At 41.9% G+C, this 61,187-nt stretch overlaps 3 protein-coding genes across 4 annotated transcripts in view; all 3 read right to left on the reverse strand.

The window, feature by feature from the left end:
* Positions 1 to 9,501, reverse strand: part of LOC105932261 (ralA-binding protein 1) — a 17,199-nt gene extending 7,698 nt beyond the window's left edge. Inside the window, exons 1-3 of the mRNA XM_012871338.3 lie at positions 9,433 to 9,501; positions 5,760 to 6,062; positions 327 to 758 (exon numbers count right to left, since the gene is read on the reverse strand). Coding sequence (XP_012726792.2) covers positions 327 to 758; positions 5,760 to 6,009 — 682 coding nt within the window. The 5' untranslated portion in view covers positions 6,010 to 6,062; positions 9,433 to 9,501. The remainder of the gene's footprint in view (positions 1 to 326; positions 759 to 5,759; positions 6,063 to 9,432) is intronic.
* Positions 9,502 to 18,323: 8,822 nt separating this feature from the next.
* Positions 18,324 to 37,056, reverse strand: twsg1a (twisted gastrulation BMP signaling modulator 1a). Of its 2 annotated transcripts, XM_021320903.2 has the most exons (6): positions 36,911 to 37,056; positions 36,618 to 36,814; positions 33,759 to 33,919; positions 23,543 to 23,642; positions 20,557 to 20,817; positions 18,324 to 18,837 (listed from the first exon to the last, which is right to left on the reverse strand). In XM_021320903.2, exons 3-6 carry the CDS (start codon positions 33,882 to 33,884, stop codon positions 18,656 to 18,658), a joined length of 669 nt encoding a protein of 222 aa, XP_021176578.1. In that variant the 5' UTR covers positions 33,885 to 33,919; positions 36,618 to 36,814; positions 36,911 to 37,056; the 3' UTR covers positions 18,324 to 18,655. The 2 variants fall into 2 exon arrangements, with proteins under 2 accessions (XP_021176578.1, XP_035994398.1); XM_036138505.1 differs by having other exon boundaries at positions 36,618 to 37,056.
* A 1,740-nt stretch (positions 37,057 to 38,796) lies between these two features.
* LOC118563367 (ankyrin repeat domain-containing protein 12-like) lies at positions 38,797 to 52,596 on the reverse strand (the record flags this gene model as incomplete). The annotated part of the gene is made up of 6 exons (XM_036137785.1): positions 38,797 to 39,977; positions 41,720 to 41,815; positions 41,903 to 42,046; positions 42,159 to 42,257; positions 46,671 to 50,857; positions 52,431 to 52,596. Coding segments are annotated over 6 exons (4,878 nt in total), but the record flags the coding sequence as incomplete, so codon positions are not given.
* Between the last annotated feature and the right edge of the window lie 8,591 nt (positions 52,597 to 61,187).

Genomic DNA, 61,187 nt, shown 5'->3' on the forward strand with positions numbered 1-61,187 from the left:
AAAAAAAAAAAAAAAATCGCATTAAATTGCAATATTAAGAAAAAAAAGTGCAATTAGATTATTTTCCAAAATCGTTCAGCCCTAGACGAAGGTTTACATTTTTTATGCTTTTCCCCTCACGAGATAAATAAAAATAAGCACGTTTGAGATGTTTGTTTCTTTCCACTGTCACCACATGCTTGCTCAGAAGGGAAGGCCCTCCAGCCGGTGATGGAAAGCGACAGACTAGGCTTCCTTAAGCAGACAACGTTCTAATTACTGGCCTTTAAACTGAACTGTCTACATAACAGAAGGGATTTTATTACGTTTCCAGATATAAATCATACCTGAGACCCTATAGATGCCCTCACACTTCATGCCATAGCTCTCGATGTAGTCCACACATTCCCTGAAGATGGCCGGCAGCTGGATGCCGTCATACAGAGCGGTCCTCTTCACGGCTTCAGCCAGCGGAGCGCCGAAGATGGGTCTCACGGTCGGAGTCTCCACCGGGACCGGCTCCGCCTCCGAGGCCGGCTTCTTCTTCTTCTTCTTCTCCTTCCACTGCTTGACCACGTCGGCGGCGGTCAAGTCCTTGGACTTCTTCTCCTTGGCCTTGTCCTCTTTGGGGCCTTTCTCCTTCACCTTGAAGTCCTTCTCCTTCTTCTTGGAGAAGCTGGGCTTCTTGAACACGTGGATCCCCTTGGAGCGCTTCATCTTGGACGGGCTCTCCGCTTCGTCCGCCGAGCTGTCCTCCTGGAAGGCGGCGTATCCCTCAGCTGTGAGGAAAGGTTACAAACGGGGTTAAATCTGAGATGAGAGAAAAAAAAAAAAAAAGAAAACACCCTTATCTTCCTCCAACAGCAAAACTACGATAGCGGCGCGACAGAAACAGGAAGAGGGACGAGAGAGAGAGAAGACGGCAGAGAATGGGGACAGGGAAAAGAGGTCAGCCGCTGATTTAGCACAGCTCCCACAGCACCTCTCCTCTCTAAACCCGACGGTTCAGCTCCATTCCCAGCCAGCGGACTCGGCTCTGCTGCGGGAATCAAAGCGTCGTCTGCGATGCACCTTCCCTGGGAACCGGCCGCCGCCCTCCTTTTCTCTCTCTCACCGGGCACCAAGGTGGGAGCTAAATCTAAATCCAGATGTGGAAAAGTGATGACACAGGGCGGACAACGGCGGAAAACGGCCCACGCCGTGGGCGAGGCCAGGATGGACGGGTGGAAACCTCTCTTATCTGTTTTCCTAAATGCGCCGCGTTGTCGTATCAATGATGCGCAGCGCCGTGCAAAAAGGGTTTGAGTCCAGCCCTAGTTTCTGTCAACGTCGCCTTGAAGCGGCCAGACTTTCTTCTTCTGATCAATAGTTCAGGGTTCCTACAGCGTAAGGCAAGTGAAATTCAAGACTTTTTATGACCTTTTTAATGCCACTTGAAATAAAAAGTTAAGACCAACTTCACGATAAACAAGATAAACCTGGTTGCAACAACTTCACCCAAATGTTTATCTTAACATAAACCAGGGATGGGCAACTTCCATGATAAAGAGGGCCAAACTTTTTTCAGCACGACCATTGGAGGGCCACATGACCACGCACTTCAAACAATTGGATATGAAAGACGCTACAAATTATTCTTAATAAAAACAAATTTTAGATGAATTTATATCTGTATTTTTACTGCACCAACATATAACTATTTTCTGCGTATAAATGCATTTTAATACGTCCTTAAGCAAAAGACAAACCGTTTGCTTTAAAAAAAAAAAGTAATTTAAACTCCTCCACATCAATGCATTCAGGAGCATGGGACATTTCAACTTTACAAGGAAAGAGGCATAAAACGGAACAGAACTTAACTCAAACAATAATGTGTCTATCCAGAAACTGTGTGGGCTTTCTTACAATACTGAATGCTCTATAATTGTATTTCTGTTACTTTTTGATTATGCACATCTGTTAGCTTTTTATTCTGAAAAATCTAATGTCCCATGCTCCTGAATGCACCATAGCTTTCTGACGCTCACGAATGCATCACACTGGTCTGTGAACGCGGTGCTGTGTAGATGCTTTGCGGTTTCAAAACTCACGTCGGCTCTCACGGTTTATTGTTGTGTGTGTATTGCAAGAGACCACAACAAATAAATCAGCCGTACCTCTAGGGAACGCAAAAACCTTTGCCGTACTTCTTCCCATTTTGACTGAAAAATGTGACTTTCTCTGTCAAGTTTTTCCCTTTATGGCACTGCTAGTGGCCATGGCTCTTGACTTTCTTCCTCGCTGTTGCAAAGCGGCCCGTGCCCACTATTGTTTGGGTATGGCGCGCACTCTATCGGTCAAATATACAATTACAAGTTTTTATTTATTTATTTATTTATTTATTATTATTATTATTATTATTATTATTATTGATCCATTCGCGGGCCGCACTGAGTGATGACGAGGGCCGTATGCGGCACCCGGGCCGCCAGTTGCCCATCCCTGACATAAACCATTACTTTCTGGCTCAGTAGACATGTTTAACATTTTGAAAAACATTCCATATAGGAAGAAAGCTAAAAAACACACAAATTACAGATATATTTTTAACAACTACTGAACTGAATTCACAAACTTTGTTTTGTTCCCTACTAAAATAAACTATAAATCAGTTTTAAAAACCACAACATAACCAGTGCCAACTCTTTTTCGCAGCTATGGTCCGGCCGCAACAGTTTTTATTGGTTCCGCTATCAGGACAGAACCAATAATTGTTAAATTGAGCCGTTCGGTAAATTAAAAAATATATAATTGTATCAATTATTTTACCGTTTGGTAAGGATTACAAAAATAAAATCCTATTTATGACATGGTAACAATTTTAAGACCTAAGAACGACTAATTTAAGACATTTTAATGCCAATTAAGGCCTTAGTTTTATAATACAGAATTCAATGCCTTTTAAGACTTTTTAAGGATCCGCGGGAACCCTGATAGTTGGTCAGGCTTTCTGACGGTATTCAACGTTTTCTCTGCAGTCTGGCAGATTTAATAAACGTGAACTAAAAAAAAAAGAGAAATAAATAAGAATAAATCACAAAAGCACATTTTTGCCAGCTGCTATCCTCTTATCCCACAACGGGTCGCGAGGGAAACAGATCCAGGAGGGAAACCCAGACCTTCCTCTCTGCAGCGACATCCTCAGGTCAGACAGGATGAATTATGGGATGTCGTACCCAGAACCCCCAACCAAACCACCTCAATTAACTCATTTGTATGTGGAGAACCAGCGGCTCTACTTTGAGCCCCATCCCTGATAACAGAGCTCCTCACCCAGCCACCCTCTGGAGGGAGCTCTTTTCGCCTCCATGCATCCAGGATCTTGTTCTTTTAGTCATGATCCAGACCTCATGACTGTAGCTGAGCTCAGGAATGCAGACGGCCCGATAAATCTGCCGTCGTTACTGCAGAAGCCCCCGTACGTCCGTCCATCTCTCCATCTCAGCTTCCATTAAATAATTACACACTTTTCAAGCATGTGAAATGCAGAACAAATGAGAAGCTAGCAGTCACGCTAGTTTTCAATCACTGGTCTTCCCTGAAAAGGTTGTATTCATCTGGTCTTTGCCTCACAGAGTCATACAGTGACTGCTGGTAGGACTTGTTGCCTTGCAGCAAGAAGGTTCTGGGTTGAAATCCTGGCCTGGACTCTCCTGCTTTCTCCGGTTGCTTATGTCGGCCCTCTCTGTCACACCAAAAACATGCATGTGAGGCTAATAAGTCCCTCTAAAGTTAACCTTAAGATCTTATGCTGCGTTAAAAAGCCGCCCAGAGTTTCACCGCCTCCTGCAGGAGCTGCGCCCTGAGCAGTTTGACGACCCGCTGACTAGGTCTGGGCGATAAATCGATTTAATCGATTAATTCGAATTTACAATTCTTTAGGATTTAATTTTTGGAAAATCTGGATTTTATTTTGCCAATACACTCATTGGGTTTCCATGAAGAGAACAGCATGTGATGCTGAATATATGTTTAGGCAAATGTATTGTCAAAATATTGTTAAGTGGAAACTTTTTTTTTACCATAATACGAGGTACTTTATTTACTTTTTTTTTAAACTTAGTTTGAAGTTCACAAGTGCAGTGAAGCCTGTTCTTAGCTCAATGTGTAATACAACTAGCAGCAAATGTTTTGTTATATTTTCATTGTTTATAATGGCACGGCTGCCGTCTTGTTTTACAAGCATGTTTCACAGCTTGTTTTTAGTTGCACTTTGAATTCAGGTCAACTCCCTGACGAAATGCTTGACATAAAAGCAAGGTTTTAAAGTAATTTCTTTAATTTCTTTTTATGAAACAAAAAGGAGGAAAAAACTCGATTAATCAGATTTGGTATGATAAAATCGGAGATTTAATTTTTAATCCATATCGCCCAGCCCTACTGCTGACCGGCATCAGTGACCGCATCTCCAGCCAGGACAATCTGTCCATCTGTCTCAGGTTAGCGGACATCATTCAGGAGGCTTGATGTTCGCATGTAGCAGTGATAAGAAGTAAAAAAAATAATAATAAATTGTTCCCTTTGGGAAAATCCGCCCTTATGACACACAGCGGACTCTGTGATTGGTTGATGCTCCGCGTCTACCTGCAAAAGTTCAGATTTTCCAGATTATTGCGCCGGTTGCTCTACAGCCGCTTAACATGCGTCAAGCCAGACGTGCAGCGCTAACCCCATGGAAAGCTTCAGAGATTTAGACGTCTGGAAGCCGCTGGAGGCGCGTCCACCACAGACCCTGCAGTAGGGCTGAACAATTAATCGCATTTTCAATGTAATCGTGATTTAAAATAACGCAATTTCCAAATCGCAGAGTCTGCAATTTTTGGCTATGTAACAATTAGGGAATTAGACACGTCCATTAGATGTTGGTAAAATGTTTAAAGTGGGTTTGCCTCCACATGGAAGGGAAGACAGTTGCAGCAGTGAGATAATCTAATTTTATTACTTGTTTTAGAGTTTATATAATCATACATAGCATTAAGTACTGGTCAATCAGTTTAATACATAGACTTGCTTGTTAGTTGCACTTTATGTTCAACAAGGATTGATGTCCAAATCAACTAAAAGTTGTTCTCTCTTGAATAATATTCTGATTAATAGAAGCATTAAAAGTTCTTGTTTTAAATAGTCCTTGTTTACAAACATCTTTATTTAGAGGCCATTTTTGTTGCTTGTGGTTATTGCAGAGAAAAGTCAAAATTGCAATTTTGGTTGAAATATATCGTAGGCAGAACGCAATAATTACTGCCCCGAGTTTAGATGCTGCGGGTCTTTTAGCAACTAATCCACACGGCGAGGAAACAAATTGATTTGTTGTTTGTATATGTTTAAAAAGACATGATAAATCAAACTGGAAAAAAAATCATATTAAATCACAATATTAAGAAAAAAAAATAAAAATCGCAATTAGATTATTTTACAAAATCGTTCAGCCCTACCCTGCAGGTAAACCAGACGCCCGTGACTCTCGCAGCGCAGCATTGATGTGTGCATGCACGGTTGTGTATCTTTTGTGTCTCTGTGTCCACAAACAACTGCAGAGAGACACAAGCCTGCAGGGATTGAGCGAGCGGTCGGGTGGATGAAAGTTCTCACGCGCCCAGACATTAAATCTGCACCTAAATAATTAATCACTGCCCTACCTGCAGCAGTAATTGCTGAGATTTAATTTAGCCTCAGAACGTTTGGCGGTTTTGCCCAAGGGAGAAGTATAATATGTGCCAGAGAGTAAAACCGCGTCTTACTCCTTTTCTCCTTCTTCTTGAACTTGTTTTTCTTCTTGCCGTGCTCCTTGTCGTCATCTGAGACGTACGGGTCGGGCGGCTCATGGTGATGTCCGTCGTGAGGCGGCGACGGCTCGCCCGTGCGGTACAGACCCGGGAACTTGGTGGGGCTGATCTCCTCGGAGCTGGGGGTGCGGGCCACCCCGCCCGGGTGATCGGCCCTGCGCTGCTCTGCAGGGCTGCTGCTGGGGGGCAGGAAGCACTCCGTCATGTCCTCTCTGGCCGTATCGCTCCGCGGACCGACGCGTCACGCCTCCATCCCGCCTGCAGCGGTGGAAAAATAGGTCAACATGGGTAAACAGCCGGGCTCCAAGGAGACCCAAAGACTTTCATCAAAGTAGATAGTAACTGAGTTCACGTTACCTGGGCTGACAGATTAACTTTAAACTCTCACAAACAAAAATAAAAAAAAAAATAAAAAAATCAGAGAAGACATTACATTCGTTTTAACATTAAACTAAGGTTTTTTTACTTCAGGAAACATCTACAGGACTGTCTCAGAAAATTAGAATATTGTGATAAAGTTCTTTATTTTCTGTAATGCAATTAAAAAACATGAAATGTCATACATTCTGGATTCATTACAAATCAACTGAAATATCGCAAGCCTTTTATTGTTTTAATATCGCTGATTATGGCTTACAGCTTAAGAAACCCAAATATCCTATCTTCTGTACACCTACAATGCAGGGGTGTACAAACGTTTCGGTACGTGGGCCAAAAAATTTTAACCCAAAGGAACTCGAGGGCCAAAAAATTAACACATTTTTTAAACAAAAAAAATAAAAGTTTTTTACTTGCTCTACAAAATAGGATAATTTTACATAACTTAAATTAGTCAGATTTTTTTAATATTTTTTATAGGAAATTAATGTGTAAATCATTGTAGATTTAATTTTTTTTTAAAAAGGGGTTTGCTCAATTGTTGTATTCATCTCGTTTGCAAATTATTTTGAATAATAATAATAAACTCTTTTTGGTCTAGTAATATCAAAACAGTATTTGGGTCGGTTGTTTTTTGAAAACACTTTTTTTGATTTTAATGCACCAAAGTCTACATTTGAGTAATTAAATGTCACTGGATAGACGCTACTATGAAATTAAAGATAATGTCAGTATGTTTATTAGAAGATAAATACTTTGTGTTGTACTTAACATCTTCAACTGTAGGATTTTTACTTTTCTGTAATAATTTTGCCATAATTAAAAACTAAAATCTTCCGTCTGCATCAGCCACCTGTGCTGGTGGACCTAATCTTTCTTGAAATGCAATTTGGGGGGGGGGGGGGGGGGGGGGGGGGGGGGCAGAATCGATACAGGGGCCGTACTTTGGATCTGCTTGATCTAATGTCTTAATATAACAGAAATTATTGGATAATTTAAATAAAAACACAGATCAGAACATTTTGGACCGACCCCCTCATTAGTTGGTATATGCAGTAATTCTTGTTAATGTCCTTAACTTTGTGAAAGTTTTTGTTTATTTAAAACAACTTCCCTCTCAACCTATGAGTTGATAAAATACATTAAAATCCCTTAAAACGCTCCAAGAATGAGGGCGACGTTGTGGCTGAAAACGATAAACAACTTTCAAAAAGGCCAAATCTCAATCAGTTGTCTTTCGTGGTTGTATCGACATTTCTGGGCCAGAAATTAGGAGCTTACAGTAGTTGCGTCATCAAAAGCAGAGGTTTGCCCCTCTGTTCTCAGCATGTTGTGACGGACGACCTGTTAGTGGGTTAAAGCCAGGAAACGTTTGTGACATGCAGGACACCGTCCCTCAACGTAAAGATGATGCATCTTCGTCTTTCATCCAAGCATGACTACATACACGGCGCGGGGAAACGGTATTTGGCACATTTAGCCGTTTCTGATCACGAACGGCCAGGTGAAGGATCTGCCACTGCATGTCAAGTCCAGACTTTGACTAGGCCACCTAAAAACTATCATTTTATTTTATTTCTTTGAGTGGTTCAGAGGTGGACGTCCTGTTGAATTTTGGGTCATTTGTGTTGCTGCATAGCCCAAATGTGCTTGAGCTGAAAGACAAAAACTGATGGCATGAAGGTTTTGTGCGCCACCATGACTAAATATACCATTTTGCTCTGTAAAACTGATATTTTGTACGTATTTTCCATACATTTGACAAATGAAACTGAACAAACTGTGTGTGACAAGATGCTAGCAAGGCGATCCAAGCTCCAATCGCCCTTTTTTTTTTGGCCATTTCACTACTTTGAACTTTTGTCTCCAGCTTCTAATGAAGCCGTTTGCCTGCAGACGTTTCGTGCTGATCGGGTTTCGGCTTGTACCCACCACCGGGGACGCTTCGTTCTCGCTACGATCCCAGATTATCTAAAGCCCGTGGTCCGGATCTAGGCAGAACAGAAGTCCTATTTGGAAAAACAGATACGTTTTTATCCGCCTGATGGAGGAGGAGCAATAAGTAACGGCAAGCAAAATACTGTAAAGTCAAAGAAGAGACTGTGCAGTAGTTGTGTCTAAAAAGAGAATGATAGAGGGGGGGGGGGAGAGAAAGGTTTTCCTTCAGCTCCAAACATGTTCTTTCTTTCTACAGAGAGAGTAAATACCCTGTGTGAGACAGCGGAGAGCAGGTTTGCAAATGGATGGAACATTTCTGGGCGCAGTGGCTTAAATAAGTGGGTATGGAATGACTTATTAGACCGAAATGTTAGTAGAAAGCGATGAAACCACATCACATGGATGCAAAAGAGGAGGCAAAAAAAAAAATAGCAAAGTGAGCTGGAGCCAATGACAAGACAAGAACCGACTGATCTGAACCAGAGCAAGCAGTAACATCATGCAGGTGGTTTGCAAACACTAAGCTCAGCTCAATGAAAACTACAATGTGTTGCATGCTGCCTGGCTGCAGCTGTTGTCTGCACCCAGCAGATGGGGCTTCTGCCATTCAAAAAAACAATCCCAGCCACGTCTATAAGCGGCCCAATCCTCCGTGTAACCGAGGCTGATCCGAGGCCTGCAGACAGACTTTCTGCAAAATTGTAGCGACGAGCACGAAAAGGAACCTGAGCTGCTGTCAAAGTGCACCAGGAAGCAGAAGAAATGACCCTAAAAGGAGATGTGGCTTTAATCTGCAACGTGAATATATGCCGCTATGCAATAAAAACATAAATTAACATTTATATAAATCACTGTGTGTCTGCGAGCCCGGGCTAAATGGAGAAAACGACAGGAGAAAGGAGAAAACTCTTTACGTCTTAATCTCCCCCTTGCCTGCTTTGGGTAGCTCGACCTCGCCTTTTTGACTGATTTCTGCCTAATTTAAGCAAACTGCCTCCTCACAGCCAGTCCTGGTTTATCACACTGCTCTCATATTACTCCGCTTTGTTGGCAGCGCCCGTTTCCTGAAGCGTATTTTCCTCCAAACATGCATAAAGTGAAGCTCGGCTCTGAATGGAGCCGGGGGGCCCGTCTGCTAACGTTACTTCAGCTAGCTGCAAACATGTCCGCTGCGACAAAAGCCGCTGATTTAGCCGATAAAAAAACGTATTAATATCCGGATATATTTACAGAAAGATGCTAAACTTTATTTTGAGTCAGTCACTCTGTTATTTGAAAGAGTAATACCTGTAAGAATAAAAAAAAACTTTACCAAGTCTTGGTCGGTCAATCCCACAGTGGAACTTCCGGTTGTGTGTGTGTGTACCAAATAGAGTCTTCGGCGCATGCGTGACTGCAAAAGGGTCTGATGGGAAATGTAGTTAAAACTGACGTTTTTTGTACTTGCGTAAAGAAGATGTTTAAAATCAAATATTTATTATCTAGAAACTTTGTTTGAAACATGTCGTCTGTGCTATCGAAACCTTATTTTTATTTCTTTATTGTTGAGGCTGTCGGTGCACTGTAAAGCATTAAATGCGGAAAAAACGAGTATTTTGGTCAAAACCTAACACAAATAATAATAACAATAGTTTTTGTCTAATAGTTTTTAACATAGAAACGTTTTGAGAAACAGCAAAGATTGAGCCAAACTAAGAACACAACAACAACAACCACAACATAATAATAATAATAATAATAATAATTATAATAATAATAATAATAATACATTGTTTAAACAGCAAATAAATAAATAATGTAGAAATGATAAGGAACACAGTTGAAAAGGGCGTCTACGTACATACAAAACACAACAGACTATTTCAAATGTATTAAAACCATATACAAAATTGAAAAATAAATAATTAAAAACAAGTGGAGATATTTGTCATAGAAATATTCAAATGCTCTTTTGCCTTTCTGACTAGTCTGGTTTTTGAGACAGTCCAGTTTTTAAGCATTTTCTTCACCCAGTCACAGCCTTTTAGGGTGTGGTTTATTGTTTTTCCATTATGCTGTTTGACTTTAAATGAGAGATACCAGTTGAGATTATGGAGAAATAACTGTGCCTTTTATAAAATGATTCACAGTAATATATACATGTCAGAAAAACGACCAATTTAGGAAAAGCAGCAGGTAAAATTTGTTCTTAATAAATGGTGGTTTTGAAAATTAAATGTATATTTCAAATTTGAGGGAATTGCTAAACATTACATTGTATTATGTTTTATTGTAAGACAAAGGCATAAAAACAGCATCTGGATTATCTGCAAAGTACACTCTCCCATAATGGAGGATTTCAGTTTCATTTTCAGGACGATAAAGTAAGTTTAAATTCATTCATGAATTGGTACTACTTAAAAAGTTGAATAAGAGTTTTAAATAATAATTTTACAGGTGGAAAAAATCTCGTCATCAGGGAAATAGTCAAAGGGGATACTGAATCTTTTTAAAATAGGAATCCTGATGGATTCAACGAGAGCAGAAAAGGACAGTAACTGGAAAGGAGCCTTGTGGAACTCCACAAGTAAGTTGCTCTCCAGCTGATAAATATTAAGTTGGATTAGAAACTTTCTCTCATTTAAATGGAACTAAAAACAAGAAAAACATTTCCTTTAGTACGTTCGTAGATAATTTGAGCCATGATAAGAGTGGTCTGCAGTAGCACATCAGTTTCATGAATCAGCAGCTAAAGCAATGATATTTGTAACTCTAGCAGTTTCAGTGGAAATAAAGCCTTAAATCATTTTAAAATATTGGCCACCAACGACTTTTTTTAATTATAGCTGACATTAATCATGAGAGAGAAACAGTGTCATGTTTGACGTTTGTGCTCTCATTATGTTTAATTCAGCTTAAGTTTCTTCTGTGTAAAAAGATGGGAGCTAATATTTAACTGGATATTTTTTTTAACTACAGTCGAGGCCTTGTTCTAGGATTTTTATTATTTCTCTTGTTGTATTTAGAGGCAAGTTTCCATGTTTTGGAATTTATTTGAATACAACGTGTTGACAAGGATTTGGCTCAGGGAAAAGTTTGCTCCTTTTTTAATGTCATAAATAAATATTTTGGGAACTAATAGCACTTTGAACTTTTGGTAGTTTTGTGCCATATTTCTTTGTTTCACAGTGCAGAGGTGAGGACTGCAATTAATTATTTTAAGAGCATACTTTACTACATTGTATGTGCTAAGATTGTGAGCTAAGGCATTATCTCTTCATGTCAGGTTGTGGCTGGTAAACAGTGTGATGAGTAAGTCAGATGGTTTCTCTCCTTTTTATCTCTGAGGACTCAGTGCTGATTCATCAAACCACAGGATGTTTGTTCCCCCCATTTCGTCTCAGTCCGTCTTTAATGAGCTGCAGGTCCAGAGGAGGGAGTAACATTTCAATGTTTTTTTTTTTCTGCTTAAAATGGCTGAGCTTCAACTCGCTGTCAGTGCATCTTAAATGTGTCAGGTTTTTGTGAGGGGGAGAAAAAAAATACACCATGAAAAATGAATTTTCTTCTAGCTACATCATTTAACTCATTAATCCCATAGATTCAACTTAAAAACAACCAAAGCTGCTGAAAGGAGAAATGTAAAGTTTAAAAGGTTGCCGTTTCATTAAGTGTGCAGAACCTTAAGCTAAAACTTCAGTAAAACCCGTTTGATTCAGATCCAGCTTTCAGTCTGTATTTATTTAGACTGTTTGGTTTCCATTTTTCTGTTGATTTGGACCATTTGGTGTGACCGTCCTGATAGAAATTGCTAACCACCCATCCAGCCATCGATCCATTATCCCACTTGTCCTTGCAGGGTCCCAGGGGGGTGGAGCCTGTCAGCAGTCATTGGATGAGAGGTGAATCCCAAAACAAAGTTAAAAAACAAAACTGGACTTTTTTTCCCGAACTTTGAAGACGTTTCGCTTGCCATCCACAAAGTTTTCTCATTTCAAATGTCTGGAGTAGTGTGGAGTTCCAAGCTTTATATTATTGCCCAACAAAGGTTGGCTTAGATAACATGCAAATTAAACTGAAACTGAAACTGATCCACCCCTTTGCAATGGGGAGTCGTTAGGGTCGCTATTGGCCTGATTTACAGGGGAGATGTTGTGATCACCTGCATGGAGATGAGGATTATGGTGATAATTGGAGGGGAATCAAACCTATAGCTGTGTTGTAAGTTTTTGAGAGTCCTTCTCTCTTTAAGGTTGTTTTTTCTCTCTCTGCGTAAAAGGCTTTCTTATTACACCCCCAGGGCCGGCCGGAGGCATAAGCGAACTAAGCCAGGGGGCCCACCAATCGTATTTTTTTTTTTATTATTATTTTTTTTACAATTAAATAACTTAAACAATTGATATTAATGAATGAATGAATGAATGAATGATGATGAAATAATTTATTTAATATGTTTTGTGACAGAGTGAAGTATTTTAAGTGTTGTTTATTTATTTATTTTGTGGTAATACATAACCTCACTCCACCCAACCATCCATTTTCTGACCCGCTTAATCCCTGTTTTTGTTTGTAATAATATAATATTCGCTATAACATGATATCGTGACATTTGTCACTAATCTTCTAGCATAGGTGATTCTGAGTGGTGGGAGAGGGGCCCTCAAATCAAATTCTGCTTTGGGCCCCCAAGAGGCTTTAGCCGGCACTGCACCCCCCTTTCGAACTATCTGTCTTCTTTGTCCAAATTGGGAACACTGTGGTCCTCAAAAGAATGTCCTTAAGGTGTAGGTGGACACCAGTCTTGTCCACCTTTGTCCCCATTGTTAAGAGGTGGACCAGTTTTGTTTATTTGCATGTTATCTAAGCCATAACAAGGCCTTTTTGGGCAATAATTTAAAGCTTGGAACTCCACTACTCCAGACATTTGAATTGAGAAAGATTTCTGGATGGGAAGCGAAACGTCTTCAAACTTCGGAAAAAAGTCCAGTTTGTTATTTAGCTTTTTTTGGAATGATCATGACCAGGATGACTGAGAATCTTCCCCCGCCTGAGAGGTGCACTGCAAAAACAGATCTAAAAATAAGTAAAATGTTCTTAAAGTTAGTGTATTTATCCTTGATTTGGGCAGATAAATAAGATTATCTGCCAATGGAATGGGCATTTTTACCCCTAAAATAAGATAATTAGACATCCTGCACTTGAAATAAGACGATGGAGATGAATTGTTCCTATTTTAAGTGCAAAAATCTTATTCCATTGGCAAATCGTCTTATTTACCAGCTCAAATCAAGGACAAATACACTCATTTTAAGAAAATTTTACTTATTTCTAGTTAAGTTTTTGCAGTGTGAAGATTACCTCGGACGGATCGCCACACCCTCAAAGGGCCGCAGAGTGTCCGAGGAAGCTGGAGTACCCGGAGAGAACACGCTCGTGCACGGAGTGGGGGGGTGAGGGTGGCGTCTGATGTGCAAATTCATGCAAAAGGCCCATTTCGCTGCAAGGCAACTGCAACAACCATCGCTTCAATTCTGCAGACCTGCTTTCCCTTCCAGACATGCTTGTAATCATCGTGGAGTCATGAGACCATAACTCATTCCCTCTGTGAGTTTTGGGAGATTTAAACCAGGTCTGGATTTCTTTCTTTCTTTCGTTTTAGCAGCCTTAATCTTTAGTCCAGACACGTAGAGATTACAGGAGACTGTTGTCGAATGTAGAAGACAACCAGTGCTCGCCAGAAATTCCTGCAGTTCCTTCACCGTTGCCATCTGGACCCCTGACAGCCCTCCCTGACCACTTCTTGGAGAAATGTTCAGTTTTTGTTATGTTGTTATTCCACATTTTTCTCCAATTATTGATGACTGTCTTCGCCGTGCCATGTCGTACACGAAACAGTGTTTATTTTTTATTTTTTTCCCCCCCTTTTCTGAGGGAGTGCTTTTCTTACGGAGATTCTTTTGGCTGCTTTTGCTAAAGGATGTGGAAAAGCCAGGAAAACCTTTCCAGGACAGCTGAACTTTATTTCAGGTTAATAACTTACAAAAGTTGCTGGCATAAGTGATCTCATGGTGAATGAATGTTGGTATTAAATCAAAATGTGCTTCAATAAAGCATCAGCTTATACATGCACATTATACAACCAGGTCTTTTTTACTTATCCATTGGATTACACAGAACCTATATTACACTATAGATGCAAAAAAAGGTCTTTAATGGATTTATCATTTTAATGCTTCGTGTGATGAGGATCGTGTCCACTTTTATCACATTCCTGAATTCGTCCTCCTTCATCTCAAAGATGTTCTTTGAATCTTTCCTCATGCTCCTTTTTGGCAACCCTTCTTGGAAAAAACGTTTAAAAATATATGCATGTTTGTAATTGTTGTTGTCTGTCCATTTTGTCGTCTGAACCAGATGCAGCTCTTCAAGTCAATCATGAAAGAGCAGAAACTATTCTCTTCTCTCCTTTTCGCAAAGCAAATCCGCCCTGACACTGCGATGCAACCAGACCCGCCGGGTTGTCTGCCTGAGCTGCCAGCAAAGGACTAAAAAACAAACATAAAAGGTTGGATGTTTGAATTCCTCCAGATTTTACTGCCAGCCTGAGCAACGTAGTAAAACATATCCTCTGTGGAGTCTCTGTGGGTGTCTTAACCCAGTTCAGTTCGGAGAATGTTTAGACTGTGGTATCATTTTGATCTTTACTTCACTTTTGATTTCTTTTTTTTTTCCAGGGGATGAAACTATCAAACAGTGTTCTGAGGAGCCGTGCAAACTAAATTTGGCGAAGCCGTCTGCTATTCTTAGTCACGTGTACTTTCCCAAAGCTTTGCGGTCGTGATCTGGAGCTGGTGGTCATCGGGACATACGAAACAAATTAGTCCTCTGATGATCTTTTGTTGGCTCGGTCTGCACCAAAAACCACAGCTGCCGTGGCGAAATGAGGTCAGGACTCGATATAATAATAATTTTTAAAAAGAGGCAGACAAGGTTTCATTGTGCGCCTGCATAGATGGGTCCGTGCACGTTGCTGTTGCATGCCAATTGGGAACATAATCAGTGATAGGGCGTCCTGCTGCTTTTTTGAAAAAGTGCTGGCACTACAAAGAGCATTTGTGTGCGGTGGCTAGAGATTGGCATCAGGGAGTGTTTTCCTCTTGGCTTGCATGAGATGGTCATTGAGAGCCGAACACCTGTGGACCAGAATGGAAGAATAACAACGTTGTTTCACCAGGAAATGATGCGTTTCCTGACTTGTGAAACACTGAGCTGAGATTAGAGTAGCAGAGAAGGCAGCTGGGGAAAAACATTTACCTTTTAACCTATGCCATACACATTTTCCTAATCAGGTTTCATAAAACATGATGAACACAAACAAATGTTTTGAGATAATCTTTTTAAAGGGACATAGGCAAAAATCCACTTATTTGACCCTTAAATACTTGTTGTGTACTGGGAGACTCTAGGAGTGCAGAAATGTTAAATGAAGTCTCTCCAGGAGATGCATAAATATCTTTACACTCTGTTTGGTCAGATTTTTCAAGTTGTTCAATTTTCTCTGTTCTCTACTACATTTTTTTTAACAATTACGTCACAGTATTTGCTGCAGAACAGTGCTAGAGGTTCTAGAGCAGGGGTATCCTAAATTTTCATCACAAGAGCCAAAATTATCAAGTAAAAAAAGTTCTTGAGGGCCAAAAATGTAACTTTTAAAAAGCTTCAATTACAGATTATTTTTTATGTGCTTCACAGAAAAAGAATATCCAATATTCTAATGTAACAAAGTAGTCAGATTTTGTAGGAAAGAGATGTGTAAAATTTAGATCCAAATATGGTTTTGGACATTTACCGTATTAAACAATGATCATCCAGTTTCTTTTGGGCTCGACTGAATTTTTTTTTTCTCAGCAATAAGTTTAGGATGTTTGCTGTATTTAACCAATCTCAATAAATGAATTAAAGGAAGATTTGGATGCACCAAAGCCTGCTTATTTGGTAAAAGTTACTGGCGGTGGCCATATTTACTATGAAATTGAAAGCGAATTTAAAAAGTGCACTTATTAAAAGATAAATTCTTTCAGATGTACCTGAACTTTAATTATAGGAAATTTGTAACATCGTCTGCAATAATTTTGCCCTGATGATCAAAAAGAAAAAGTCTCCTGCAGAAACTCTGGAGGCATTATCAGAGTCAATTCTGCCAAACGGGATAAATCCAGTCAAGTCTTACTGTACATATTAAATTCACCAATGACTAACGATGTTTAACCAGTTCAACATATAATAAAACAATATAATAAAACAGCTGATAGGGACATCAAAGCTCCAACGGATGGATCCCAAAGGATTTAACGAGAACAGAGCAGAATCATACTTAACTTAACGGACCTCTGTGAAATGCAAGTCTGGTGCCTATCTCAAGTGGTTTATATTAAACAGCCTCATTTTTAAACTCCTCAACAAATTGATTCCAAACTATTTCACAAAAAGAAAGCAGGATGGTACCTAGAACGGTGTGCGCCACAGCTGATCGCTTTTATTAGTGAGAAAAACGCATCTACCTGTCAGTTTTCTATACAACACATCAGTTTGGATTTAAATTCCCTCATGCCTCATTATTATTTAAACAGCCCAACATAGTTGCACAGCAAAATAGACAGAGAGATTGCATCTCTAACACAAGGATGTCAAAGGATAATAAGAGCTAAGGCTGGGCGATATGGCTTAAAAATAAAATCTTGGATTTACTATACCAAATCCTCCTTTTTGTTTCACAAAAAGAAATTATTTTAAAAACTTGCTTTTATGTCAAGCATTTCGTCTCGGCGTTGACCTGAATTCAAAGTACAACTAAATAAAAGCTGTGAAACATGCGTGTAAAACAAGATACCGTTGTAAATAATGAAAATATAACAAAATGTTTGCTGCTCACTTCATTTGTTTAACTTAAAAAAAAGTTAATGAGTAAATTAAAGTGCCTCGTAATATGGTAAAAAAAATCCTCTATACAATGTTTTGACAATATATTTTCCTAAATATGTATTTAGCATTGCATAATGCTCTCTTCATGGAAGCCCAGTGAGTGCATTAAGAAAATAAAATTTCAGATTTTCCAAAAGTAACTTTAGATTAATCGATTAAATCTCTTTATCGCCCAGCCCTACTAAGAAATAAAAAGCCCAGTGCTTGTAGCCGACAAACATTTGTTTTATGTGGACTGAGAAACTCCTACTGGAAAAATTGTGCTTGAACCGTGAAAGTATGTTCAGGTTCTTACTGCAACTATTACAGCGTCAGCTTCCAGAACGGCAGATTCCAGAGTAAAACTCTTAAGAACAGCAGTTTCAGCACTGAGATGTCCTTTAGAGGAAGTGAGATTATTTTTTAAATTAAAAACATCTTCCATAAAGGTTGAGGTTTGTACGGAGCCCCATAGGGGACAGGATTTTTTCTTTTATTATTTTGCGGTCTCTCACAATGACCTAGTAGACGGTTCATGCGATATATTGAATACTGAAAGTCTTTCTGCTACAATATATGGTTTTTATAAGGGTTGTCCATGTATGTTATCTAATTAGTGAAATATCTGAAGTATTATATGATTTCTTTAAGATAAAAATGCACCACAAACTTATGTGCAAAATGCAAAAAGCAAAACGAGTTAAACATGGGCTTTCCATCTCTTTCCATCCCTTCACAGACAAACATAAACTTTCTGTAAGAAATAAATAAAGAAAAGCTATTTGGGACTATTTTTAAGTTATTTTCACTGGATAATGAAGCCATCTGACAGTTTTGTGTCTTTTTTGTGTTGGTAGTCTGTCTAATAAAACTTAATATCAACCTTACAAAAAACAAACATGAACACGCAGTTAATAGAGCGACTAGTTTTCTCCACCAAAGAGTTAAAAACGTATAAACATATTTTTCACTGAGGCTCTTTTAAAGGTGTTTGCCAAATGTAAATTGAACCTTAAATTGTAGCAGAAAGACTTTTAGTATTCAGTATGCCCTCAAACCGTCTACCAGGTTATTGCGACGGAACGCAAAATCAAAAAAACATTTCCCCGTGTCCCCTAGGAGGCTCCGTAGGTTGGGATTCACCATTACACAAAAAAAATTTAAATAAATAAATAAATAATGGGCAAATAAAGTCTTACTTTGTCCTGAAAGACAAGTCTGTGCAACACAAACAATCTAAAACAAAACCAACTTTTGAAACGCTCAGGTCACCAAATCTTTTCTTTATTTGGTACAAGACTGATTTTGCTGACAGTAATTGCAAAAATACATTATTCATATACACCTCTAGTAAAAAAAAACAAAAAAAAAAACACTATGGATGACATATCTAAAAATATACAATAACAGCAGAATAAAAAAAACAATTTGCAGGGGTAGGGGAGGGATGAGGAGACGGGGGGGGGTTTATTTTACATGGTTACCGAGGAATGCTAACATACAACAGTCATGGGTTTCCCTTCCCTCAGTCCTCTGGTACGGAGCAGACATTTGGTACCAACATGTGCCCAGAGATCGGATCGGCTCGGGTCGGGTCAGAACAGACAGTTCAAGCACTTGACGGCCTTGCTGCCGTAGTCCAGGCACTCGGGACCGATGCACTGGCAGCAGGCGTTGTGGAACCAGCGGTACTTTGAGCCTCCCATTGACTCGCAGTACTGCTTGCACTGACGAATGGACACGCAGTCGTCAAAGTAAACCACCGTGCACATTTTCTCTGCAAAGAAAGGAAGCAGGTCGGGTAAACGGATCCAGCAAAAACACGTAATTACCTTCAGGTCTCGGTGTTTCTACTTTTACTTAATGGGCTCGCTGTAATTAAGTGAGGCCATGTGTTTTAGGTGGGTGTGATGGGTTAGCTGCTCAGCTTTGTGGGAATGCTGTAACTTTATAATCAGCAGCCCTGGTTTAGGGGTAAAACATCAAAAAAGAGCTGCAAATTAAAACCGAAAAAAGGCATCCAAACACTTTTTAGCTCAGACAGTAACTATTGAGGCGGTGATTTGTGTGCAGGACCGTTCCAGGAAAATACTTTAAGCATTGATCTGTCAGTAAATACGGCATTTTCTCAAAGGTTTTTATTTTAAAGTGCCTTGTTTTCATACTCCGTTAAACAATTTCACATATTGTAATCTGGTAAGCACACACTTCAACTTATTTTCAGAAGATTTAATGCAAAGGAACCACCCTGAAGTTATGCATAATTGTAATACCATATATACAAATAATTAATTGCTCAGGACTTTTTTTTTTAATCTAAAAGATTCAGTGGTGTGCGTTTACTTTGTTGAAACATTAAAGTTGCGAGTCTTCTGGTGTTACGTCTCTGCTATAGCGCTGGGCGATATGGACCAAATTTAATATCTTGATGTCTTTAGGCTGAACGCTATTTGTCTCAATATGTTTTTCTTTTCATAAAGTAATTATAAAAAGCTTTGATCTAAACCATTTCACTGCAGTTTCTCTCTCCATGGTTGCCCTGTATGCAGCTCGATCCCTCTTCTCTCCCCCCTCCTGACCAGCACCTCCACAGCATGATGCTCGATTTTAACTTGTCTGTAATAATTTTGACCCTATTTTAAAGGAAAAAAGTCTCCATCTGCATCAAACCAATCTTGAATTGCAGTTGGGGAGCCGCACAAAATCAGTCCAAGGGCCACATTGGAGCAAAGGTACGTAAGGCTACTTTCACACTGCAGCCTGAAGTGACCCAATTCCGATTTTTTTGCCCATATGCGACCTGGATCTGATCTTTTTATGACAGTCTGAAGGACACAGATCTGATCTTTTCCAATGCAACCCAGGCCACTTGGATATGTGGTCCTGAATCCGATACCTATCTGATCTTTTCAAATGCGACCTGTGTCTGTACCGCCAGGTAGCATTTATCCGACCTGTTCGTCACTGATACTCGACAAACGTCACTATTCTGCGTCCTGCTATGCAGAAGCGGGAAGAAAGACGACACCCATAGCGGACTACAATGAGGAGAGCAGTCAATGGAGATAAAGCTCCGGTTAGAAAATAAATTAATGACCGCAAAATGCGCGCCAGCATTATAATCCATGTTTACTTCTGCAAACACTGAGGACGCTTTGCTACGTGTGACGTCATCGCGTCCTCGAGTGCGCATGCGGGACACTTAGGTTGAACGCATTCAGTTCACACAGGAGATCACATACAAGTCGCATATATTTGGAAATGTGAACGGACACGCAAAAAAAATCAGATTTCACAAAAAAAAATCAGAATTGAGCATTAAGACCTGCAGTGTGAACGTAACCTAAGTTATCTATCAGGATGACCTAAAATACGGCAACACTCCTAATGCATTAAGGGACTTTTAACCAGTTTCTTAACCTTCCTTTTCTGGAAAAAAAAAAAGAAAAAAGACTGACGCTCTGTAAAAACGAGGCGAGAACAAAGTTGTTTTTACCGTGAGGGTCGATGCCGGTGTGGATGCTGTTCCCCGGCACCGACACGTTCTGCGGTTGGCTGTTGAGCGACTCCAGGAAGGAAACCAGGTTCTCGTGGTGCGTGAACTCCTCCGCCACGGGGAAGGACACCACCATCATGTTGATGGGCGCCTCGCCCTCCGTCAGGGCGCGGAACAGCGAGGGGATCGGCCGGTGAAGCTCCTCCACCGTGCTCTTGGAGGTGGCCGGAGAGTCGCTGTAGTTCTTGGGGTTACACATCCCTGACGGAGAGAGACGCAGCAGCATGTTAAGGGAATGTTTCTGCCTCCACAAGCTGTTTTAAACTCATGAGGGGGCGGTTTTTAAAAAAAAAAACCACACCGCTGTCAGAAAAGTGTCTCATCTCAATTAAGGTCCGTTTAACACTTCGTTTCATTTCAACAGACAGTAGCAATCGTGACAAAGTTTCCACATCCCCAGATATGATCTCCCAACCCGGTGCAATGAGTCCAAGTGAATTACGGCTAATGGGTAAATCATTTAATGGGGGACGGAGTTTGACAGAGGATTTGGATTACAAACCGATGCTAAAAGCAGAGCCAGAGCAGCTGTTTTAGATAAAACACACTCACGGGCGCTCGCCCCCCTCCCTCCCTCCCTGCTCCACCTCCCTTCTTCTTTGGAGTCCCAAGCTCCTCCAACGAGCCCCCTAAATCTTCCCCCCTCGCTCCTCTAAACACTCGCACTTCAAAGCAGTCAGCGTTTGGCACAGATCACTCGTTTTAAGTGGAAAGTGGACAGTGAAAAAGGGGAGAAAACATGAACGGAGACAATATATTTGCTCCGAGCCTACAAGATCTCCTCGGCTGCGACGTAAAAGGCCCGTCCACGAGGAAAAGCGGCGCCCTAACATCTGTGCCGCAGGAGCAGCTGCAGCAGAGCTCGGCGCTCAGTTCCCTGTTCTTGTGTTCCACATGAAAGCATTTTAATAAAGCCTGCATGTCAGCAAGCAGAGCAATATCTGTCAGTCAGAGCTGCTCTGGGAGCTGCTCACTGGTTTGCATCTGTGATCTCCAGAGCCAGAGGAGAACCGACTTCTTCTTCTTCTTCTAAGTTTCTCTGATCGGATCTTCTGAACGGGTTGTTGCCGCTCAGAACCCCCATGCCGTGGTAAAAGTGACTCCGTACGGAGCCAAAAGTCTCGACCCATCCCTCGTTTCTTTGTATTTCGCTTCAAAGAGCAGCAAAGATTTCTTATTCAAGACCATTTTACAAGACTGCAAGAAGATCCAACAGCTCGGAAAACAAAAAAAGCGTACAGAAATTAAGAATTACCGTAAATAAAAGGAATGCAACAATCCACAGAGATTATCATCCACGTTGATGGATTATCCCTCTATCACAGCTGGAAAATAACACAAACCAACGTGGCTTACAGGTCCGTCTCTGCTGTGCTGCTTTCTACATCATATAATCACCACAAAAACTGCTCAGAAACAACCATCTTGGGTTCTTGCAAATGATAAAAGAAACTATTAAAACATTTATAATACTATTTCTACTGGGTTCTTGGCCACATTTTATGTGGCGATGATAAACTTTTCCAGGATAAAATTTTTATGTTTTTGGGCTAATTAAATGATTAGTAGTTAAACATCTTTCACTGGTGTTGTCACACTGGTCGTTCTTTACATAAGGAAGGAAGGAAGGAAGGAAGGAAGGAAGGAAGGAAGGAAGGAAGGAAGGAAGGAAGGAAGGAAGGAAGGAAGGAAGGAAGGAAGGAAGGAAGGACAATGGATGGTTGATTGATTGATTAATTGAAAATTACATCAATGGATGGATGGATGGATGGATGGATGGATGGATGGAAAAATACATCAATAGATGGATGGATGGATAGAAAAATACATCAATAGATGGATGGATGGATGGATGGATGGATGGATGGATGGATGGATAGAAAATACATCAATAGATGGATGGACGGATAGAAAAATACATCAATAGATGGATGGATGGATGGATGGATGGATGGATGGAAAAATACATCGATAGACAGGTAGATGGATGGATGGATGGATGGATGGATGGATGGATGGATGGATGGATGGATGGATGGATGGATGGATGGATGGAAAAATACATCGATAGACGGGTAGATGGATGGATGGCTGGATGGATGGATGGATTCATCGATAGACGGGTGGATGGATGGATGATGGATGGATGGATGGATGGATGGATGGATGGATAGAAAAATACATCAATAGATAGATGGATAGATGGATGGATGGATAGAAAAATACATCAATAGACGGGTGGATGGATGGCTGGATGAATTGATGGATGGATGGATGGATAAATGAATTGATGGATGGATGGATGGATGGATGGATGGATGGATGGATTGATAGATGGATGGATGGATGGATGGATGGATGGAAAAATACATCAATAGACGGGTGGATGGATGTATGGCTGGATGAATTGATGGATGGATGGATGGATGGATAAGATGGATGGATGGATGAATTGATGGATGGATGGATGGATGGATGGACAATGAATGAACCGATGGATGAATATAAAAATTTCTTCACACTGATTTGTTTTTTCCAGAGTTTTATGGACATGGAAAAGGTTCCAGCTACTTTTCCAGACGTTCCAGCGTTACACAAGCAAACATGGTTCCTGACTTTATTTCCTGGGCTAAATGAGTTTCATAACAAACACATCCCAAATTAATTTCTATGAACTTCTAATCTGCTGTAACACACCACTAACGGTGCGTCTAAATGACCCATCTTTATGGACTAGGTTAATGACAGCGGTGTGACGAATCTGCATCCGTGTCTTCCTGAGCTCGCGTTCAGAAACTCTGCTCCCCAGCTGCATCTCATCGGCAGCAGGCATCCGGGCGCTCCGCAAAGTTTTCCGACACCAAAATAGAGCCGGCTGACCTTTTCAAAACCCACGCCTGCAACAAATAAAGACTCCTGCACCTACCGACGCAGTCGCAGCACTCCTCCCAGAGGTTCCCCAGACACAGCATGCAGTCTTTGCAGCAGGAGCAGTTTCCATCGGAAGGACGGCACTGGCACAGCTCCTGCAGGGAACACATGGAAACATGCATGAGCAAAGCACAGCAACACGGCTTAGGAGCAACACGGCGACGTTACGGCGCCACTATGTTCCGATGCAGCGATACGCAATAACGATAAAGGAGAGATTTGGGCCAAAAACATTGATTATTAGGGATAAAACATTTAAAAGTAGCAGTGGACATTTTACACAACAAGTACGAACCACTGAGCTATATAATACACTGGAGTGCTGATTTTGCAGAAAAACTGACATCACTGGCCGCCATCTTGCTACTCCCTACTCTCACAGAATCCCACAGGATTTGGTTGCAACAACAAGCAGTTTTCTGGCTGTGTGAAAACGTTTCACAGGTAATTCTACAGTCAGTGGATGTACTAACACTATCAACTACTAGGAAATTAGGTGCTGAAATATTTTACATGTTATTCATATTAAATATATATATATATATGTATATATAAGTATGTGTATATGTATATATATGTATACACATATGTGAATATATGTTTTTGTATATAGTTATTTATATATTTATAAATGTTAAACATATATATTTAAATGAATAAAATACAAAATATTTCAGCACATGACTTTCTCAGTACTTGATATTTTTGGAACATAGCATAAAAGTATATGGCATTTGACATTTTAAAAGTCTTAAGTCCCCCCTGAACATGAGAAAATCCTCGTTATTCGATGCTGTAGCGCACATATTCCCTAGTTACTGAGGGGAAATAGGGAGTACCAATATGGCGGCTGGTGGCTTCAAAGCGACTCGTTCAAACAGACGGCGATTAGCACTTCAGTGTATAATATAGCTCAGTGGTACGAACGTATACGCGTCCATCTCTAGTGAAACATATCCACTCTACAGGAGATGGCATGTAGAGACACTGTTCTAACAGGAAGCATGTCATTAAAGCGCCGGCTTGCTTCCAGTACAGTAACCATTACAGGACTGCAGCGACTGTAAGCTGGATGAGGCATCTGCGCTATCTGTCAAAGAATGCGAGACGTAGACGACGGCACCTCAGGAAAAACACGAGGAGAAACAGCTTTAACGTCCAAGAAGAGAGCAAGTCCTGACATGTTCACCTTCAAATCCTCCCTCCTTTATGGTGGCTCAGGAGAAGATAAAGGTTTTAGTCTCTTTTTGGGGAATAATTGCATTTTATTAAGACATTAATCTCACTGCAGTGGAGGGTAAAGAATTATACATAACAGACTGTCATTTCCTAACATGAATTCCTGACTGATGTTAAACAAATATAGTTATACGTGTAGCTGCCTTCCTAACTTCTTGCCTTTTCTCCTAAGCCAGTTCGTTATCAGTCGTTCCTTCACGCGCCAGGACATCTCCGTAATTAACTTTGTATACAACAGACAGCTGACGTCAAAGGAAACACAAAACGGAGCAGAAACTAATTATAAAAAAGGGTCTGAGAAAGGCTTTGGTCACGCAGAGCGGAGAACTAAAACATAAAGGAAGTAAAAAATAAACAAAACCAAAATTTGACTGAAATAGAAATAGAGATAGAAAAATTATGCATTTTTATTCACCCCCCACTCTTTTAATACTGCTAAATAAAATCCAGTGCAACCCTCTGCCCTCAAAAGACATCTTAGTAAATGTAGTCCCCATATGTGTAGTTTAATCTGGGCATAAAACCAGCTGTTCTGTGAAGGCCCCAGAGGTTCGTTAGAAAACATTAGCGAACAAGCGGCATCATAAAGACTCAGGAACACAGAAGACGGGTCAGGGAGGAAGTTCTCCAGGTGTTTAAATCAGGCTTATGTTACAAAACAACATCCCAAGCTGTGACCATCTCACAGACACTGTTCAGTCCATCATCTGAGTATGGCACAACTGCACCCTATGGCCATCAACCTGAACTAACAGAGCATTTTTCAGAGAAGCAGCAGGGAAGCCTGCAGTAACTCTGGAGGAGCTGCAGAGACCCGCAGCTCAGATAAAAGCATCTGCTGACCAGCAAAACTATTATTTGTGCCCTCCACTAATCTGCCAATCGGTCAGATGAGCCAATAGGCAGAATGAACATCACCCTGAACACAACATTTGCCCTGTGAAGCAAGGTGGTGGCAGCATCATGCTGTGTGGATGCTTCTCTTCAGCTGGGACAGTGGTCGAGTTCAATAAGCAAATTGGAGATAAATACAGGACGGTCTTGGAAGAAAACCTTTTAGACGACCCAAAACGCTTAAGTAAGCGGCAAAAGTTTCACCTTCCAGCAAATCATTGACCCCAAAACATACGGCCAGAGACACAGCAGGCTTACGTCAAAGCATAGTCATGTGTTACGATGGTCCAGTCAAAGTCTACAACTAATTCCAAGTGGCAAAACCTGAAAATCTATGTTCTGAGATGCTCTCCTTCGCACTAAATCAGATTAAAGTATTTTGCAACAAAGAATGGGGAGAAATGTTGGTGGAGACATACCCCAAAAGTCTTGCAGCTGTGGCTAAAAATGAAAGGTAGATCTGCAAAGTATTGACTCAGGGGGGGTTAAATACAAATTCACCATGTATTATTTTTCTTCCCCTTCACAATTATACCTCACGTTGTGTTGGTCTATCATGTAAAAAATCACTTTGATACAGGTTTGTGGTTTTGGAAAAGCATGATAAGGTTAAATGTGTATGAACACATCTCCAAACGCTGTACATTTAAACACAAAAATCACAGTAAAACCCGTTTTTAGATCCGCAGCTGCAGTTCTTCTGGAGGCACCAGCTCTTTGGTTTTGCTCCGCTCTACCTCATGAGTCAGATCGCATTAACCTAACTCCTTTTTAAACCCAGGAACTCAGCAACAGAGGCGCAGAGTGCAACATTTGCATGACTCACATAGAGCCACAAAAGCCACTCTGATGGGAACGAAGATCAAATAAAGTCCGTCTACCATTTAAACTTTCAGTCCAAGTCCCACAGGGACACGGCTGATTTAAGCAGCATAAACCTGTGTATCGTTAGGAGTACACAAAATAAACTTTGCAACAATAAAGCATCTAAGATGATTAATTTAATGTCTTGTAGACTAATGAGAAAACAGGGAGAACGTGTACGTCCAGTAACATCTGAATCCTCTGTAGATCTGAAGCCCTTCTGAAAGGAAGGGCTTCTGGAAACATCTAGAAAAATAAAAAAAACAACGTGAAACCGCTGCTGGCGTCGGTGCACAAACACCTGATTTTACTTCTGTGCTCTTTGGAAGAGTTAAACTTTGAAGTCCCGGGGCCGTGCAGGAGACAAAACTAAAACCTTGTTGGTGGGATTAAATAGTGCCGGAGGAGCTCCTTTTTTCTCCCTTCTGTTCCCTCCCGACTCCGAGCAGGGAGCACATTCCTACACGTCAAGGTCACGACAATAATGGGGGAGGAAAAGGGAGAAGCGAAGGGCAAGAAAACACCTGGAGAACAGAACAGGGCGAAAAGCTCTCCCTCTTAACAGCTCGCTTTCCCCCTCCTCAACTGGCTTTCTCCCTTGTTTCGTCCCTCATTTCGCTGGCTCTACTTTCTTTTCCACGTTCTTTCTCGGCATGGCTTCTCTCTCATCTTCTCAGGGAAACGTCTCCTCCGTCTAAACACCCGTGGCAATGATAAAAGACTCTGAAATGACTCAGCGGGGAGGGATTGCGAAACCACACGCAGCTCACATAATCACCAGCCTCTCTATCCCCGCAAACGTCTGATCAAGATCTGATCCCATCACTAATTATAACTCTTAGAGGTGGCGTTGTAAGAAATAAAACCACACCGCACGCAACGGCAGGTTTCATAAATCAGAAATGTTCGCTTTTTTTTTCTAAAACACAAAAAGATATGGAGGTACTGCTAAAACAGGTTAGCTTAACTTAAGCTAATAGGCTAAAGCTAGCAAGAAACAACTCTGCTAGCAAAGCTGAATCTACTTTGTTTGATATTAAACAAAGGTCGACTTTTGTACAAAGAGAAAGAGTTCCCATTTTTTTTTAAATATAGTCATATGAAAAACTAAGCACACCTCTGCTGATCCAGAGGAGTTAAAGGGAAAACACCAGCTAGGAGTAGCTAAAATAGCTCATCAGCAAGTGTAACGGGAGGTTTTATGAGTTTACTCATCATGTCGAACAGAGCTATGCTAAAACCATACCAGGATGGAAATGCAACACTGACCTTAATACATGAGAGTCATGTCCCACAGTTCATGATTCAACAACATTCTTGATTACAGTCTTTGCCATGGAGAGTGGCGACAACTGTTGATTTTTCAAATACGACGAGGTGGGTTTGGATTACCCCCAATAACAACAAAGGCCTTTTTCCTTAGGGTGTCTTCATGGTCTTTAAATCTGTTTCACGAACTGAAAGATTTAAGTGCAATAAAAAAAAAGCTAAATCAGCAGTGTGTACCTTTTAGCTACTAGGGGCGCTAGTCCTGTAACTCCCAGGTTTAGTGCCGTTAAAGGCCACTGGCAACACTGCACAGTCGCAAGATTAAACAGTCTCCCTCCGTGTTTTGGAATCTGATAGCAGACCATTTTGGACCAGCAGATTGAGAAGTCATGGAGTTACTTGTAAAGACAAGTCAGTCTGAGCTCACACTGCTGTTACTTAGAATAGGTCATGTGACCAAGAGTGCCGCTCTAGGTCACATGACCCGTTCAGCGACGGATCTGACCCTCCCAAGTTACATAGGCAAGTTTTTGAGTAGGGCAGCCTGGACGGAGCATCGTTACGCACCGAGTGCTGTATATTGAACTGAAAAATCCTTTATAGCCATACTAAGCCATTTTCAAGTGGTGCTCCCCCTACAGGCCCTTTTAAAAACTAGCACTGTCGTAAATACTCAGTCCCGTCCGCATAACCCCCCAGTTACAGCACGCCATCCCTGTTAAAGCAGCTAGAGAGACGGAGAGACCCGGTTCACTGTGAACCCAACGTAAGTAATTGTTGGTTCTTGATTATTTAGGAGAGGGAGGAGGACAAGGAGGAGGTGAGAGAGAGAGAGATAGATGTGTGTATGCAGACTAATAGTGGCCAGAGTCACCGGCTCGCTGTCTGTAGCGCAGCGGGAGCTGGTCTATTTATAGCTCTTGAAATAGTTTTTTTTAAGTTTGTTGCCCAAAGAGGAGACTTACGGTCAAAAACAAGCCAAATCAACCGCAACCTGTGACTCACGAAATGTACAAGAGATTTAAAAAGAACCACCCAGGCATTGCTTATAGTAGGTAGATTGGTATCAATGCCAATGGCCTTAGATTGGGCTGCCATAAAGCTGTTCGTCTTACCGCAAGAACGAGAACAGAGCTGCAAGACCGCCTCAGGGTCGGAGGCATTGAAAGTTACAAGTGTGTTTGTCTAGTGACACTAGAGGGAGATGACAGACCCCTCAATCATCTCATAAAGACTTAGATTACCATCACAGAGACTTAGAAGAGGATATATTAAGGTAAAAACGTCACTTAGTGGGGCTGTAGCATTTCTCAAATTGAGCAAATATTTGGGTCAAAACTTAAACAGTGCTTCTTTAATGAGGCAAATACTTTTTCACTGCACCTTGTTTCTGTAACCTTCACTTTACTGGACATGCATGGCAGCCATGTTGGATTTTGGACCTGGGGTCAGTAAGGTGCCTTGTACTTCCCAACTCTAGGGGGATTGTTAGGTGACTTTTCCAACTTGAAACTTGGAAATTTCAACCCACAGGTCCAACTACATAGATTATGTTGTGAACCATGTTATTACCATACGTGCCATATTGACCTTTTTGGTTAACTGTGCAATCAGAGGATGTAACCTTGGGTTATAAATGTGCCATTCACTGAAAAACTGAAAGGGCAAACTAGTCGACACAAGCGGTGGTTGTTACCTTCCAACAGCAATTTCCTTGCGGAGACAGATGAGGTTATCTTAAAAAAAAAAAGGTCTTATTTGGCGTGTCATGCTCTCAAGTGGAAACCCCAGTGATCAGTCAAAGCTACGCAGCTGCAGAGGAAGACTTTCTTTGGAAAGTGAACGTTTCTCCTTCTGAACAACTGTATTAGAAAGTGTAAAGCTTTGAAATCTGCCGCCCCCACCCCACAACGCTGCCTGGCCTGCTCCGCGTGGGACCCTCTGCACGCTTCTCAAGTTCCTAAAAGTACACCCCCCACACCACACACACACACACACACACACACACGCCTCCTCCTGGGCTCGCCTCCCTCCTCCCGTTCTCCTCCACCCTCAGGGGTTTTAGAGAATCCAGACAAATGAGTGGATGTGGCAGCAGAGCGTGAAAAACGAGCTCAAGACAGCAGATCCAACTAATCACAAGCAACACGGACCGTCTACAGAGCATGTGGAGGCGGAGAAGTTTCTCCTGCACAACACACACAGGTCATCATTCTTGCCCCTGACAGCTAGCAAGTTAGTGTCGGCGGGGTCGCAAGAGCCGCACTGCCCGTTACATTCATTAGAAACAAGCCAACGTGAAGAACATAAACAAGCAGGACTGCCGATGTTTTGAAGAAACGGACTGGAGACGCACTGATCAGATTATTACTAAAACCCTCTTTTAGTTTGCTTTGAGGTCTCATCTGCTCATCCCAATTTTGGCCCATTTCAACTTACTTTCTGAGGAATACTGCATTAGTGCAAGCTTTGTTTAAGTCTGAGAAAATATCGGTGATCGGTATTAGATGGCTTTCTGTCAGACAGACCCTGAACGGTGAGCTCACTGCAAAAATAGAACTCAAAATAAGAAATTATTTCTTGAAATTAGAGTATTTTTCCTTGATTAGAGCAGGTAAATAAGATGATTTGCCAATGCAATAAGATTTTTGCACTTAAAATAGGAACAATTTATCTCTATCATCTTATTTCAAGTGCAGTATATCTAATTATCTTATTTAAGGGGTAAAAATACTCATCCCATTGGCAAAAAATCTTATTTACCTGCTCAAATCAAGGACAATACACTCATTTCAAGAACATTTTACTTATTTTTAGTTCTCTTTTTGCAGTGCTGACCCAAAACTCAATTATTTTTGCCCAACGGCTGCTACAGGACAATAAAACACTTTGGTGTGACTGGAGTTATGCACAAATATTCCCAACATGCAGCTTTTCCACATTTGGTCAAGGTACAACAACAAATTTAAATGCATGTTATTTTATGTGACAGATTGACACGGAGAAGTGAATACAAGGCCTTTGCCGCTGAAGGATGTCAAACTAACAAAGTGCCGGTGAAGATTCTCAGTCATCCAGGTCATGATCATTCCCCCCCAAAAAAAGTTAAAAAACAAAACAACTGGACTTTTTTTTCCCGAAGTTTGAAACAGAAAATGAAAGGGCAAAAAAGTTGGGAAAAAAAGTCCAGGTGTTTTTTTTTTGGAAAAAACTAACAAAAGCAGAAAGGACTGGAGCTCACTGGTCACTTCTCAACTTTGTTCACCGAGACGACCATTTCGACAGCATCAGTCACTCAAAAGTCACTCTGACGGAGAAGCAGATGGTGTCAAATTTTGGGCTGCACAACGTTAGCATCTCTTGTAGGGCGACAGCATTTGGAAATATTGCGACAACGATATCAATGTTTTGTTTCTTCTGGCCTCTCTCCAGTGAGTGTTTGCTGTAAGGTCATAACACTTGGAATATATTAGCCAACAATTTTGCCACTCCAAACACTCCTTTGTGATGTCAATATCGCACACCCTGATGTTATAACGGCAAAGTATCTGCGATATGTTGTGCATCCTTGGTCGAACAATTAGTCTCCGTGATGTTTACAAAGTAAAGCTGAATAATTATCCAGCCCTTTCTGCCTTTGCAACCAAACAGTGAATTTTGGTGATGCACATTTTCTAATTTGTCTCACTTTTTGTTACAAATAAGAATTTAAAAAAATCCTCAACAGTAGCTAAGGTGTCCACCGCTCAGGTAGAAGAATCTCCTGACAGGAACACTGTTGGTTGTGCGCTCTACAAACTTGGCGTCTTAGTTGACCACAGGCCCTGTGGATGACACAGGCAACCAGCAGAAGAAGGTGCTCTGGTCAGATGAAACCAAAACTGAACTTCACGGTCTCGGTGGAAAACGATGTGTGGCAGAAAACAACAGTGGGTATCGCTGTGAACACACCATCCTCTCTGTGCACTGCAAAAATAGAACTAAAAATAAGTAAAATTTTCTTGAAATTAGAGTATTTTTCCTTGATTTGACCAGGTAAATAAGATTATTTGCCAATGGAATAAGATTTTTGCAATTAAAATAGGAACAATTCATCTCCATCATCTTATTTCAAGTGCAGTATATCTAATTATCTTATTCTAGGGGTAAAAATACTCATTCCATTGGCAGATAATCTTAATTACCGTCTCAAATCAAGGACAGATACACCAATTTCAAGAATATTTTACTTATTTTTAGTTCTCTTTTTGCAGTGTGAGACATGGCAGTGGCAGCATCATGCTGTTGGACTGCTTTTCTTCAGGGACGCTGCTCACAAGCCACTGATCATACAGCCTGAGCAAAAAAAAATCAAATGGTTCAGATTATTCATGTGTTAGAATGGTCCAGTCAAAGTACCGACCTAAATACAACCAACAGTGGATAGAAAGGTGGATTTTATATTTTATTTTGTCCTGTAGTTTCTGGAATTAAAAGTCAAACATGTTTTTGGTTTTATTTTAAATGGCTGCTTGTCCCTCCCGTCCATCCATAGCTGTTTTTGTTTAGTGATCGGCTCCACACTGCGTGAACATTACAAGACCCCCCCCCACAAACTTTACAACAACTGGACGCTCCGCTCCCAGGAAACCCCGCGGGGGGCCGAGATCCGCTGCGTTGCCGAGGGGCACGGGACTGAAAACAGGCTCTGCAGTGTAATGCTTGCTTCTTGGCCGTGTTTTCACAGACGGCGTCTCCTCAGAAAACTGTGTTTGGGCAGATTAGCAGGGCGCAGCTGGTATATTTAATGCCGGGTAGGACCAGGCAACGGAAATTACAATGATGTGCTTTAAATTGGGGACTCCCGACTGTGTTATTAATTCAAATGTAACTGTTGAGCCTTGAAGAGCAAGTGAAGGCCTGCTTTTGTGCAACAAATACAAGTGTACAAATAACCTTAATGGCTTTGATTTAAATAAAGCTCATATAATTTGCATGGGAAATAGTGCACATTTCCAGCCTAAGCAGCAAAAGGCAATCTGAGCAGACCCTCCCTCCCAGCCGCTGGGGTCATTCAGGTGAAACGGGCTCTCAGGTTAATCACTGTACTTTAAAACATGCTAATGGAAGAGGCGAGGCCACCAAGTTTGCAACAACGAGAATGTATGAAGCGTCCTGTGGGCAGAGAGCGGCCAGTCGTACGGCAACTCGGAGAGGGCGACTTGCCCTAAATTCAGAACAGCAAGCAGGACTTTCTTTCACAAAGCAGCTCAGGTGCACTGCAAAAATGGAACTAGAAATAAGTAAAATGTTCTTAAAATTTGTGTATTTGTCCTTAATTTGAGCAGGTAAATAGGATGATTTGCCAATGGAATAAGAATTTTGCACTTAAAATAGGAACAACTTATCTCAATAATCTTATTTCAAGTGCGGGGTGTCTAATTATCTTATTTTAGGGGTGAAAACACTCATTCCATTGGCAAATAATCTTATTTACCTGCTCAAATTAAGGACAAATACACTAACGTTAAGAACATTTTACTTATTTTTAGATCCATTTTTGCAGTGTGGCGCTTGGACAAATAAACGTCTCCGCTCCCCGGGAGGAAACAAGCCTCCATCCCGGCCGCTCTCCAGCTTATCCAAGGAATTCATCGGCATTCCTCACTGCAGATCCTAACTTTTGTTCTCGCTTATCCTGAGAGCAAGCCCACCGTGGCGACTAATGAGTATCGTTTTTTTTTTTCTTTTGTTCTGTACGAGGCTCCCACGTTAACTTGTTTCCATGCTCTCAGTGAGAGAATCGTCAAAGCCTGTTTATACAAAACAGCTGCAACGCCAGGGGAGGGGAAAACCTGGGCGCGCTTTTGCTGCTTTTATCTGCACACAGGATCTGCAACGCAGCCAGGAGCCGATTGCATCACTCGCCCGGGCTCTGTGGTGTGGATTTAAAAAAAACGGCTCACCTGGATGAGGCACTTGCTGACGTCGCTGGCGCAGAGGGCTTTGTTGCAGCCGGAGGTCAGGGAGAGTCCTGACAGGAGGAAGAGCAGAGCCGCCGTGGCGGGGAGGATCAGCCGGGCGGACCTCATCCTGACGGTCTCACCAGCACGCGACGGGAAAACACCTGGGAGCAAAAAAAAAAAAGAGCGTGAACCACATCTGACACGAGAACGTAGCATTTGCTCGGCTCACTTTCGTCACTTTTAGCTTCCAAGCAGCGAAACTTTCCTGTAAAAGTTTAGAGTCAAAGACGCACAAGTCCCAAGAGAGCTTAAAAGAATTGCTGATTGAGATTAGCGGTGGACGATAATTCAATATCGATATATATATCGCGATATATCAATACAGGTGATGTGACATTTCCAATATTTCAGAACACATCACAGTCGATGATTTCAGCATTTGTCACTGACTGACCTTCTGGGTTTTTGTGTAAATATATGTTTTATTTTTTTTTAAGCAATTATTTCTTAATGTTATATTGGAGGAGTTTTATAAACATGGAAAAATAATCGTCATAAGTTTGTACAGACATCTGTTGTGGCCGTTCTTTGCAGTCTTTCTGAGGCTTTTATCTTGACATCGTAATTATATCGTATCGACCGAAATTAAGAAATGTAGCGTGATATAAGTTTTCCTGACTAGGATAATTTTAAAATGTTACAAAAAGTCTCTTTAAGAGGTGAAAACGGGGCGTTTTTCTTACACTTCGACCACAAACTTCAATGCATCTCACTGGACTTTTAAAAGACAGATAAGGGCATACATGTGAAATGGAAGACAAATAACACGTTGTTTTCAAAATTCATGCATTTTCACTCTGGACCCTTTGTTCCTATACAAAATGTAATCGAACCGGATTAGAGCTGCTTAAGGTACCAGCAGTGGCAGTTCTAGACTCAATTTACCAGGGGGGCCAAGGTGGGGCCAGTGTTTTTTCACAGGGCCACAGAACAAAAAAAATGAAACAATAAAATGGCAATATTTAACTGTGTAATAATATTAAGTGAGGCACTTGTGGCTCTGGAACAGCAGATTTCAGACCCCTGATCTAGCAGTTGAAAACTTTGCCCCCAGCTCAATACGGCTAAAGCTAAACGTGAAACATCTTAATTTTTATATCCTTCTTAGAGTAAAACTGTATAGGTAAAAGATAAAATTGGTCAAAGTGACCAATCAGTTATGGTTTCTTTGCCATTGCAAGTAATTATTAGAAGTGTATTTAATGTTATGTCTTTAGTACAGGGGCCATAACAGGGGCCAGGACCAGTTCTACAGGGGCATGGGCCCCTGTTGGCCCCTGTCTAGAACCGCCCCTGCGTACCAGAGTAACTGAACGAGACACGGATGTCCATCTAAACTGACTGGCATGCCAAGGAGAACATTGATCTGGGAAGCAGGACAGCTCATGTTAACTCTGGAGGAGCAGCACAGACCAACAGCTCGGGTGGGGGCGAATCTGCCGACAGGGAAGCTGTTGGAGGTGAACCCTAACCCTCTGGGTTTTCTGGGAAGGAGGCGTGACGTCATACCGGAGGCAGAATCCAACCTGTTGGTCTTCATTCAAAAAAGGCTTTGGAGGAAAACTTAAGGCAGCGCATCACCCTGAACGCACCATCTCCACCATGAGGCAGGGTGGTGGCAGCGTCATGCTGTGGGGGTGCTTTTCTTTAGGCAGCTACATGCTGGAAAGAAAATTGCCAACGACGTGAAACCGAGGCGGAGGTTCACCTTCCAGCAGGAACCATGGCTCTGAGCAGACAGCCGGAGCTAGAGCAGAACGGTCTGGATTAGTGGCCCCCAACCCTGGTGCTCTGGGCCCCATGTCCTGCATATTCCAGGTGATTCCCTGCTGCCACACACTTAATTTAAATAAATGGGTGATTAGCAGGCCTCTACAGCAACTGACGGCATGCTGAGGAGGTCATGCAACCATTTGAATCAGGTATGCTGGAGCACATCTCTAAAACATGCAGGGCGGTGGGCCCTTAGGACCAGGACTGAGAACTGTTAGTTTAGGTTTAAGCATATTCCATATATGGGATGGCCTAGTCAAAGTCCAACAGATAATCTGTGGCAAGATGCGTAAACTGTAGACAGACGCTCTCCATCCAACATGATTGAGTTTCAGTTCATAAGAAAAGCCAATTCTTGAGTCTTCCACCTCAGGGACGCTGACTACTGATCCCCCTCACCCCAGTTGGTCCTTTACAGGAAGCCCGGTTAAATACATTTAAGTTTGTGGACGTAGACAGACAACAAAAGGGGAGTCTTTGATTCAGTTGCTTTGAGGTTAATCTCTAAAACTCAACCGGAGCTTCTTTTATGGCTAAACCCCCTTTTTTTCTTGGCATCTGTAATCTAACTTTGAATCTAAAAAGGTCAAACAACGAGGTCTAATTGCCCTGTAAACACTCTGGAAATCGCTGCTGTGTCATGCAAAGCACTCCTTTCTCCGAAAGGAAAAAAAAAACGGCCTGCAGTCACATCTCATTCAAAGCCAACGCTACTTTTTTTTGTGAGGAATAACAATATGCGCAACACATCTGGCAACATCAGCTGCCTTCATCCATTTTCTGCCCGTGTGTGTTGCGCTTCTAAACACAAACTCCACACTCTTGCTCCCTTTTTTTTTTTTTTACACCTCATCGCTCAGAGCTGCACATCGTCTCCACTTCACATGACGAAGAGGAAACATGTGAGGGACATTAGCTCCCTCATTCCAGAGTTTTTTTTTCTCCTCTCCTTCTCTTTTTGGTTTCTCTCGCACGCAAGCGCAACAGCCGCGAATAAATAACAAGATCTGACGTCTTCAAACTCACCTGAACGCAGTTACTAAGTTTTCAGTTCGTCCTTTTAGGAGAGACTGGGGTTGTTTTCTCTTTGAACTCCTCCAGGATGGTGATCCGCCGCCGCTCCAGTGTCCACTGTGTCCAGAGGGCGTCAGTCTCTCCGCAGCACAAAGCGACAGGCAGTCGGGCGCCTTAAAGGCACACGCTCCATTTTCAAAAGCGAGCTTCTGCGGAGGGAAAACACCGGCCCCTGGGGTCAAACAGATCCCAAATCAGCGCGCAGAGCCTCGGGGGATTGTTGCTTAGATGACCGACCAGCCTACCCTGGATCGTAAAACTAACACCAAGGAGCAGCAACGAGAGAAGCGTGCGTAAAAGCGCTGCGTAAAACCCGCTCCAACACGTGAGCTGGGCTCTGTTTGCCTTCTGAATCCTCTTCTCCTCCCCGTTCGCGGTTCCCTTTTGTCTCCCCTCCTATCAGCGGCTTTCTGGGAGCGTCTCATTAGGCGAGAAGAGGCCGACTCGGAAACCGCGAAGCCGATCGGGCTCCCCGCTGAGGGGGGGCGACCCTCAGCTCATTTGTAGCCCACCGCAGCAGGCCTGTGATGGGCCACTTTGCTCCACAGGTGTTTACATGCGCCGCCGCAGCAGCCCCAGGCCGCCTGCGGCGGGGAAGAAGCAGGAAACCGCAGTTTTAATAAGATCTGGGGCCCCGTTTGCAATATATGAATATTTCTACCATCGAAGCTGCAAATTTATTTCTACAAGGGTCAGTACCAAACCATGTTACTGATATATAGCGAAATAGTTTACTAAATAAAAGTTCAATTAAATTATATAAGCTAAATTAAATATCTGACTTTAGATAAACAGCAAAAAATATCTTAGATAATATTTTAAGATCTTCATGACTTTAATAAACTCTACCTTAATTCTTAGTTAAATTTCATATTTATAACATTTATAAATGACCTACATATAAATATAGGTAATTTTGCTAGATATTTGGCTGCTATAGTTTAAATACTGAAATCTATACTGAGGTTAATGTATTGCTAAATTAAATATTTGGCCAAGAAATATATAATTTAAGATTAAAATGCGTTGGCTAAATTCTAAATTGAATTTACCATTTAGGTAAATTAAACATTTAATCTGTTTCACTAGGCTAAGTGTTTAAATAAATTCTTTACTAAACTAACATAAAAAAAACTAAATTTACAAGTAGCATTCAGCTAAATTATTAAAAACAAGCAATTATTAATTTCACCTTTTGTCTAAAATGAACATTTGATTAATTTAAATATTTAGAAAATATCTAGGTACATAAAATTTGTATTTAAACTCTTATATTATGTATTTAGGTGATGCTTTAATATTTTAAAAATATTTAGCTAAATTAAATGTTTGGCTGTATTTTGTTGGTTAATTTAGCTGTTTATTATCACTTCTTCCTTACTGAGCGGCTTTTCAGTCCATGTGCTGAACTTGCTTCACTGGATTAACGATCTCCTCTGGGTCTTTTGCTGCAGGTTTCAGACCAAAACACATTAATCTCTGGGTCACAGAACCCATCTCCTTACTAAAACGGTACATTGACTTTTTATGCTTGTAATCATTGTTTCTTGATTTGAAGAAAGTGGACAAATATCATTATTCTGGTATTTAGCAAATAAAATAAGTTTGGCTAATTCAACAAACCACAATAAATAAATAAGGAAAATCTAGTCAAATTTATAATCTTTTTGGTTGCATTTTTTAAAGTGGTGTATGTAAATGTTTATTTTCTGAACTCAATTTGACAGAAGTAAGATTTAAGATATAATCTCAAACTTCAGTAAATTACACTTCTAAATTTCCAAAAGGTAGTTAATTTTAAATATGTACGAGTAATAAATATGTGGTAAATATGTGGTTTTAATAGTTTTTGAGTTTGTATACGATTTTAGTCTAAAAGAATTTGTTTCAATGAAAATTTATATTAACACTTTAAACCATATTTAATCTAGTTTTAAAAGTTCAGCCTACTAATAATGAAATGTTTTTTAATATATTATATTTTGAAACATGAATGCATCAACCAGTTAAACCACCGAGTTAGGCTATACCCTTTGCTGTCTACAGTGACCTCTGCTGGCTGAGCAGAATATTGCACCCACACAATAGTATTAATGAGGTGGTGTGACAAAATGTATGCAAAAACGAGATGTAATTTCACAACAAATAAAATTTATTCAATGATATATTACAAATATGTACAAGTCATGTAACAAGTAAATATTAAAATAGACATTTTTTTAGAACTATCGTTCAAAAGGCATTATGTTGAAAAAATAGGATTTGTTGTGATCTCACGTCGAAACTGTAAAAGTTTTTTTTTTTTTTTTCTTTCCTTTTCTTGGAAGCCACAACAGACTTTAATGTGCGTGAGACACACTATGGACAACACACAAGGAGTGAGGCCGCCAAAAGAGACACGATGTTGGGGTGGAAAGAAAAGAGCCAAAGAGCTGGAAACACTCCAGTAAACCTCACAAATTTAAGTCCACGGTACAGCTTTTTTAAGATAAAGAACATCGCAACGCATGCACAGCATTTAACTGCCAAAGTCAAAGAAACAAACAAAACACCGGCTGTGGCGTTAAAGCTCCAGATGTGGGAGGAAGGAAGGAAGAAACGGTTAAAAAAAGAAAGAAAAAGAACAAACAACAGAAGCCAACAACAACAACGACGACGAGAACGTCACAGACGAAGAGGAGACTCGATATAAAAGAAAAGAAGAAGAAAAAAAAAAAAACCCGACTTTGGTCCATTAAAACATCAGACTGAACGAGTTTACAATCAAAATATCTATTACTTTTTGTTTTTTTTACAGGTTTAAAACAATAATTACATGACTATGTACAAATGCACATTTTTTGTATGTATAAAATAAGTTAAAAAATTAAGAGCACAGTCTGTACACAACGTATGAACACTTTAAAAACATTTGAAATCTTTCAGGTGTGACTCCGCCCCCGCCGGGCCCAGTTTCCCCTTTTGTAACCTGGACCCCTGGTTTCCTGTTTTTTTTTTTTTTTTTTCTCCTCTTTTTTTTTTTTTTTTATTTCCGTCTTCTTCTCAGGAGCTCTGGAGTAAAACGCGCCTCTGGCTCTAAGTGCTCCTCTTCTCGGCACGGTTTAAGTGCTTCACATTCCCCGCGGCTCAGATGGGCGTGAGGTCGAAGTCGTCGTTGACCTCCACCAGCGGGATGTAGAACTCGGGGATCTCGAAGATGCTGGTGGACTTGTAGGTGGCCGGGTCCAGCTCCTGCAGCTTGAGCTGCCACTCCAGACGCTGCACGGCGTTCAGCGCCGCCGCCTCGTGCTGCTGCCTCATCAGCAGACACGTCTGTGGAGGAGAGAGAGAGACAGAGAGAGAGACAGAGAGAGAGAGAGGAGGTCACTGCTTTAGCCGCTCAGCTGTTCACGCTCAGGTCTGCGTCTGGAAACGAGCCGCATCATTAAATGACGTCTACAGTAAACCTTTGGTCCTCTGCTCTTTTCTAAGACTGTTGTAGCCGATCAAAATGCTGCGGGACTGCTTCCCCCTCACTATGACCTGATTAGCATCGGGAAGCAGGAGTTGGACACAATGTTTGAAGCAGGAATTATAAACTCTGTGACGGTTTAAAAGGAAAAAGCAGCCACTTCAGCCCCGATGATTGAGTGTAGTTATGTCAAAATATGAATCAGTAATCTAAAACAATCACAAAAATTACTCAAAACACTAGATAAATATTTTTCCTTCTCATATGTAACTTATTGGGGCATTCAGATTAAAGTTATGGGCGATGCCGTCACGTTTTACTGGAGTCAGCCGAGACCCAACAACTCCAACAAGACCAGGTCAAACAAAAGGAAGGAACGAAAGAAAGAAAGTATAGAAGGCAGGAAGGGCACATGGGAGGATGAAAGGAAGGACACATGGCAGGAAGGGTGTAAAGAAGGAAGAAAGGTGGCATTAAAGGAAAAAAGACACGGCAATAAGAAGGGAAGGAAGGAAGAACATATGACAGGAAAGATGGGGGGGAGCATGGAAGGACACATGGTAGGAAGGAAGGATACAGGGAAGAAAGAAAGGAAGGAAGGACATATAGCTGGAAGGATGAAAAGAAGAAAGGAAGGGCACATGACAGGAAGGAAGGAAGATAGAAAGTTAGGATGGAGGGCATAAAGGAAGGAAGAAGGGAAGTTAGGATGGAGGGCAGAAAGGAAGGAAGAAAGAAAGTTAGGATGGAGGGCAGAAAGGAAGGATGTAGGAAGTAAGGCAGAATACCACATTTCTAATAAATGTAGAAACCTTCCCAGCTGCAGCAGCTCTTCTGTCCAGAACGGTTCTACTAACAGAACATGAGCTGCATGTTGGACACTTTGTGTCGGCCTGAGGACGACTGAGTGCGTAATAATAATCAGCAGAGCCCAGAAATAAAACGACGGGTCACAAGAGGCCTGAAGGCTGGAGGTTCACGCTTTAGCTGAGACACCAACAGCCCCGGTCCTGGTCACAGCTCCACAGGAATCATTATTTATTATTTTTAGGACACTTTCTTCTGTCTAATATTCATCCCTCCGTACAAAACAACCAACAGCATCATCTCAGCGGTTCCAAATAAAACACGGATTTCTGTTATAAATGTTAAAACAAAAAGTCCAGCTTTTTAAAGACTGATCAAGAACTCTGATAAAAAGCACCTCCCATTAAAAAAAGCCTTAAAGTCTGTCGCTTGGGCCCCTAACAGGTAAAAAACCCAAAAAAACAACAAAAGTAAAAACAGAAGAACTGCAAAAATGGATCTAAAAGCAAGTAAAATGTTCTTAAAATAGTGTTTTTGTCCTAGATTTGAGCAGGTAAATAATATTATCTACCAATGGAATGAGTATTTTGACCCCTAAAACAAGATAATTAGACATTCTGCACTTAAAATAAGACGATGGAGATGAGTTGTTCCTATTTTAAGTGCAAAATTCTTATTCCATTGGCAAACCATCTTATTTACCTGCTCAATTCAAGGACAAATACACTCATTTTAAGAACATTTTACTTATTTTTAGTTGCGTTTTTGCAGTGCATGTCCACTTTCAAGCTCCCACCTTTAGTTTGTCAAACTTGTCGTCAACGTCCTGTAACCAGGACATGAACTGCCGGGCGTTGAATCGGTCCCTCACTGACGTTTTCCCATCATCGTTCTGCAAACACAAACAACAAATGTGACCCCGCGTCAACACAACAGTGTGTGTGTCTGTGTGTGTGAGTGTGTGTGTGTGTGTGCTAACCTGGATGTCCTGAGGCATGTTGTACACTTCTGCATCCAACAGGACGGTGCAGGCGCTGAAAGGCAGCGTCTGATTGGCTAGTGTTCTTGCAGCCCGGTAATGGACTCTCAGGACCTCCTGCTCGTTTGAAACGATCAACTTTTCCTGAGAGAAGGATAAAAAAATAAAAAAAAAAAACACAGAAAGAAAAGACCAAAGCGAGTTAGATTTAGGACTGCGACCAAACGGCAGTGATGTCCGGCGTGAATCCACGTACCCGCTCAATGCTGTGCTGCAGCCGTAGCTTCATGCGGACAACCTCTTGCTGCTTGAACATTTCCTTCAGAGGCTCAGGTAGTGATGGGGGCGGCGTTATCTGTGGAAACATTATTATTATTATTCTCCAATGCCTTAAACATTTCTTAATTTTAAACACATTAAGTGTGAAAACTGCCCTTTGGTTACGTTACGGCCACAGGCCTGGGGACGTTCGTGTGATGGTTAAGTGGCAGGAAAACGTTACATGGTCTTTATAGCTAAAACCCAAATATACGACTAACAGGACGCTGACGGTGCCGTTATAACACGTAAATAAAACCTTCTATTGTAGCCGACACCTGAGCAACAACTAAAGCAGTGAAACTCTGATGTTTATGACATCTAATGTAGAACAGATTACTGGATCAATGTGTGCTTCTGTGCTTTTTTGTCTGTCTTTTTGTGTCTCTGCTCTGTCTTCTCTAACCTCCAGTTGGTTGAGGCACACTGCAAAAATAGAACTCAAAATAAGAAATTATTTCTTGAAATGAGAGTATTTTTCCTTGATTTGAGCAGGTAAATAATATTATTTGCCAATGGAATAAGATTTTTGCACTTAAAATAGGAACAATTTATCTCTATCATCTTATTTCAAGTGCAGTATATTGAATTATCTTATTTTAGGGGTCAAAATACTCATCCCATTGGCAAATGATCATATTTACCTGCTCAAATCAAGGATAAATACACTAACTTTAAGAACATTTTACTTATTTTTAGATCCGTTTTTGCAGTGCAGATGACCGTTCATACTGATCCTGGTTCTGCTTGAGGTTTTCCTTCCCGTTAATGGAGAGTTTTCCTCTCCACTGTCGCTTCATGCTTGCTCAGTATGAGGGATTGCAGCAAAGCCATGTACAACGCAGATGACTCTTCCTGTGGCTCTACGCTTCTCCAGGAGTGAATGCTGCTTGTCGGGACTTTGAAGCAATCAACTGGTTTCCTTATATAGGACATTTTTGACCAATCTGTATAATCTGATTGATTTTGACTTTGTAAAGTGCCTTGAGATGACATGTTTCATGAATTGGCGCTATATAAATTTAATTGGAGATGTTTAGATTTGGCCCCTGCACCGTCTTGGTGAACTGATGAATATCAGGGTCGTTTTTTCTCCACACAGCATCATGCATGCAGGCCAAGGAGGTCAGCGTTGGTTTCATCTCACCACCTGTTTGCAGCGTCACCAAACTGCAAAATGTAACTTTCCTTCATCTAAGTCAGGTGTCAGAAACCTTTATAACCCGCAGAGCCATTTCTGCCCTCGGTCCAGCTGAACATATTTTGTTTAGAGCCACAAAAGTTACACATCTCCTTGAAACAAGCGCTTGTTTTTAAAGTATACTGTAGGAACTTTGTGTACTTTTTTTTATTTAAATAAAAGATCAACCGTTTTTATTATTTAACCAACAGTATTTTTATGTTTAGGTTTAATGCATTTTCTGCAATTGGACATTTGAGTTTTATAGCGAATGGCATCAAAATGATGAAAAAGCAAATCGTTTGCAACCTACTGACAAAAAGATACTTAATTTATCTATAGTAAAATATTCTATACACCATTAGTTTCTTTCTTTCTTTCTGTTAATGTTATGGATATATTGCAGAACCAAATGCATGCTAAAGCTACCGATTTTAAATTACCTTTACATTTAGAAACATTGACTATTTTTTCCATTAAGTTTTTAAGAGCCAGAGCTGAAGGTGTAAAGAGCCACAGGCTGCAGACTCCTGGACTACGGCTTTCTTCTTGGACGTCTCCCATAAAACGCCAGATTTGCTGCCCTGCCGACACCTGAGCTGTGGACACCTGCAGCTCCTCCAGAGCTACCAGGAAGCTACCGGCCTGTCAGTGTAGGACAACCATGTGTTGGTAGGTTTTTATTAGAACGACACAAAGCATGGAAGTGCGAATGTCGGATTAATCTAAGTGTAATATTTGATAAACTAATATTTGAAGCGATCTGTACAAACCCAGTAATGCATGTGAACCTTTGGACGGGCTTTAAATAGGCAGCCACACCCACCAGACCGGGTTAATCTCAACAAATATTGTCAATGCAAAATATTTTAAGTGCATATAATAGTTGTGTGTTTATGTTTTATTGTTCAGCCTCAGTGTGCAGTTTGATTTCCAGTTTTTGGACGATCGCTTTCAACATCTGTTTTCAAAAAAGGTACATATTGACGTTATTTGACATTTTTTAAAAAATGTATACGGCAGTAACTCACTCTGGTTGTATACAACGAAAGATTATCATGTCCCGCTGGCGTAGTATTTGTTGCTTTTGTCTTTTAAGCTTTGTTTTTGGCCTTTTCCGTGCATATTTACCATTACAACGTCACGTTACGTCACTGCGCATGCGAACAATCGGTCAAAAACCCGAAGCTGTAATGTTCCTTGACTGTGGACAGGCGACCATCTGGCTTTCTAATAGTTCTGCGGTTCTGCCAGTAGATGGCGCCACGTCTGTTTATGTTATATTTAGGCTCAAAAAGGATCAAAACACCATCTGGACGGACGCTCAGATTATATAGCCTCATTTTATCATAATCAACTGGATTTTAGTCTTTTTGGTAAAGGCATATAACGTGGCTATGCACCTTTAAACATCTCCACATCTTCCTGCTGTGCTCCTTGGTCTTCACGAGTCCCTTTGTTCACTAATGCTCCTCCTAACAATTTTTTTTTTCATAGTTTGGCTGATCCTGCAACTTTTAGTCATATAAAGTATATAACATGTTTTTAAATGGCAGTTCATACTGACCAACATGAACCAATGAGTAAACATTACTGCCCATAACCACAAGAGGGCGCTCCAGGCTTGTGAAAACTATTTGCTGCTCCTGAACCACTTAAAATGAATTGAAACATTAACTTATAGACAACAAAGACTAAAAACATGCTTGTATGTCACTTCGCTGTTTCAGTATCATTCAGGGTGGGCGATATGAAGAAAATCTAATACCACGATATCTTTGGGCTATATCACGATACACGATATATATCACGATATGTTCAAATAACCTTGAAAAACAAATGTTTTTAGCCACATAGTGCCTAAAGTTACATTGGTGTATCTCAAATTAACATGTCATTTTTTTTTTGTTTGAAAAATTGATTGCAAAATAAAAATTAGTTTAAAATGTTTTATTTTAGCCATTTTCTTTTAACCACAGCTGCACATAGAAGCTTTTCACAAATTACAATGTTGTCACATTAAAGCTCTTTCGTGGTCAACAGTGGACCTTAAAAACAGAACATCCCAGCGGCCAAAAGGAACACCAAGGAAAAATCTGACAAAATAAACCTAAAATGAAAAGTGCTCTTTTGTGCTTAAGACATAAAAAAATTGTATAATAAAAATGTGACAATCTCAAAAACAGAAGCACTGCAAAAATGGATCTAAAAATAAGTAAAATGTTCTTAAAGTTAGTGTATTTGTCCTTGATTTGAGCAGGTAAATAAGATTATCTGCCAATAAAATGAGTATTTTGACCCCTAAAATAAGATAATTAGACAGCCTGCACTTGAAATAAGATGTTTGAGATGAACTGTTCCTATATTAAGTGCAAAAGTCTTATTCCATTGGCAAATAATCTTATTTACCTGCTCAAATCAAGGACAGATACACAAATTTTAAGAATATTTTACTTATTTCCAGTTCCGTTTTTGCAGTGTATAAAATCAACTAAGCAGTCGCAGCTACATATTCAGAGCTTCTCAAAAATATTTCCGTTGCTCTTTAGGTGCTGGGAAATTTTAAATAAACGTTTTTTCTGTCATATGGGATTTAGCAAAAGAAGACGCCAGTTTCAACAGTTTTATGGCTGGTTTAATTAAAGTTTCCTTCAGTGAGTGTGTGGGGGTGTCGACACGCAGAGTTTACAACAGTCTTCATTTTGCACTCGATGACTTTTTAAGTGGAACAAATTTGTGCTACTGCTACCGTTTGTGGCAATGATGTTACAGCATGTTTTGAAACATGCCAGATTATTGACCCAGGGCTGTTTCTCTTCAGACTCATTTTCTTGTTTACCTGAAACGCTCGCTGTCGCCTTAGTTCTCGCTGTCTAGTCAACATAAGTAAACTCACGGGTTCGTTGTTGTGTGTGTGCCGGTAACTTGCTAGCTGGAGTTGCTAGCTTGTTATGCTAATTCACCCCATTTAAACCTCCCAGGTATGTTTCATGTAATTCAGCCTGTTGTGGATGCAATTTTGTAATTTATTAAATTACCTTACCAGATTAAATGTACATTTTTAGTCTTGGATTTTGTCAAATACATTTCTAAATAAATCTGACATATATGTATTTTTCCTCTTTACAACACACTTTTTGACTGATATAATATAGAAGAAAATACGATAGTTGCACTGGATTTTATTGTAGGGGGATTATTGCCAATGCACTCCACACTTTTCAGGCTTTCTAACGTTCAATGAAATGTGTGAACATGAGCTGGACTCACTGTGGGTATGCAGAGTTTGCTGAGCGGGTTCCCATCGAGGAGGTAGGATCCATTGAAGGTGACGTACTCATCATAATACTGAGGCGGTTGGGGCGTGACGTTGCACAGCACCTTGCGTTTCTCCTCGATCTTCTTGCGGATGTGCAGGAACTCGTAGTACGGGTTGGCCCTCTCCGTCTGGTAGGGCTCGATCTCCTCCAGCTTCACAGAGTCCACCATGGCAGCAAGAGACTGCTGGCACTTGTCCTTCTCCTGCTGGGCGCTGGAGTATAACTGGGAGTTGGACAGCTTGGGCATCTTTCTCTTGCGCGGATGGGGGACGTGGACGTCCACGTCCTCGTCCCCCGGGCGGACTTTGAGCTTGGCTCCAGAGGAATCCGAGTCTCGGTCTGCGGACTGTGGCGAGGAGCTCCCTGAGGTGTTGCCGCTGTCCGTCTGCGGCGCCGACTGGTCGGAGCTCAGACTCTGGTCTTCAGAGGCCGAGGACTCGGTTCTCTCCTCCGCCGCTGTGACGTCCATCGGCTCGGCAGGGATCTCCGCTTTAGGTTCGGACGCACCGTCCAGGAAGGAGCTCGCTGCTGCAGCATCGACGGCGCCGCTGCTCTCTGAGCTCGGCGGCGGGTCGGCCGTCTCCTCGGTTTTGTGTTCGGGGGCCACGGCGGACGGAGCGTCCTCCATCTGAACATCTGGATCTGACGCCACGTCGTCCGCGGAAGGCTGGGATTTGTCTGGATTATCTGCGGCTGAGTCTTCCTGCACCGCCGGGATCTCTCCTGCAGCAGAGCCGGCGGTCGGCGGCGGCGGCGGACTCCCCGGCCCCTCCGGCGTTGGGTTCTCTGACCCCGTGTCCATGTTCTCCTGCGCAGGAGGCTCCACAGGTTGGTGGTCAGACGCCTGCGGGGCCTCTGGGCGGTTCTCTGTGCTGGAAGAAGGGAGCGTCTCTCTCTGCTGGAAGGTCGCTGCGTCGTAGAGCGCCTCGCCGGACGCCAGCGGTCGGTCGGGCTCTTTGCCGCCGCTCTCTGCCTGCGAGGTCTCCGGCGGAGAGGAGGCGTCTCTCACAGCAGGCGGATCTGGGGAAGGAGGAGCTTTCTGCTCCGTGTGAGAGGCGTTGAGTTGTGGAAGAGTCTGGTCTTTGTTTGGAAGATCTCCAACAGGGAGCTGCGTCTCTGACCGTCCAGCGGCGCCTGCCTCCTTTTCCGTGACCGGGTCAGCTGACGGGTTCAGGTCCTCCTGGTTCTCCTCGGGTTCTGAGAACTCCTTCGCTTTGGGCTCCTCTCCCGCGGCGTTGGCGAGGCCGCACCTGGACGGATGCTCCACGCCGTCGCTCTCGGCGGACGAACTCGGGTCCTCCTCCAGGACGCTCTGGAGGAACTGGGGCTCGTGCCTTGCCGGCACCTGGCAGCTCTGGGGGACGTCTGGAAGACCGCCGCAGTCTCTGTCGTGGACAGACGGCGACCGGGCGGCTTGGATGACGAGCGAGGACTGGAGAAAGGCCTGCTGGGAGTCGGAGGTCTCCAGGTTGACGTCGGAGTCGTACTCCACGTGTCTGGGGGTCAGCGTCGTGGCCTGGTAGGAGTCCTCGGAGCTCGCCACAGAGACCAGAGAGACGGAGCGGGACATGAGGCCGCCGCGGTCGCCCTCGGGCCGCGGCGACCTGCTCAGGCAGCTCTCCACCACCGAGATGACCTTGGCGCTGATGGAGGGCACACACTTCCCGTCCAGGGACAGCGTCCTGTTGCCGGTCCCGTCCTTCGCCGGCTTCTCTCTGCCCTGGACGTCGGACGCCTCCGAGCTCTTCGAGCGCGTCAGCTCCTTGTTGGAGCAGAGCTCTGCCTTCGTTCGGTCTTTGGGTTTGGACTTCCCCGCGTCGCACGCCGGCCGCTGCTTGAGCCGCTCCCGCTCCTTCTGCTTGATCTTTTCCAGATGTTTCCGGTGCCACAGCTCGATCTCCTGGTCCTTCATGCTGAGCATCCGCTCGAAGCTGGTCTGCATCAGGTCGTCGTTCACCAGACGCTTCTCCTTGGGCTTGGCGTCCCGCGCGGCCGCGGCGGTTTTTGGCTTGCTCTTGTCTCCGTCCCCCTCGCCGGGCTTGGCTTTGCTGAGCCGGACCTGCTGGACGCGGTCTTTGTGCCGGTCCTTGTCCTTGTGTCTGTCGTAGTCTCGCTCCCGATCCCGGCGGTCGCGCTCCTTCTCTGGCGTCTTCGCGGCCTCCTCCTTGGACTTGGCGGGTGAGACCTTGCTGCCCTCGCACAGGTAGCTCCTCTTGTCTTCTAGCAGCAGCTTCAGGTTGGAGCTGGAGGAGATGCCGCTGTCTTTCATCTTGTCTTTCTTTTTCCGGTCACAGTCCTTGTCTTTCAGGCGGTCGGCCTTCTCCGCAGGCTTCCCCCTCCTGTCGCTGTTTGCTCGATCTCTCTCCTTGTGATCCCCGGCGGCGTACTCCCTGTCCTGTCGCTCCCTGTCGGAGCGCTTCTCCAGCTTATCTTTGCTTTTTCTGCCGTCTTCGTGTTTCTTTGCCGCGGATAAAGATTTCAGCTTCTCGTTGTCTCTGTAGCTTTTATCCCCGGGGCTGAGGGAGGAGACGCTTCCCGCTCTGTCCTTCTCCTTCCAGCGATCCACTGAGTTTTGCGGCTCGGCCTTGTCGCCGTGCTCCGGTTTCACCTTCTTCTCCTTGTCCAGATGTCTTTTCTCCATTTTGTCCGAGTCCTTTTCTTTCCCCGGAAGCCTCCTGTCACGCGAGGCCTTTTCCTGCTCCAGCTGTTCCTGATCCGCCGTGACGGCCTTCTCCTCCGTCTCCTCCTTGGCGGCGCTGTTCTGGAGCGACTCCTCGGGACTCCGGCCTGATCCGTGGCCGTCCGCCTTCTCGTCACGCTCGCCGGGCTTCGGGTCTTTCACCTTCTCCTCTTTCCGCTCCTTCTTCACGGCCTTGTCCTTTTCCCGCTCCTCTCGCGGCTTCTTCTCCTTGCCGCCGGGGTGCTTCTCCCTCGAGTTCCTCTCGTCTTTGACGGGAGAGCAGTCGGCCGCCTTCAGCACCGCGCCGATGTCCTCGCCGTCCTTTTTCGCCGCCGGGGGCTCGTCTGCCTCGTCGCTTTTGAAGAAGTTTTCCTTCCAGAACTCCCTGTCGAACTCCAGATTCCTGTGGCCCTCCTTCCTGGCCTCCTTCTGCCTGTGGTGGCTCCGCTCGGCCTTGTACTCCCTCCTGTGTTTGTCCTTCTCCTTGTGTTTGAGCTTGTGCTTCTTCACCACCTTCCCGTCCAGGTCCGTCTTGCGCAGGACGGCCTCGCCCCCGTCCACGCTGTTTCCTGTGACGCCGTCCCTGCAGGGGCTGGCGCGGCCGTCGTCCCCGTCCCCGCCGGACTCCTTCTGCTGGTGCTTGCTCTTCTCCCGGTGCTTGCAGCCCTTGGTGCTGGAGCTCTCGGTGCAGTAATCTGCGTCCGCGTAGTGGTTGTACGGGCCGTCGCTGATGGTCAGCTTGGCGTTTTCCTGCTTGAGCGGACACTGCTTGTCGGCCAGGCTGTGGTTCAGTTTAGGGGATTTGATGGAGGACAAATGGAAGAGGTGGACGGAGGAGTCGTCTTTGGGGCTGAAGGACATCTTAAAGGAGTCCTCCTCCCGCCCCTTCTCGTTGCTCTCAGACACGGCCGCCAGGGAGAGGACCAATGTTTTGCTGTTCTCCTTCCCGTCCTCTTCGTTTTCCTTGTTTTTGTTCTGACTTTTGCTCTTCTTCTTCACTTTACCCTTGTCCTTCTGCTCGGCGTTGTCCTTTTTCAACCGCGTGTCCATTTTGTGGCCGTCTGAGCTCTGGGAGCAGGTGGGGGAGTTCCTCTTCTCCGGCAGGCTCTCCAGCTCGTCGCTGGAGGTGTCGGAGCTGCAGTGGAGGCGGGAGCCTTTCTGTTTTTTGGACTTGGAGGAAGAGTCGCCCTTGTTGCTTTGCTTTCCAGCCACGTGATTCCTTTCCTTGTCCTCCTTCTCGCGCTGCCGCAGCTCCCTCCTGGGGATGTGTCTGTCGTTCAGCGCCTTGCTCAGATCCTCCTCCTCTTCCTCGTCTTTGAACTCGTACTCGTCCATGCCGGGCACCGACGACGATGCCGCCTTCGTGGCTGGCTTGCCGTCCAGCTCCTTCTCGGTGTCGGAGTCCTCCATGTTGTCGTCCACGCTGGAGGGATTGACGGAGGGGGGGTCTTCAGATTCTGCAGGGAGGAGAAGACATGAAGAAAATTTAGAGATTAAACTCAAAACCTCAAAGTCACATTATTCCAAATATGCGTTTCTATTCATTTTGATGATTATGACTGGGGCTGAACAATGAATTGCATTTTCAATATAATCGCGATTTAAAAAAAACGCAATTTCCAAATCGCAGAGTCTGCAATTTTTGGCTATGTAACAATTAGGGAATTAGACCCGTGTCAGTAAAATGTTTGAATTGGGTTTGCCTCCACGTGGATGGGAAGACAGTTGCAGCAGTGAGATTATCTAATTTTATTACTTGTTTTAGAAGTTATATAATAATACAAAGCATTAAGTACAGGTCAATCAGTTTAATACATAGACTTGCTTTCTAGTTGATTGATGTCCAAATCAATTAAAAGCTGTTCTCTTGAGCAATATTTTGATTAATAGAAACATTAAAAGTTCATATTTAAAATAGTCCTTGTTTACAAATGTCTTTATTTAGAGGCCATTTTTGTTGCTTGTGGTTAATGCGGAGAAAAGTCAAAATTGCAATTTTGGTTGAAATATATCGTAGGCAGAACGCAATCATTTCTGCTCTGAGTTTAGATGCTGCGGATCTTTTAGCAACTAATCTGCATAGCGAGCAGACAAAATGATTTGTTGTTTGTATATGTTTAAAAAGACATGATAAATTAAACTGGAAAAAAAAAAAAAAAAAAAAAAAAAAAAAAAAAAAAAAAAAAAAAAAAAAAATCGCATTAAATCGCAATATTAAGAAAAAAAAAAAAATCGCAATTAGATTATTTGCCAAAATCGTTCAGCCCTAATTATGATTTGCAGCTGATAAAGCGATGAAATCCAGAAATGTTAGTTTAGCCATAGACACAGAAGCTGGCTCAAAGCATTTAATGGAAAGTTTAGTGGAAGGCAAACGTTTGGTAGTAAAACGCAGTAAAACTGCAGCCTTGATTCTAGTGTTTTGAGGAAATTCAGAGGATGTGGAATGAAGCTGGAGCCACGGCACACAGACGCGACAGAAGGACCGTAACAGAGGACACGACCGACCGAGAAACCTCACACTAAACCTAAAAACTCTGATTCTGTGACTTTGTGTTTCTGTTCCAGGCTTCAAATAAAAACAAAATGAAATCTCATCTGCGGTCCAGCTGAAGCTGAGAGCTTCTGATGTCATTTCTGCTTCATTAAAAGGCTTTTTGTGCCTTACTCTTTTTGTAGAGCAACATCTCTCTGCTGGACAGCTGTGAAGTCAGAAGTCTTCCTCAAGAAACAATTCTGCATTAAAAGGCTTTGCTTCGTTAATATTCTAATTTTCACAGAAAACAAACGCGTCTATAATCTATAATCATCATAATTTACAAGAACGAAAGCTTGAAATATATCGAATACTGAACTGAATTACTAAATCAAAGAATCCTCCATTTTAATTTATCTACTGAGACGCTCCTGTAATCGATCTCCTGGCAGAAAAAATCCAATCCAGCCTCCAGAACGATCTGCGCTGCTGAATTTACCGACATGTAACACATGGGTGAGGGACGGCGAGGCCCCACAGCTTCCTCTGCCCACCTGAAGAACTGTCGTCTTGGTCCGACAGCGGCGCCTCGCCTTTTAAAAGCTGCTCCAGCTCCTGGGAGTCGGCCACGTCCACCGGCCGCTCGCCGCGCTTGTTGGCCTGGAAGGCGTTGCCGCCGTGACGGAGGAGGAGCTTCACGATCTGCAGATGGAAAGAAAAACGACGACATGTGAACAATCAAACGGGAGAGCAGGAACGATGGTTTTAGGTAAGAAGCTCAAATGTTCAATTTAAACTAATTATTTTGCTACAATGAGGCCAATCTATCGCACTTCTAACATTCTGCCATGCTTTAAAGCCATCTTAAGTAAATCAGAAACCTATGATGCTACTTTGCCCTAACCAGAGACCCTAAAACCTACTTTCTACACCAGACATGTCCCAGGAGCCATTTTTGGCCCCTGTACTGATTTTTAGCGTCCCTCCCAGCCGCATTTCAATAAATATGTGACCGACCTGCACTGGCAGCTGGTGCAGATGTAAACTTTTAGTGTTTAATTAGGAGACAATTATTACAGACAAGTCTTTTAATAGCTACAAATGCCCGTTAATTTCCTCCTTGTATCTGTTTCATTTACTGAAATACAGACTTTTAGTATCGGCTAATAGGGCTGAACGATTTTGGAAAATAATCTAATTGCGATTTTTTTCCTTAAAATTGCAATTTAATACGATTTTTTCCCCAGTTTGATTTATCATGTCTTTTTAAACATATACAAAACAACAAATCATTTTGTTTCCTCGCTGTGCAGATTAGTTGCTAAAAGACCCACAGCATCTAAACTCAGAGCAGAAATGATTGCGTTCTGCCTACGATATATTTCAACCAAAATTGCCATTTTGACTTTTCTCCGCATTAACCACAAGCAACAAAAATGGCCTCTAAATAAAGATGTTTGTAAACAAGGACTATTTAAAACAAGAACTTTTAATGTTTCTATTAATCAGAATATTATTCAAGAGAACAGCTTTTAATTGATCTGGACATCAATCCTTGTTGAACATAAAGTCCAACCAACAAGCAAGTCTATGTATTAATGTTGGATTTATTATAGTTATTCTACTTTTAATCTATATTCTAGTTATATTATGTTTCACTTATAACAACTAAATGACTATGCAATCTTATATTTTACTAATAACATTCTTGACCATTTACAATATTATATTATACTTATTACTGAAGTGTTATTTCTCCTTATATCAGAACACAAGCATGCGAGCAGTTGCAGGTTGCACCCAATTGTATCTTGCAGCTGCCTGTGGAAGATAAAGAAGTTACTCCCATAACAATGAATGCTGTTGTTGTGTATTGGTTCCCTGCCTAATAGATTTCAACTGGTTTGTTCCCCTTCCCTCAGCAGTTGAAATCCTGTGTAACTAGGGCGTTCCAATTTTCAATAAAAAGCCTGGCGAGCGGAGACTGCTTCAGAGTGGTTTGGAGGATTGTAAACTGAACGGTCTCCGAGCACTCTCCTTGCAAGATCAATTTAACTGATTCTCTGTGTCTTCTTTGTGCAGGTTGCTGAATAAGATGTTTGGTGTTTAAACCTAACATTAAATGGTCCTTCGAGCCGGATTTCAACATACCTAACGATCCCAGCAGGTAAAGTGAGGTTCCAGCAAGTCTGTGGCCACAGCACTAAGACCCTTTCCGGGACTGGTCCCTCCTTTACGAGCTGGGATCCGAAGGTTGAAGAATTCCAGAGACACAGAGAATTGTGAGTAGAATTTCGTTTAAAGAGGAATGAGTGAACATTTCAGATAAAAAACAGTTAAATTCCGCAGGAGGACAGACTCCTCTAGTTTAAACTAACTAGTTAAATTCTGTGAAGGACGGCGGAGTCCTCTGTTTTCTGAGAAACAAGATAAAACCCTGACAATCCTAGGCACTATCAGGTAGCAGATAAAAAACAGTTAAAGTCCGCAGGAGGACAGACTCCTCTAGTTTAAACAAACTAGTTAAATTCTGTGAAGGACGGCGGAGTCCTCTGTTTTAAAAAAATAGGAAATCTAAACAGTTAAAGTCCGCAGGAGGACAGACTCCTCTAGTTTAAACTAACTAGTTAAATTCTGTGAAGGACGGCGGAGTCCTCTGTTTTAAAAAAATAGGAAATCTAAACAGTTAAAGTCCGCAGGAGGACAGACTCCTCTAGTTTAAACTAACTAGTTAAATTCTGTGAAGGACGGCGGAGTCCTCTGTTTTAAAAAAATAGGAAATCTAAACAGTTAAAGTCCGCAGGAGGACAGACTCCTCTAGTTTAAACTAACTAGTTAAATTCTGTGAAGGACGGCGGAGTCCTCTGTTTTAAAAAAATAGGAAATCTAAACAGTTAAAGTCCGCAGGAGGACAGACTCCTCTAGTTTAAACTAACTAGTTAAATTCTGTGAAGGACGGCGGCGTCCTCTGTGTTAGATTAAAAGTAAGAGCTCAAAAGTGTGACTGTGTGTGTGTGAGGAAATACAAATACCACTAGGTATTTTATTTCATACAAAAACAGGCAAGAACAAATATGACGAGCTTTTGTGGATGCATGTAGGCAAGAAAACTCCACCTTGAAGGTTGAAGTGAGTTTTACCACAAACAGTTATTGATCGTCATCTTGTCTAAATAAACCCAGTGTTAGAACACAGCAGGTGTTGCAACCCACTGGGTCCAAACATTCACCAAAATGGGAAAGGGACAAAGTGAACAAAAATGCGAGCTACTCAAGAACTTACATGTAAATATTGGAAAGTTGTTGAGAAAGAAGATAAAGCAGCAATTGTGCCCTTATGTTATTAGATAAAAAAAAAGGGTACAACTTCAATGGCAAACTATCCCTCCTGTAAAAAAAAAAAAAAAAAAAAAAAAAAGAGAGAGACGTCTCGCAGAACACTACGCGCAAGCTGTCTGTCTGTCTTGTACAACATATTGTGTCTGTGGAAATGAGATCATTTTGTTTGAGTGAGTGGGGGAGAGACTGCTTGGATCCGCGGAGATTGATGTTTGTGCGCAAATGGGTTTTTGTGTGTAAGTCTGTGTGTGTAGATTTGTGCGTATGACAGAGCTGAGAATAGCAACTGAAGCGTAAGAGAATTACGATGCATTTGATTGAAACTGGGGATAAAGGTTTTGTTTTTGTGTTATTTGGGTGCCTAATTATGGAGTACAGTTAACCAGAGCCGTGGGGAAAGTATTCAGTTACACTATTAATGCACGAAGCTTGTATTTGACAATGGATTCATGACAGCTGTAAAAATAATAGAGTAGGGTCTTTTTATATTGTAATGTTATAACTTTATTAACTTGGCAAACAGCATATGGGGAGATTATATGGGAGAAGTGGAGCTGGATGGAATATGTAGGGGAGACTTTTTACAATGAGCTGAGGCGAACCTCGGGGGGACAGTTTGACCTAAAGCAGGACAATAGATATGATAAACAAACCTGACCAACATCTGAATGTGTTGGGCGGAGAATTAACGGTTCCTGGTGACACCCCCAGGAACAACACATTATTAGAAACACCCATCAACTATGCGCGTCATCTGTTACTACACCTACAGCCCCAACATCGCTGTAAACAGCCGAGGATTGGTCGCTGATAGTTGATATGTCCCGCCTGCTGCTCAGGGCGCAGCCCTCCCCTCTAGAGGGAGACTTGCTGTCTCTGCATTGACAAACTTAGGGACCGCTCAGGAATATGTGTTTGAGAAAGAGAGTAAATAATAAATGAATAATAAAACTTATATCTGTGTTTGTATAAGCATAATTTTAACTAGTGTGGTTTATTGCAAAAGTGCATATTAAAATTTCCAAATGAGTTTTTATACTTTCAGAAATATAAAAGATAGAATACGAGATTAATTGAAATTAAAATTTTAATAGTTTGAAAGCCCCTAGTTTGAATATAATACACTAGACTTAAAACTGGTTGATCTAAGGAAAGCAGAAATTAGCTCATTAACAACTTCTGCTAATTGTAGGTCTAGGAATCACCAGTTAGCAGAAACAAAAGTTAAAAGTTAAAATGGAACTTAAAGCTGTTTGGTAAAAGTACAACCCGGTTGATTAGATAGATTTTATCAGCCCTACGTCTAGTCATGCATCAGTTTTACAGTTATCCTCAGATGGAGTTGCTGATGTTTAAGAATTTATGAAGAATGTTACTGGTTTAAATTGTTTTACCACAGAAGTTAAACTTTGCAGAGCGACAGAAATCAACAGGAACAAAAAAGGATTTGGAAAAAAATTAAAGGGCAGATCCCAAAGTATTTCTTTAATGTAAACACATTCTCTAAATTAGATAATTTGATGGCGAGCATCATGACTGTCAAGCTTTAGCCGAACAGACAGCCAAAAGCAGGGCTGATCTGAAGGACGTTCCCCTGACTGAGGGAGAAACATTGTTTGTAGATGGCTCATCCAAAAAGGATGACAAAGGCAAAACAAGAACTGGCTACTCTGTAGTGACCGCTGACACAGTACTAAAAGCTTTTTTCTTTGCCACAGCACTACTCTGCCCAAGCTGCAGAATTAGTGGCCTTGACTGAGGCCTGTAAACTCATGAAAGGAAAAAAAGTAACCATTTACACTGACAGCCAGTATGCCTTTGCAACCACACACACATTTGCCCAACATTGGAAAAATAGAGACATGATAATATCGACTGGAAAACCAGTAACTCATGCAAATTTGTTAAAAGAACTCCTTCGAGCCGTACACACACAAATAAAACTGACCCTATTTCTAAAGGAAATGCTTTTGCAGACGAGACTGCCAAAACAGCTGCAATGACAGACACTTTCGTGTGCACACTTTCTATGGACCCTGAGCCTTTAACTCATGATGTTTTAAGGGAAATGCAAAACCAGGCCCCACAACAAGAAATAAATCTCTATAAATGGGCAGCAATTTTGAGCCATGGGAAGTCCCATGTCTCAACAGGAGGGATAGTGGGGTTAATAAACAAAGTATACACACCCTATGGGTTTAATTCTTATTCAAATAATTTTTGTAGATCATGTCTGATATGTGCAAAAAACAATGCTCAGGGGAACCTGAGACCAAAAAGAGGTCAGTTTCCAAAACCTGATTATCCGTTTCAACATCTACACATGGACTTTATTGAATTAAGTCCTAGTGAAGGGAATAAAATTTTTTTTCTGGGAATAGTTGATTCATTTTCCAAATGGATAGAACTATTTCCCACAAAACATCCAGATGCGTTAACAGTGGCAACAGCTTTATGTAAAGACATTATCCCTCGCTATGGGATACCAAAAAAAAATAAATAAATCTACAGTGATAATGGATCACATTTTTTGAACCAAATCATTGTTAAAATAGGCCAAGCCTTTCATATAGACTTAAAAAACCATTGTTCATATCATCCTCAGAGTGCGGGCTTAGTTGATAGAACTAACGGAACAATAAAGAACAGACTAAGAAAGTGCATGGAAGAAACAGGAAGGCCGTGGACTCAGTGCCTAGACCTTGTTAAACTGCACATAAACATTACTAGCACAAATGGCCTGACACCCTATGAAATGGTGTTTGGTAAACCATATAGACTGCCCTATTTTGAGAACAAATGGGAAACTGATGATGAAAGCACTCTAGCAGACTATATGAGAAAAATGCTGGAAAAACACAAACAAGTGACAGAACAAACTGACAGTGTTACAACTTCTGTGTCTCCACGGGAAAACCAGTTAGTTGAACCAGGGGACTGGGTTCTGATAAAAAGCATAAAGAAGAAACATTGGCATTCACCTAAGTGGGAAGGACCTTTCCAGGTTTTGCTGACCACTGGAACTGCTGTAAAGATTGCAGAGCGGAGCACGTGGATTCACTTAACACATTGCAAAAGAATCATTAAACATGACTAAGGTCACAATTTCCATTATTGCATTCAATTTGACTGTATTAGTCTGCCTCCTAGTGATTGCTTTGTGGTATCTGTTGTAGTATTGTAATTCTTCAACGACCCTCAAGAGTAAGTCCGTTGTACAAAGGGGGTTGTATTTCTAGTATACAATCGTCTCAAATCGGTGAAGATTGTCCACACCTCTGCCGAGGGGTCTTTAGGAAGGATTTCAATCTGCAAACAGAATGCTAACTGAAAAAGGGAAAAGACTTGTGTGGTTGGGGATAGCCATCCTAACCGTGGCAGCAGTAGTTATATGGCTATGGGAAGCTCAAATTCTTCATGGAACTAAAAGAGCCAGAGAACCAAGAAGAGTGGGCTACTACAATCCTAAACCTTCCCAAATTATGAAAATATTACAAAATCCATGTAAAGAGTCGAAAGATGACAAAAGAACTGAAGAGCTATATTTTTGTTATCAGAATAATAAGATCCGGACTGTGATTAGTTTTAATAAAGACCAATTCAAGATAGGAGGTTACAAAGCTTCTGATTGGAAAGGTTACAAATGGTATTTAGATGGCACAGGAATGAAACAGACAGGGCACAATTGGGAAAATGTGTTTGAGACAACAGATCATACGTGGAGACAAAACACATATGGTACGAGTAACATTGCCAGACAGTGGAAAGGAAAGGTGAAACTAACTGATGCCAGTAATACTATTTTCCTGACGATAAATACCACCCATAAACCTTTTGGAAAACCAGCCAGTTTCAGAAAATTTAAAGATCCTCCCTGTCATGGTTTAGCCCTGTGTATTTGGCGCCCTCACCAGACAGATCCGTGCATTACCTTGTTTTTCTGCCCAAACCTGACAACAATAATGATGCCTGAAGTTACTTTAGGACAAAAAACTGTCTCTCCAATAACTCCACACATATATGTAGATCCTACTGCAGATGATTGGTTCAAAATTACCACAGGAATGTCCGGAAAAAGCAATAATTGGCTTTTAATGGTGGAACAAGCTGCTCATACTGTATCCACAGGTTGTTTAGTTTGTATGGGTCCCAGACCCTTGCTACAGGTTGTACCAGCAACAATGACTCCTGAATGTCTGACTGAAATAATGAATAACACAGTGCCTCCTGGAAACTGTACATTCTGGGACACTATATACCCTCTAACTACTGAGGATAAAGGAAAACCGCTGTTTTAAAGTTAAATGAGACCCAGTGTACAGAAATACTTCCAGTAAACATAACTTTCAAACCTGTAGCACGTAGTGACATCTGGTGGTGGTGTGGTGATAATAGATTGTTTGACAAACTCCCTTATAACACCATTGGCCTTTGTGCATCTGTGACATTGATTTTGCCAGTTTCTATAACTCCACTTACAGTACGGGAATTATTGACCGCGGTGAAAAGTGTTTTTCCACACACTTGGCAAAAAAGAAACAAGAGAGCAGTACAAGGTTGGAGTGAGGACGATCCAACTTATATTGATAGCATAGGAGTTCCCCGCGGAGTTCCAGATGAGTACAAAATCGTAAATCAGATTGCAGCAGGATTTGAATCTGTTATTTGTTGGTGGTGCACTATAAATAAAAACGTAGACAGAATCAACTACATCCATTATAACGTTCAGAGATTAGGTAATAAAACAGAACAAGGTTTTGCAGCCATCCATGAACAACTGTCAGCTACCTCTATAATGGCTTTCCAGAACAGAATTGCTGTTGATATGCTCCTAGCAGAAAAAGGAGGTGTCTGTGCCATCTTTGGAGAACAGTGTTGTACCTTTATTCCAAATAACACTGCGGCAGATGGCAGCTTGACAAAGGCCCTAGAAGGCCTCCGTTCCTTAAACAGCAAAATGAAAGACCATTCTGGAGTTGATACATCTATGTGGGATGGCTTTGGAGAAGTGTTTGGAAAATACAAACAGCTAGTGGTATCAATTTTAATGTCTATTGCTGTGTTTGCAGCTATTCTGACCTTATGTGGATGTTGCTGTATTCCGTTTATAAAAGCATTGTGCACTAGAGTGATAACAACAGCCATACAGCCCGTAAAAGAGGAAATGTATGCGCTGCTTGCAACTGAAAAATCACCAGCTGATTCTGAAAATGAAGACGAAGAGACATCTCTTAATTTTCCAGACCTGTATCCTGATCCCGACGACTGTGACGACCTCTGGGTGTAACCTTTAAGTTGTGAATGAATTTATGGTTGAAAATCTGACAAGAAGAGACCAATAAAGGATGAAACATAGCTTAAAGTGAATAAACAGGAGGGTAATGTTGGATTTATTATAGTTATTCTACTTTTAATCTATATTCTAGTTATATTATGTTTCACTTATAACAACTAAATGACTATGCAATCTTATATTTTACTAATAACATTCTTGACCATTTACAATATTATATTATACTTATTACTGAAGTGTTATTTCTCCTTATATCAGAACACAAGCATGCGAGCAGTTGCAGGTTGCACCCAATTGTATCTTGCAGCTGCCTGTGGAAGATAAAGAAGTTACTCCCATAACAATGAATGCTGTTGTTGTGTATTGGTTCCCTGCCTAATAGATTTCAACTGGTTTGTTCCCCTTCCCTCAGCAGTTGAAATCCTGTGTAACTAGGGCGTTCCAATTTTCAATAAAAAGCCTGGCGAGCGGAGACTGCTTCAGAGTGGTTTGGAGGATTGTAAACTGAACGGTCTCCGAGCACTCTCCTTGCAAGATCAATTTAACTGATTCTCTGTGTCTTCTTTGTGCAGGTTGCTGAATAAGATGTTTGGTGTTTAAACCTAACATTAAAACTGATTGACCTGTACTTAATGCTATGTATAATTATATAAACTCTAAAACAAGTAATACAATTAGAT

Source organism: Fundulus heteroclitus, chromosome 6 (assembly GCF_011125445.2).
Source record: "Fundulus heteroclitus isolate FHET01 chromosome 6, MU-UCD_Fhet_4.1, whole genome shotgun sequence".
Taxonomy (NCBI): domain Eukaryota; kingdom Metazoa; phylum Chordata; class Actinopteri; order Cyprinodontiformes; family Fundulidae; genus Fundulus; species Fundulus heteroclitus.

Coding starts and splice junctions, on each gene's coding strand:
- twsg1a (XM_021320903.2), bottom strand. CDS start 33,884: ATGAGGTCCGCCCGGCTGATCCTCCCCGCCACGGCGGCTCTGCTCTTC. Junction 20,818..23,542: donor GGAGTGCTGCGACTGCGTCG/GTAGGTGCAGGA, acceptor TCTCTCCGTCAG/GGATGTGTAACCCCAAGAAC. Junction 18,838..20,556: donor CACCGGCATCGACCCTCACG/GTAAAAACAACT, acceptor CTTTCTTTGCAG/AGAAAATGTGCACGGTGGTT.